General features: G+C 42.5%; 1 protein-coding gene across 5 annotated transcripts; it reads left to right on the top strand.

Annotated features, from left to right (window-relative positions):
- Positions 1 to 30,217: 30,217 nt before the first annotated feature.
- TPD52 (tumor protein D52) lies at positions 30,218 to 70,509 on the top strand. 5 transcript variants are annotated; one of them, XM_071421328.1, is made up of 9 exons: positions 30,231 to 30,373; positions 38,686 to 38,767; positions 58,221 to 58,336; positions 59,948 to 60,096; positions 60,992 to 61,093; positions 62,113 to 62,139; positions 66,437 to 66,478; positions 67,827 to 67,875; positions 69,042 to 70,509. In XM_071421328.1, the coding sequence occupies exons 2-9, from the start codon at positions 38,761 to 38,763 to the stop codon at positions 69,156 to 69,158; spliced, it is 609 nt and encodes a 202-aa protein (XP_071277429.1). In that variant the 5' UTR covers positions 30,231 to 30,373; positions 38,686 to 38,760; the 3' UTR covers positions 69,159 to 70,509. The 5 variants fall into 5 exon arrangements, with proteins under 5 accessions (XP_071277428.1, XP_071277429.1, XP_071277427.1 ...); XM_071421327.1 differs by lacking the exon at positions 38,686 to 38,767 and having other exon boundaries at positions 30,218 to 30,373; XM_071421324.1 differs by lacking the exons at positions 30,231 to 30,373; positions 38,686 to 38,767 and adding an exon at positions 53,644 to 54,009.
- Positions 70,510 to 71,597: the final 1,088 nt, after the last annotated feature.

Below are 71,597 nucleotides of genomic sequence, written 5' to 3'. Positions count from 1 at the left end.
TGGGCATGACTTTTAGTTTTCTTTAAAATATCTGGGGTTTTCCCAAGATAAGCATGGGAAACATAAGTAAAGGATAATTTTATATTTTCAAAACATATATATATATATATATATATATAAACATATATATATAAACACACATGTATAATATATATAAACACACACACATAGATATAAGGGTTGTCATATTCAACCCCTTATATATATGTTATATATTTATAAACATGTATGTAAACACATATATAATATATATAAACACAAGCATGGAACCCTTATCAGCATGGAAAACACAAGTAATGGATAACTTTATACTTTCAAAACATTCCAACAAATAAATGTCAGCTGCTCAATGAAAAGGCACAGTGCTGTGTATTTGTAGCTAGATTTGGGAGTGAAGTGAAATCTAATCATTGTTACTCCAAAAAGGGGAGTCTTATTGACATATTTTTTTTTTATTTACCACAAGAAATGAAAAATGGAAAGATTGGACTGCCCAGGACACCCTCCAAACACAGTACAAGCGGAATGTATTTGTTGGGCACAGCATTTCAAGTGTTTAAACTATTTTATTCTTGATTTGAACTGCCAGCAATGAAATGTGAGACTGGGCTCTGAGAAGCAAAGATCAGGAAAAACCTTGAACAGTAAAGTGATGATAAATGGAGTAGAAATGGATAATAAATCACAATGGATTAACAGCAAGAATAATGCATGAGACTATCAAATTATGTGAAGTCATTTGCTGTGGAGCAATTACCTCCCACAGCATTTCCGATCCCGCAGTGAGTGCCAGCTCTATTGATTCAAGGCACCTTTATAACGTCAGGAGCTAAAAAAAGTGTTTCCATGCCTTGGGAAGGTGATTTTTGTTAATGCATTACTAGCAGATACTGCCACAGAATATGGGACAAAGCAACAAGAACAATGATGAATGCCAGGGCCAGGTCTACTACAACTGTGTTACTTGTACAAAAATGCTGAAGAATATGCTGACCATGCTGATTAATTGATTTGCAGTTGTTACTTTAGTTTTAGTCTCAGACTTGCTATTGCCTTCTGCTGAATAATTTTAAATTGTTTTCTTTCAGGTAGAATTTTAGAAGGGAATCTCTGCACTTCTATACTTATAAAATGTTAACCTGTGCTAAAAAGATGAGTCGCTATAAAGCAACTGTTTGCCAAAAAAACCACTAAATAAATAACCAATAAATGAAAAACATGATTTACTATCACCTGAGAAAAATTTACCAAGTTATCTGCTTGTGTGAGAGTATCAGATAGCAGCTTAAAAAAAAATAAAATTTACTGGTACCCAGATTAAGCACAAAGAGATGAAATGTAATTTGCTCATCCAGTTTTTACAGCTCCTCCCTTCAGTACAATATCTTTGCAGGCTTCAGGATTTAGGCTGGGGAGTTTTATATCAATGATACTGCATGGGGTGTTGCTCTGCAAGCAAAGAGGCAGATTTCAAAGCTTGAGTGTTCACATCCTTTAGGAAGCAGGCACACTGGTGGGCCCTTAGTGTGCCCTTACACAGGAGCTACATTCCTAAAGGGACATTTTTGTGGTTGTATGTGGGCTCTCAAAGGCCATGGATGAGCACAAAATGAAAGTGTAGGATTTTTGGTTTTGCCCAAGAAAAAAAAATTAAAAGAAAATGCTTTGGACATACATTTCAGTCACTGGACCACAGACCAGCAGCTGGAAAAGTCTGAATTAAAACCCAGATTGGCAATGCCTTCTAATGAAAATGTTATTGTTCCCATCTGCTGTAGCACTCTAGATGCCTGAAAGTCACAAAGTCAAAGCCATTAAAATATTGCACAAACAAACAGAAGATGAAATTTACAGGGGCAAGTACATTGTGCAAAGCAAAAAGCCTCTGTAAACACAGAGTTCTGAGAGGATTTATCCAGCTTCAGAAAATTAGAAGTGGTGGGGAAGTCCTCATGGCATGTACAGCTCAGATTTAACTACATCTCTTGTTGCTTGGAAGTCCTGTGGCTGAGCAGGTGAACTTTTAAACTCCCTGCCACTTCAAAAACAGTCTTTCTGAAATATGAATACACTGTGGCTTAACAAGATATAGGGTGTAGATTACCTTTTCTCTAGCCTTTGCCTCTGATTTCTGCAGGGAACCTGCTGCTCTGGGTTCATCCTTTTCAAGGCTTCTCCGTCCACAAGCACCACTTTGAAAAGGAGCACAGTGCAATGGGAAGGGAAAAGCAGAATGAAACGTGCTTGAGAGCATGAAACTGGCAAATCTGCCTAAGACAGAGCATGGTGAAGCTTTAGCTGTGTTGAGACATCAGTGGGAAGCCACAGAGTACCAAGCTGCTGAGGGAGCTGGGCAGCAGGCAGTGATGGAGCCATGTCTCCACTACACCCTGCAGTTTGCTGTGGAGTTACTGGTGCTTTTTAGAGCTTGGGTACCAAAGGGAAATGGTTTAATGTCTATAGATACACAAAGGGAAAGCATTTAAGTCAGTCCTAAAGGTACAGCTGGAAGCCCCTCTGGCAGAATTGTGCACATTCCCTCCAGTTCTGGAAGTCATAAAAGATACCCCCCACCTTTCCATTGCTTGTTCATTCTTAACTGAGGCTCCTTTGTGCACAGGTGTGGTCTTCAGTGTTATCATCTTTGTGATTGTGCAGGATGTGATCTTCTTCAGGGGGTCACAGCTGGTGAGGAGGCTGCAGTCTGTTCCCTGAGACCTTCCCTTTAAATATTGCAAAAGTTTGCTTTTAGAGCACATGAACATGAGAGGGAAAGAACTTCACTTTACACTGCAGGGAAGGCAGAGAGTCAGTCTCTGCATCCTCCTGGGAAACAGGAAATTAAAAAAAATCATTAATGGGATGGAGAGCAAGGCCATGCTAAATGTGACATGGAATGAGCAGCAGCACTGTGCCAGCATAGCCATGGCTGAAGGTGTAAATCAAGAACTGACACAAATTTATTTACATACTTGCATCTGTGAAAATGATATTTATTTAAAGGGATAATGGAGATTATCTTGTAGTGTATTTGAATATGGAAACCAGTATGAGCTGTGCTAATGAAATAGCACTTTTGATAATTTAAACTGCATCTTTCCTAATTCTGCCTGGAGAAATTAAGGGCTCTTGCTGTCAAAGACAGAATACTGTGGTTTTGGGGTAAAAAAATGCCCATGGAAAGGGTGCTGTTAAGAAGAAAAATATTTGGAGTAGAGATACTGCTGATGAAAGAGGGGAACAATTCAAACAAGGAAGAAGAGATAGAACAGAGCAGCATTCTTCTTACATTCCTTTAGCAGCCTCTTCTTTGGTGCCCAGTCACTCGTTTGGGAAGGTGTTTGTGCTCTCTTGGATGTCCCTGCTCTTCCACCCTCTCTCAGACTGCAATATGGCATCTCCCAAATCTCTCAGCAGGATGCTCTGCTGGCTTAACTTTGATGGGATAAATGGCATACAGTGTCCAGAGTGGAAACATGATCCTGCTACAGCTGAATGTAGTTACAGAGAGCTGAGAATAAGGAGAGGAGAGCTCAGTTATTCCTAGGGTGACAACCATCATAATGTATCTTCAATTTGTTATTAAAAAGCCTGTAAACAGGCAGCTAGAATGGATCATCTGAAGTGCTTACTAGCACTTTTATTGGAACAATATCACATATCATTTCTTCCAAACTGCAAAAAATATTAAAACCTTCTTTGGCATGGCCTTCAGGACATTAATGATAAGAATGAACATGGCTTTAGGATACATAAGGAGGAAATGAGTAAAAAACCTCTTGGGCTCCATTGCTGTAGCTGAAGTGCAATTCTGTTTCCATGAAGAAAAAACAGACCCAGAAGGGGTCCTTTAGCTTTGTTTTCACCAGAGGACAGATGTGATCCAAGGGACAAGGGGTTCAGAGAGAAAGGAAAACACTGGGAACAACAGGAGGCAGAGGAAGAAGCAAGACAGGGGCTCAGCCCTTGAATTTCAGATTGTCCTGAGAGACTTGGCAAAGCCCCCCTTTGTCTGGGTCTCCTCAGTGTAGCTGGGATGGCAGATTTCCTCACATCCAGAGGAAAATGGTGGAAACAGTCACCCTCACTGGGTGACCTTATCATCCACCTCTCACTGGGCTGGATCCATCCCAGCAGCCCAGCCAGGAGCCACACATGGGGACACATCCCTGGGCATGGGGACAGGCTGGGACATGGACATGTCCTGGTGGGACCCAGGGACAAGGAGGGCAGGGCTGGGGGGCTGGAGGGGCAGCAGCTGACAGCCCCCTGGGGGCTGATGTGGGGTCCTGGCACCCAGCAGGCTGGGAAGGCCAGTGTGGCTGACAGGGTCAGGCAGGCTGAATGAATGCCCTCAGGGCTTTGATGGATTTTTTTTCCCCCTTCATCTTCTCTGGGATTTTAAAATTATTTTGCTGTTCCTCTTGAAATTTTTCACTTCTTTTTTCCAGTCCTGATAAGTACATGACAGATCAGCAGGTGGTTCCTCCCCATCTGACCTGGAGACAGTGGGTCCAGCTGGCATCCACCAGATCTTTCCTTTCCTTTCCTTGTTCCAGGAGCCTCCAGGGAGGTGCAGGGACAACAGACCTTTGGTCCAGGCACTGCTCATCAGCCTGAGGCAGAGGTGTGAGGGTTAGCAGGAACCTCAAAAGCAGGGTGTGGTATATCAGGGTTAGCAGGAATAAAGGGAGGATGAACCATGGAGGAGGTATTGACACATGGATTTCCTGCAGTAGAGGTGTCAGAGCTCTGTTATTGTGGAAACATAATAGGGACAATATCTGGGGGAGAGAAAGATTATTCTGAAGCACAAGGTTCCCTATTCTTCAATATTCAAGTTATCTCAAGTGCTGTAATAAAAGCAAATGCATATTGCCAGCCCAAGGTGATGGAAGTGTAAACAAGGAGCTGCAGCACCATCAGCTGCAGTGTGGTACCTGCATTACCCCCAGGTGAATACACCAACCCATGCCATTTATTTATGCATTTGGACTTGCTGAATTTCCTTCTCCTTCCTCCCTGCAGGACTTTCACTCCTCTTTCCTGCCATGTTGGCTCTGGCTGCCTGCCCCTGCCTGGCCTGGCAGGGCTGGCCAGGGCTCCCCAGCCCTGCTGCCACCACCCCAGCACCTTGGGAATGCTTCACAGGTGGCTGTGGAAATTTAACAGTGTGATGGTTTTCATGGGAAGGGTCAGTTAATTAAGTCATTAAATATTTCCTTATGTCTAGCAGGAAAAATTAGAGAATCACCCTTATTTGAAATATTTCAAAAAGAGCTTCTCTGCTGTTTCCTCCTTGTTTCTCTTTCACACAGACCCCAGCATTTTAAAGCACTGTTTCAAGCTTTAAACTAGCTTGTGTTATGTTTTGGTTCACCTTGTGGTTTGCTGTACCAATTCTGCTCCAGCATTTTGGAACATCCCAAAATAATTTCCTTTTTCTCTTCCTCTACTACTGCATCTGTTATCAGGAGTGCATCAGCATCTCTTTGGTTGCTTTCACCTCTTTTACAAAGCAAAAAGTCTTACCCATAAACATAAAGAATTTAATTTGAACAATTAACAAAAACCAACTTAACTGGAACCCACTGCCATAATTTTAACTTTTCCCCCAGTAAGTAGTCTGGGGAAACAGTGGCAGCTGAAGTCAGTGGTGATTTGGTTTATTTTTCCAAAAGGGGACTGAGCCTGGCTGAGTCAGTAGTGTCCAGGATTGAGCTTAAATGCTAAAAGGCTTTCCAAACAAGGTCTGATTTAAAAGCTGGGAATTTTGTTCTCTAAAGAAGGAAAATATAGTTCCCTATAATGGCAGAGCAACTCAGTTTCTATTACGTTTGAAAATAATTCAGTGCTTAGGAATACATATTGGAGAGTTGTATCATAGGCTCTGCAACAAACATTTATATGGTAAGTTTTCCTTCATTATTTTGTGAAACATTCTTCTAATTTTTATTATCTTTATTAGATTCCTCTGTTGGAAAAGTGTAAAATAATTTTCAAATAGAATTTGCAAATAACTTAATTTTAAATTCAAATAAAATATGGTTAAAACCCCAAACTCATTGCTCTGAAAATCAGTGTATGCATTTTGAGGACTAGAATGAGAAGATAAATAATAAAGATACTGTGTCTTTATTCAAAATTTTTAACTCTAGTGGCAGAGGCTTCACATTTTCAGACTCTCTCAAATATGAAGGAGATTTCTATTCTTTAAAATATCATAAAGAAAAGTTTTAAATTCCTTACAACCAAATAGTTCCTGGAAGCTTTAGAGAAAACACTTGTCATGGGAACACTTTCTACAGAATTTCAAAAACACAAAGCAAGCTTCATTGACTTGTAAAAATTACTTAAGGAAAAAAGTATCTATACCTACATCTGGGATTTCTTGAAAAAACCCAACACCCCAACACCCCCCCTCCAAAACTAAAAATGAACAAAAAAAAACAAAAAAAGGAAACCAAACAAAGAGTCAACCTGGAAAAATCCCAGCATTTTCAAAAAACTCTGGTGTTCTTCTCATGCAGCTATTGATCTGGTGGTATTTCAAAGACTGGGGGCTTGTCAGGTCCTTTGAAGTTCCTCCTCTGCTGCATTGTAGTTATAAATTTCAATTTTCGAGTGTGGTACTGCTAACCTCAGAATATTCATTATTCTCTTCTCTGCTATTTTGGTACTTTATACATAAACTTAATTTCAAAATTAGGTGAAAAAGTAGTCATTTCTATAAAGATAGCCTTCTGAGGAGCTCTTTTATTTACTTGCTTGTTTGTTTGCTCAGGGGGCCATCTTTAGCTGGAGTTGCCAAGTCCTCTCCTCTCGTAATTAAAATGTATGTTTGGAAGAAAAGGAAAGTATGTAGTGGTTTGTTTATTCAGGAGAAAATGTTTGATTTAATTTAACAGATTATATTTTTGAAATGGAACAGGGACAAAAATAGATCCTGAGCCAAATTCAGCCTTGAGCTGCATCCTGCTTAAGCGCTGCCAGAGCAGGTCCCTGAGAAAGGGAGGTTGTGGTGGGGTTGTGTTCCATCTCTGCAGGAACATGAGGGGAGATAAAAATAGAGATAAAATAGAGATTAAAATGCTCCAATAGCTAGGAAAACTGCCCTTTGGTCTGCTTTTCTGCCAGCTTCAGCCCTTGCCAAGGGAATGAGCTGGGGAATGTTCTCTGCACATGTGGCACCCCCGTGGTGGGGTGGCTGTGGAGAACCTGCCATCCTTCCTGTCCTTCCTTCCCAACTCCTCATCTCCAGGGACACAGCAACAAGGGAGAGCTGGGGGCTGGGGAAGAATGCAGACAATTAGCATTGGTCTTTACTCTCTCTTCTAAAAAAGCCCAAACCACAATCAAAGGATTTAAATTATTGGGAGATGTATTTCTGCATATTTGTGGAAATTAGGATATTTTGGTCAATTAGAAAATAAAAAAGAGAAAGGAAATAAAAGATTTCCCAGTGTTTGTCATCTACTATGAATTGCCATGATTCAGCTTTTCCCTTTTTTGGGGAGGAATGAGATGAGAATGGGGCATTTAATGTTTTTAGGGCTGGACATCCTAGAAGGGGAAACTGATAGCAGTGGCCAGTGCAGGGGGGTGTTTCTCTGCTGCTCACTGAGAGAGAGCCACAGCTACTGTTGAGGATGCTTGTGTTCAAGCTCTGCAATTCTAACATTTCAAAGGTTTGATCTTTTGATCCTCATTTCAATCCCTTCTTTACATGAGGCAAAACACTGAACAACACCAGATGCAGAAGGTAGAATAAAAAGCCAGGGATAAAAATGAGATATTACATAAAGTATTTTTCTGGTCTACAGCCATTTGCAGCCTGGGACCACCCTAGATAGAGGGGGTGATTAATATTAAACAGTATTTGATGGCTTTTTCTTCCTTTTCTGTCCAATTGGTCTCTCAACTTATAACAGCTTTCCAGACTCCTGGTGTCCTGTGACAGGAGCTTTACAGCTCATTGGTGTAAGGTGTTAAGAAGTATTTTCCACTGCTTTAACTATTTTGTTTCATGCCTTGTGATTTTTTGTGTTCTAAGAGAAAGTTATTATTTGCTTTTATTTTCTGCATCAACGATGATTTTATCAGTCTCTGCCATTAAATCCCCTGCCCCTTTAATTTCTTTTCCCTGAGGGACAAATGACCTGGAAAATGGAGGGGTATGAAATCCTCCCAGGTACATTTAGCAGAACACACAGTCACAAACTGTCTCCCTGTAAAAGCAAAAGCAACAGCCTTAGTCTGCACCACAGAGTCTTTCTTGAAGGAAGAACATCTTTGTGCAGGGTAACACTCAAATTTGAGTTCTAAAAGCAGGACCTTGACCTTCTGCCAGTCTAGTTGAACCAGCTTTACAAGTATTATAAATCCTGGGCTGGTTCAAAGCTTTTCAACAACTACACTTTGTTTTGAATCACATGCAGCAACAGAACTTTCTCACAGCATTCCCAGGACTACTTTAGGGACAAATTTAAACTTTGGGGAAATAAAATGTTACTTTTAAGTTTTTTAGATAAAATGTCTATATCAGGAAAGTATTTTTAATATTAGCAGCTAGTGTTTCTCCTCTGGCTCTTCTTTCTTTAGTATTAGCTGACCATATTTCTCATCAAATTGCAGCTGCTCTCCAGTATGGGTGGGGGGCTCTGTTTTCCAGCTCTATTTAGGATATGCAGGAATTTGAAGGCATTAGGAAGGTCTGATGCTATTATGCAATGGTTCTACTGCCCCACCTGCAGGCCTTGGGGCTTGCCTTTAAACCTGCTTTGTTTGAACCAAAGAATTCTGCATTTCAGGGGCAGAGGTGTGTTCAAACTATGTCCTGGCATAACCGGAATTGAAGACCTGCCAAGAGATTTTATTTTTCTTCGGTTTGGGAATAATTTTACATTGGAAAAAGTCAAAACACTTGCATTACACCTGTAAACTGCAATATTTGGTTCAACTACAGGAGGTGTTTTCCTGCATCACTTTGCAGTCCTGGGTTACTCTGGTTACATCTGCAGGTGCCTAAGAGGAGTCTGGAGAAAGGGCTTGCAGGGATTGCGAGATAAAACCAGTCCTTGCTTCCCTGCAGCAGGACTCCTGCATGAGACCCCAGAGTGAAACCACACTTTATCTCAGGCATAGCTGAGAAGAAGCTCAAGGACAGAAAGGAGGAGGGGCCAGCTGGGAAGCACTAAACAAATCAGCCTGCGTGCCCACACCTCATTCTAGTCAAATGGCCTTGGAATGTGTTTGCAGACAAAAGAGCTGTGGATTGTGCTGTTTGGCTGTGCTGGGAATTACTGCAGGAAATCGGTGTAGAAAGCCAGGGTTAGTTTATTAGCTTCACAAATCTTAGCAAGTTATTTTGCTTTTTAAGAAAATGTTGTTGTGCTAAGAGACTTTTGATAGTGGGGCCTTTCTATGTAACATTACATTTACTGCTGGTCTTATTCTGGTAACAAGCAAAGTACAGGGAACCAGCACATTGCAAAGCAAAGCCACAAACCCCTCTGACTCTGCAACTGCTTGCAAAACAGGACTGGCAGCTGGATGAGGAATCTGATCATGCCCACAAGGGAGAGAAATGTATTTCTGACTCGGAGAGGGCTGTAGCAAGGTGCTCTCATTGCTGCCAGTCAGGTCTGGTAGAGATGCCCGTGCTGCCCTTGGCTGAGCCCGCTGGCAGGAGGTGCAGGGTGAGGAGCACTGGCCCTGCCTGCCAGGCTCTGATGGTGTTCACAGGTGCATTTCCTGGGCTGGCTCAGAGTGTGGTGTCTAACAGGCAGGAGGGCTTGCAGAGCACAAGCACCCAGCACCCCATTGCCTATCTTTGCAAGCAGCTCTCACCCAGATGATCCCTGAGACCTGCCTTGCTTATGCTGCTAATCAGACTTCTAGTCCTCTAGCCAAGAACCAGCACAGCCTCTGCCAAGAATCAATAAAATGCAAAGCAGCCTGCAGCCAATATGCAGCCCATTAGATACCAGATCCTCATGCCAGGCTGCTTTCCTGTATCAGCATACTATGAAACCTGAGAGGAATATCTGAAAATGAATCACTGCCTCTAGGTTCTTACATCTATGTGCAGTGTCCTTGGGACATGGCTTTCCAGAATGGGATGTGATCAGACTTTTAGCACTGTTACCACAGAAACTGAGGAGCCTGGAATGAGCTGACTCTTGCTGCTATCCCTCAGAGCCATGCTGCTCCTGGCACAAGAGACCTCTGGGCAGCCTCAAAGACAAAATGTGCCCACTGTGACTGTGAGCCCTCTCCCAAATTTACATGGTCTCAGTGTAAATCCCTTTTATCCAGTAATTTAAACATCTCCGCAGTGTGCATGTTATCATATTTACTGCTGTTTGCTTTCTTGTATTTTACATGTACTTTAGGGATACTCTAATTGCATTCTGTTTGTGTGTAGGAGTATTTCTATGAACAATTTGTGTTTCTCATGGAGAATTCACAAAGCATTTTCAGGACAGCCTTTGTATAGATTATGAACCTACCTTGGCCTTGTACCCCAGCACATAATACTAATATTAATATTAATATTCACACAGGCTGCACTGATAATTCCTAACACAATCAAATGTGTGCAGCAATGAGGTGTATGCACCTCATATAATGTGTCCCACATGGTCAGGTTTTCAGAAGGGACACCAAAACCTCTGGAAATTAATTGAGTCTTCATGTGCTAGCCAAGGCACTGTTCTCTCTTTTGCTCTCCTACGTGCTGTGCAGGATGCAGTGCAAATTATGACCTGAAACAGATACTGGTCTGTTTTCTTAATATTCTGGTTAACCCATGCTGTGTACAGCTCATCTTCCCAGGCACTCTCAATCTTGTCTTCAGGGAGAAGAGTTAAATAAGTTTTGCTCTGTGAGGCAGTAGAAGGCTTCATTGCTTTCTGCAGGAAAGGATGGTGTACTCTTGTCTCAGGATAAGTGCAGGAAGGCTGGTTTGGTTACCATGCATCAGACAGAAGAGGCTATGGTACTTTGGGCTCCCACAGTGTGAGGACAAGCCCACATGTGGGAGGCTCACATGACCCTGCACTCAACATCTACCTGCTCTATGACATTCACTCTCCCTTGGAGAAAATACCTGAGAGATCTTGAGGCACAGGCAGTGGCATTTGGTGCCCTAACACCATCACAGCATGTAGAGCTGTGCCATGCCCACAGCCATGTCAGGTAGCATGAAACTGTCACAGCCTACCTGAGCAGTCAGGTGGGGTGGGGGAGGAGAGCCCTTCAATTTGTCCCATAAAATCATGTGAAGTTGCCTCTGCCATGTATTCCAACATGACTTGCTGAGCAATCCTTCAGGATGCAGAACTCAGCATAACACAGAGACATCACTGCAGCAAGCACATACATGATGGAAAATCCTCAATGCATTCCTAGGAAAGCAGTGAGAAGCTCTTCTGTAAAAGGTTTTTCTAATGGGGTGCTCTATTTCTCGTCAGATAGTGTGAACTTAAGGAAATAATTTTGAAAATACGCCCACTCAGGCACGCAAGGCAGCCTGGAATTAGGTAACATTCCTGCCCTTGGGGTGAACTCTCCCTGTGTATGCCTCAGTATCTGACCTTTTCACAGTATTTTTGGGGGGAGACACACACAGCAGGAAAGACAGTGAAGGAGAATTCCTTTCTCCAGCACTTTGTCAAGTGTGGTTCTGCATTAGAGCTGCGACATTTCTGCTGTTAGTAAAGGAGGAAGGAGAAGAAAGTGAGGCAGCCCCTGCAGCTGGTTCTTCTCTACCTTGGCTAATGTTTGCCTGGGAGCAGGGAGAATCATTAACTGCCCCAGACAAGTTTTACTGCCTCAAGGTCACAGAGTAATGGTGCACTGAAAGGCCACAGAAATGCAGCAAAACAAGTCCCTTAGTGCTGGGGAGACCAGAGCACTTTGTCGAGGAAAGGCAGAGCTCTGTGCACACCTATAAAGCTGCAGCCAGGTTTGCTCCTGGGATCCTTCATCTGTGGTGCTGACATGGCACAAGGACATGAATGGTGGATATTCTAAAACCAGCTTCTTATTTATTTGTTATTTATTAATTTATTTCAATTTTTATCATTTTTTGCAGTTCCAGGGGAAAAATTAGCCCTAGATGTCTAATCTAAGTTATTACTTGCTAAATTTCTGACATCCTGGTCCAGTAGTCTCCAACAGCCTTGTTTTCCTTTCAGATAGCATGCTCCCTGTTCTCAGGCTGGTACCTGCAGGAGGACTAAACCCAGGGCTCCCCCGTGAACACCTGGCAGCTCCCTCACTTGCAGTGTGATTAATGAAACCTCTCCTCCTGACTGACAACAAGAAACTTGCCTACTTTCTCCATGCCCTTGAGCAGCCTTTATCTGAGGTCACTTTTTTCTTGTAGCCCACAAAGCACAAGCAAGGCTCATCCTCTCAGTGTGTGACTCACCTTTTGGCCCTATTTCTCACTCCCCAGGCCAGATGAAGATAAAGAGAGTTTGTGGAGGAGGAAGGCAGATTCCACCTCCACAGCTCCAACCATGTGCCCTCACCAACAAACAGGTAGGTGCTGCCCTCCCCTGAGGACATCCCCTCTCTTATCTCCCTCGGTTATCAGTCAAACTCCACCTATTCCCCCTGGCAGCGCTGGCATCCTATTTCCAGAGGGCTGCTGCTTTCAGCTGTGCATGGTGCCTGAGGTCCTTGAGCCAAGGACAGTCACAGCACTGCAAGCACAGCTGCTCTGCAGTGTCCTGGGCTCTGGGCTTCATTCTGCAGACACCAGACCAAGGTCACAGTCCCTTCCTCCCCACTCACCTTCCTCCTCCTTTCCTTAGAACATGACCTGGTGCATGGTATCCTGTTGTAAATGTAGGCCCACTGACGTGGGGAGAGAATGATGCATCTGACTCCATGTTCTCAGAAAGCTAATTTATTACTTTATTATACTATACTATATTAAAGAATACTATACTATACTGAAGAATACAGAAAAGATACTAACTGAATGCTAAAAAGATAATCATGAAAACTCATGACTCTTTCCAGAGTCCGGACACAGCTTGGCCCCAAGTGGCCAAAGAGTCAAAACAACTCACACCAGAATCCAATCAGGCCATCACCTGTGGGTAAACAATCTCCAAACACATTCCACATGAGCAAAACACAGGAGAAACAAATGAGATAAGAATTTTTTCCTTTTCTCTGAGGCCTCTCAGCTTCCCAGGAGAAAAATCCTGGGTGAAGGAATTTTTTCAGAGAATGTGAATGCCACAGTATCCATGTGCAGCAACATCCATCCATCCATCCATCCATCCATCCATCCATCCATCCATCCATCCATCCATCCCTCAGTCTAAAATACCAATTTACAAACTTAAAGGTCAGCAGATTTCATTTAGCATGAGCAGGAAAAACACAGACCAACCTTGCAGAGAGACAGATGTGTTACCATGCATAGGTTTCTTTTCTGCAATGTAAGCACAACCCTGAGTTTTCCAGGCTTCTGCTCACCTGCTTTTTTGCTGCAAGAAAGCTGGAGCTGTTAAAATGCTTCCAGCATGCAATGCCATCAATATAATGTAATTAACATTTTGACCACTGGATGCTACTCTTGCTCCAAACATCTGCACAAGGGACTGCAGGGTGAAGACTTACTGGCAGTGCAATCTTGTAATTTTTTAACCTAGAATCTAGTTAAATCAGTCAGCGACCTGTGAAGAGGTGTTTATTGCCTGCCCATCAACTGAAGATGAATAATTAGGAAGTCGTTATGGGGATATAAAGGAATGTCTGCATCAGCTACACACAAGCAGATGATTAAATTAGTGGTAATGGACTGAGATTTTAGTGGTGAAGAAGTGATTTTTCAAACCCTGGGATTTCTAGCACATTGACCGAGACAAAGAAACGGGTTTGTATGCATTATACCAGTGGTGCCCAAAGCCCAGAAATAAACCACATTTAGATACATTTGTTTTAGATACAAATGTTTTAGATACATTTGACAATTTATGCTGCTCTCTACTCACTATCACACCTGCCCTAGAACAGTTAGTAAGCTTTATGTGTAAGCAGGTTCTTTTACCTTTACTGTTATTAGTTATTATTATTATCATCATCATCATCGTCATCATCATCAGCAAACATTCTTGAACATTTCCCATTCTCCACTTGTTTTGCTCTCTCCTACGTGCCTCTCCCCAGCCTTTCTGCATGGCTCCCATGCACTTTGTCCCTGCTGCTTTCACTGATGTGAAGCAAAGCCTTCCCGTCAGTTGCTATGGTTGAGATATGCCCAGAGCAATTCATCATTTATTGACTGGTACCTCTGTGAAATAGTTCCTTTGTGCACACTGTGTTGCTCCTGTGTTCACCTTCCCCAGAGGAGGAGGAAAGCCTTGTAAAGATGCATGGTAGTTTGTCCAGCCTGGGCACCGTGTGGGAAGCTGATCTGTCCTCCTCCAGGTGGGCACAGCCTACACCCTACACAAACTGAAATAAATTCTCTACGTTTATCTTGTACTTGCACAAAGATGATTGCTGCTCTCAGTGTTTTCTTCTGATTCCTCACACAGTGCAGGAAACATCCAGGAACAGTTCCCAGAGCATGGCAGTGTTTTCTGACAGTATAATTCTGTCTGAAGACCCAGTAACTTACTTACATGGTGCCTTGTCATAGCACAGTTCCAGTATCTGAGCAGGCATCTAGAAGAACAGGTTTTGCACACTTTTCTGAGATCCTCACGTGATCTCTGGGCCAGTTTGCTGTGTCTGTAGATACACCTTGCTTGAAATCAGAGGGAAAACAAACTCCTGTTCAAGACATGAAAAGTATGAATCCTCACAGAAAGTACCTAACCTAAATAGGGAACAACTCAAGGATAATTCACATTGCCTAAATGTAAATGTTTAATGCTCCTAGAGGGGTGAGCCAACTGATACATGGCAGAAAACTAATCCAGGAAGAAACAAAACTCCTGATAAAAATGCTGGTTTCTGGTCATTTGTGTGTTGAATGGCAAAGGGAAGGCTTAATCACTCTGCATACCAATGCAGCATAGATTTATTCAAACCAAAAGCAATCAAACAAAATATGCTTTCTCTTTTTGACTCAGTGTTATCACTTACAAAGGGGCTGGCCGAAGATTCTGAACCACTTCCTTTATCTCATCCTGATAAATTCTTAGAGAATAGATACTTAAAATAGTTTATTTACCAAACTTCCTCTCTCTCAATTTTGTTCCTACCTTTTCTCTGAAAGACTGCTAGTGGGCTGACATGATATTTTAACATAGAAAATGTGGGAGCTTTTTAAAACAGCATGTAAAAGTTCTTTCATATTTGAACCTCCTGATCTAACTCTGCTTGCTTGCTAGGACAGAGCAATCTACAGCTGTTGCTACACACTTGCCTTTGTCATGATTTATACACCAGATTAAGGTGAGGGATAATAAATTAACAAAGTGTAGCTCCATAGTGCATGATCCTTGGTGCTTTAAATTAGAACTGTCTCTGGTGGGCACAAGAATGATCAGAGCAGAATTTTGCCCTACAGGCATATTTTTCACCACCTCATCTGTTGCCCCAGATACTAGGGATAGAAATGCCCATTTTGTTAATTTTTCTTATCTTTTCTTTCTTGAGACTGCTCCAAATGACACAGGAAAACAACATTTAAACCAGGACACAGTAGTGGAATGCATGCTACAAGCCAGAACAGCTATAAAATATTCAGAGAAGGAATACAAGTGTATTCAGGTCAAGTAAAGAGAGGGATTCCTGCATCAGGAATCCTTGCAGTGGCTTGAACAAATTGTTACTCCTTAGTAATCATTTGCCAAGGATGCCCCCTTCTTTTAGCTCTCTTCAACTGAAGAGCTGGTGGCCTGACATTTGGTCCCTGGAACTTTCCATGAGATTTGCCTTCATCCCATGTCAATCCTCTTTTCAAGAGCTTGAAGAAGCAACTTTATCTTCCTGTAACCCAGAGTAAGGAATGCAGGACACCCAGAATAGAAGAGGTCAAGTTCAAAGCATGAGATTATCCCCCTGAATTTAATCAAGAGCTGGTTTCTTTGGGATTCCTCATGAGTTAGTCAAAGTGAACTCTTAGTCAGATTAGCTCTGAGAGTTTTGGAGAGAAGTATCCACCTGCAAGCCAGAGCAGCATCTACATCAGCTTTGCTTTTCTCTTTACCTTTTTTCTCACTTCAGGACCTTTATTTCCTGCTATGAGCTAGAAAAACATCTGTTCTGAGTGAAGATGAAAACATGAGACACTATTATTGTGAATTATTTGCCTTTTACTGAATCCATTTGGTTCTCCATTCTGGCAAATTCAGGGCCAATAGTCTATTTCAAGTTTTCCTAATTGTGAAAAATTCCCTCCACACATTCTTTTGCCTTTTTTTTCTTCACATATTCTGTATGTGATATTGCAGCAGTGACAAGCTTCTTTGCCATACTTGGATCTTGCTTAGAGCAACCAATATGTGGGAGTTCAGAAAAGTTCAAGCTGCTCATTTCCCACAGCAATTTACCAATTAATGGGATGAAAATTGCTAGATCAATAAATAAACATAGTCAGATTTTTAGGCTTTGCACATAGAAATACAGGCCTAACTCTGTAAGTGTTCAAAGCTGCATGATTGGACACTCTTGCATTCATAATTTCACATAACTTTCCAAATATTTATTCCTGAAATACTCCTGAGCTGTATTACTTTACAGCTAAAACTTTGTAGTTCCCTCCTGCACCATGGAAAAAGCCAGCATGTTCCAAATACTCATCTTGACTGACAGAGATCAGTCAAGGATCCCTGGAGGTGCTGAACACTGACCAGCAGCCTCCAGGCTTCAGGTTGTACCAGCTGCTGCTGAGAAAGAGCTTCTTTGGGGGTCTGTTGTTAGATCTTTGCAATTTGTTGAATGAAGATGGGGAAAAATATCCCTGGTTTTTGTGATCTCCCATTCCATCACAAACAATATCTTCACTGCTGTCTCTAGAAAAGAAGAGCCCTGGACATTCAGTCATTTCTAGTCCAAATTATCTGACAGTGGTTGCTTCAACACTGCTGCTTTCTGGTGGGATCTGGTCCCTGTAAATGTCTCTTTCCATCCTCAGAAGCAGATAAGTGATAGCATATTCCTGTGGTCCAGCAGGGAATTGCTGGCTGCCACAAGCAGCTCCCTCTTCCCAAGGCAGACACTGGGGAGTTACTCCACCAGGGAGGAGTCCTATGAAACATCAGAATTGACCTCTGGGTCAGGATTTCCCTGTCTGATTCTGCACACTCTCTAATTTTCCCTTTCTTTAAACCTAACATATGCCCCACCTCCAACATGTGACTGCTCACCTCCAAATATTTAAGCAATATGACAAGCACTGAAAAGTTTGTATATATAATACTGTAATTGGTCCACATGTCCCCTCTCTGGCTCTCCATGTGCTTGTTGCCTTCTCCATTGCTGCTTCTTATCACCACACATATCTGTGCCTGTACATTGCATGCAATTAATAAAATGAAAGCAACCACATTGATCAGACTTTTTCTCTTTCAGAGGCATCAGCATTTGTATAGAAGAATGAGGAAAGAGAGCTTGCTCCATGTGCACTTTTGTCTGCTGTTGCTGGGTCCAGACCCAGAACTGCTGTGCAGAGCTGTTCCTGGCAAGGGAAGCTGCCAGGCTGCCCATCTACTTCAAGCCTAATAGACATTAATAGACATTTAATAGACATGAAAGCCACATTTACAGCATGATCCCCCCCAAGTGGTAGATGTGCTTAGTAGTGGGAGCATGAGTAGCAATAACATGTATTTAGTGTGGCTTTTCACCAGGGATGGACCAGTTCCTGTAAATGGATTATTTTATTTACAGGGATAACTTCCCCTAATTTTCATACTCCCTGCAAAGAGCAAGCAGTATGTTAAGAAGCTCTTCCTCTATATAAACCTGTCTTCTAATCCCCCAGATGTATTCTTAAAATTAAAATACACTTGCTTTCTTCTTTTATTGTGAAGTCACTCAACAATTAGCCTGCTGAAGATTTTTTGATTTTGTGAAATTTTTAATTTATACTAATGAGATGCAGTTTTGACTGACATCTGTCAAAGAGAGTAGGAGAAGGTGGAGAAAATTATATTTCTAAACAGGGATGGAAAAATGGAACCTCCTTGCCAAGACCCTGGGCAAATCCCTTCTGGAGCATAGCTGGCTATATCCAAGGCCAGCCAAGCTCCACTGATTAGGGCTGTTGTGAAGACACACAGAAGCACAGGCCTGCCCTGCTGGGAGCTGTTTTTAGCTGAGGTTTTTACCCCTGGCCCCACCTGTGCTGCTGAGCTGCAGTGGTGCCTGTGCCCTGGATGGTGCTGCAGTGATTGTGACCCTGGCCCAGCTCCTCCAGATCAGCTTCCTGACCTGCCCTGGTTGTTAAAGACTTGCTTGGTGAGCACCCATCTGTGTCTGATGCCTGTTGCTGCCCTGGAGCTGATCCTGTCCTGGCTTCTCAGCACCCCAGCTCCTCGTTGGGGAGGGCTGTGCTGCCAGGGAGCAGCACTGTGCTCCTCACAGCACCCTGGCTCGTTTTTGGGCTTTCCAGAGAACAATTTCACCACATTCTCTAAAATTGCCTTCAATGAAAAATCCAAGTGAAACTGAATTGCCTTGTGCTGCCACATGCTGAAGCTGTTTCTGCCCAGCTCATTATTTCCAATGAATAATAGCAGATTTGTCAATATTTATATTGTATCCTCAGTAGAAGTCAGCTTGTCTAAGCTGAAGTCAATATCAACTATGCTGATTCATGCTGGTTGAAAAATCTGTTCACATTTTCTAAACACTTCAGTTGAGTTAAAACCCTTGCACCTTTAGAACAAGAAATATCTTGTGTTAATATCTCCATGTTAATATTTTCCCATTATGTAGATCACAGGCTTGAGGAATGACATTAGCACTTTCCTTCAGCACATTTATAGCTTTTGACAGCTTCCTGACATTGATAAAGAGTGTTATGAAAAGCAGAGTCAGCAGGCTGAAGACACTGACTGGGTTATGTTTTTATTAAAAGCATTATTCAGCTGTCACATAATGTCACATGTAAATTTCCTCATGACATTCTAGCAAAGCAATGCCATAATAGCAAAAGGTCTCTGTTTCCCCTGTGCCTCTGCTGGAAGAATATCACACCAGCTGTAAGAGAAGGGAATGGGGGCCATGAAGCTCAAATCCACCCCTCCTGGTTTGTGGGCATCCTGAGTGCCTGGGCACAGGACACATGAATTCTCAAGCTATATGAGAGAGGTGTTACCTTCCAGATAGATACCTCACAATCTAAAGAAATATTTACAACCACCATTTTAACTCCATTTTTCATGTGAACAAGTGCTGTCAGATTGATCTGCATTATAAACTCAGCTCTGAACTCAATTGTGATATACTCTGTGGAGATTATCACCTCTGAACTCAGCTGTAATATACCCTGTGGAGATTATTTGGACTACTCCCACTGTAGTGTGTACCCTAGGACAAACAAAGACCCCTCTTTGCATACTGGACTCACCACTAAAGCCATGTCTTGTGGAGTACACCCTGACTAGTTCAGGACCTGATTATGTGTAGCTGGGTAAACCCAGGGCTCACCTGCAGTCCATATTTCTGCTGCCCCAGAATGGAATGCAGCTAGATTACAACCTGCAATTCAATTTCTTGCTCTAGAGCTGCATTCCTGAAAATCCCAGAGTTGGGTACTGCAGAGCTGGCCTGGCGTGGCTGCAGTGGTTGGCACAGCAGGTCCTTCTGCCTGCCTTGACACAACAAGAGAGTTCCACAGAGCCATGGAACAGGATCACAGAATCATTTAGATTGGAAAAGACCCTTAAGATCATCACCCCAATAATTAACCTAACATCACCAAGCTCACCACTAAATCCTGTCCTCAAGTGCTACATCTATGCACCTTTTAAATACCTCCAGGGATAATGAATCAGTCACTTTCCTGGGCAGCCTGCTCCAATGCTTTATTACCCTTTCAGTGAAGAAATTTTTCCTAACAACTAATCCAAACCTCTCCAGGTGCATCTTGAGGCCACTTCCTGCTCTCCTGTCACTTGTTACTTGGGAGAAGACACTCACTACCACCTCCTTTCTAGCAGTGAGAGTAGAGAGTGATAAGATCCTTTCTGAGCCTCCTTTTCTCCAGGCTAAACAATCTCAGTTTCCTCAGCTGCTCCTCATAAGAGCTTTGTGTAAGAATATATACATATACTAATAAAAAATAACAATAAACAAATACGCCTCTGTTTATTGCAGCCTCACAACTAAAGATGCAATGCAATTGACTGGGCCCACAAAATGCATTTCTGTTTGAATTTGGCATTGTTTTGCAAGTAATAAGCTTGTAGGAGTGATATAAAAATAGTAACTAATGGGTTTGGAAAATGACTTCTGAGCACAAGACACCAGATTTGTGGTGAGCAAGTCTTGCAGCTTGATGTAAACATAATATTTGGGGTTTTTTGCCCAAGTTTCATTGTCTCCCAGTGCTTGATTATGTATGGCATTCACCTCCATTTTTCTTCTTTTCTTTATGGAGTAGCATTAATTGAGCTGTTTTGACCCAAATTTGCACATGACCTAGATGAAGGTGTGCACTGTGTTAGAACTGCCCAGAAGGCAGAAAGATGAGTCTGAGGGCATGAAGATCCCTCAAGGCTCTTGATGGGAGAAGAAAGTTAAAATAACCAGAATTATATCAAATGCCATTTTAAAACCATTTTCATGATTTTGAAGACTTTATCTTGTCTTCAGCAGTGGCAATAAGGAGGCTGGAGTCTGGCCACTTACCACTGCTCACATGTCCAGCACACATACCTCATTAAGGCTGTAAAAGGGTACATTCCCACCCAATCCTTTTAGTATTTCTATTTCTGTTGACTATAAATAAGAAAGGACAAGGTAAATAAGGACAAGCAATGTAAGAAGTTTCATGAGAAAGGAGGGCTATTGGAGCTTTGTCTTTTTTTTGTCTCTGGCAATGCCTCCTAGGAATGTCTTCCTCCAGCTGCTGTCTTAAGGGCTGTTTTTGCTCTTTGGCCTGCTGGTCTCTCCTTTCCTCCTGTTTTGATGGGGGTGGGGAATCCATGGGGCTTACAGGCTGGGAAGCTGCAAGCAATGCATGGAGAAGCAAGGAGGGAATTCACTGTCAGCAGACCAGACTGCTGAACTGCAGCCCCTGTAAAAATGCATCGCACAGAGCCTGGAGGTGCTCTGGGGGAAGCTCATAAACATCACATGGGGGGTGCTGGCATTTTCCCTGGCCTGATAAATAATTACAGGCACCTTCCAAATGTTGTCTGAGGACAGTGAGACAGTGCAGTGGCAGTGAGGTGGCAGCTGCCACAGAAATGGGTCGCTGGAAGAGTCATGCAGCTAAGGCAAGTAAAAGCCAAGAAATCATCCATGTGAAAATGATTTAAACATCCCCACCTTCTCTTATTGTGTGCATGTTTGTGCAGAGAGATGGAGCATGTGAATAGGTGGAGTACTTATCATCAGCCAGTTTAGGAGGATTGTTGCTTTGGTTTTATTTGGAGGGGGGGTGGTGGGCAGGCCTGAGTGGAAGTAGTGTACATCTTCTTTAAATATGAAAGAAATGACCACTTAGAGCTTTTCTAAAAGCTCTGTCTTCCCCTGCCCTTATTTATTATTTAGTTCTTCAGCTAACATATTTAGTACTGCAAGGCACTTGGAGACTCTAGGTTGACAGAAATACTCCACACAAAATCAAGCTTCCTCACAGGAGCAGGGTACATCCTCAAATGTTAATTACGTTTTCACCATTAGTCAAACCTCTTTTTTACTGCTTTACTCAATAAGGAAAAAGAATGTGCAGCATGTTTTTAATTTCTTCAGGGTGCATGCTAAACTCCCCTTTCATTTTCTGTTTTGATAACAGTGAAAACTGCACACCAGTGAGTTGACTCTGACTGTGTCTTGGTACACAGAAGAGAATTAGCTGTATTATCTGTGATATTTCCTCTTAATGCTGAAACTGGCTGGAGACACAGAGCCACATAGTGATTTACTTTATTAACCCTAAGGATAAACCATATAATAGCTGCAAAAGAAACTATGGGCCTTGTCATAGGCTGCTTTATGTTGACAGCAGTAGATAAAACATTAAGTCAAATGCACACTGAAGATACCATCATGTACCATTTTCACAAGAGAAATAAAAATAGAGAGCTCAGTGTTCTGAGACAACAGCCACAAATATTAGTTTTTCACACAGAAAAGCAGGGTCTGGCTCCAGGCTGAGCAACAAAACCCTTCACATGCTTGTTTCCTTCAGCAAACCAACATATTGTTCATAAAACTTCTCTGAATACCTCGATTAAATGATTAATTATCATGAACCTGTGAATTGCAGGACATGCTGCCTTACAGCATTTGAACTTACACACTCTTTTTGCCTTTGAACTACAGCACCTAGAGATGTCTGTGGGTGTAGGGGGGCTGTCATGCATTGATTTCTGGTTTTGAGTGAAAGGGAATACATTCAAGTACTTTCAGCATAAGAAGAAAGAACAGGCAATCAGCTGTTTCCTCAGACCCCCTCTTGTGTTTTGCATTTTCCCAGGGCTTTACAGAATAGGTTAGGAGTTTACCCTTGTAGCACCCCTTACTGCAGTGCAAAGTGAGTGTCATTATTTGTAGCATGTCCCTACTTGGAGGCAGGAGCTCAATGGACCCACCTGTAGGAGATTTAAAAGCACAAGGCTGTGACCAAAACTCTGGGTTGCTTTGTGGGGTCCTGCCCTGCAGTGGGGTAGGTACATCCACGTGCTTGGAATGACTTTCCCCCAAAGTAACAAAGGAAAGCTGCCTTGCCAAGTGCACAGTCAACAGCCTCTGCTGCCATGAAGGAAACAGAATCTGTACTGACACCAAGTCTAGCTGTTAGTCAAATTCATATGAGAAACTCAGACTATTTATCTAGTGAAGTAATGGGAATAAAGAATGTGAAATGAAAAAATACAGTTTTGGGAGCGTAGGGGGAATTTCTCCGACACAGGAGCTTCACAGTCATTCACCCAGTTCACGTCTATATATTGATCTGGAGAGCTGCTGCTGCTGCAGTGAGGGCTGAGACTGAAAGTCTCAAAGCATGAACTGAGGACAACCTGAGGCCAAGAAGGAGCTGAGAGATACAAATTCAGAATGAAGGCAAAAACACCCATATGTGGCCCAGCTAGTGCTGTAGGAGGGCAGGGTACTGCTTTAAGAGACATAAATTCTCCTTTGGCTTAGTGGGCAGGTGACTGCATGTGCACTGCTTGCCATTAGCCTGCAGTGTGGCTTTGTCACTGCTTACAAGCACAAACCTCAGTGAATGCACAGACAAACAAGAATGCCTTCCTGCTTGCATTTAGCACATGCAGCAATGTATAATTCAGACACAAAACCTACAGGCCATTGCAAATTAAATGAGTATTGTCATTTTCTCTTTGAAGGGTAAAAACTAAAACCGGAACCTGCTTGGGCTGGGGCTGACTGGTGTCTCACTTCACAGAACCACCTCTGTGCCTCCTTGCTGCTGATGGGCAGGGAAGTGGCTGCCCCATTTTTGAAAAGTTCTGGTGGTGGTTTAGGCTCTCTGGGAAACTGGATAAACTCTGTGCTTCTTTTAAACAAAGAGATATGGTGTGGGAAAAGAAGGGAGGTGACTTACTTTATCTGTTTTGTTGTGACTGAAATTGGAAGTATGATCTGTCTTTGGGGAAATTTCAAGACATGATTCTTGCAAGGAGTTTCAAAGAGAGCTTTGTAAGATCAGGTAGTAACTATGTTAAGACATGTAGCATAGTTGGCTTCACAACAGTCTGGATGAAAGACTGACTTATATGAGTTATATCTGATTTGTGCATCTCTTACTGGAAGCATTTCTAAGTGAGACTGTGATGGAGCTGCCTACTCACTATAATAATGGCAGCAGGGAGTAGACAGTATTACTAGTAAAATATTAATGAGATGAATGAAAGTTTAATCTCAGTGTTTATAGTCTAATTTGTTGCTCTTACTTTCACTTTACATTATCTAGCTTAATGGTATGCCTGTCAATGAAAACAGCTATGTACTTAGAAGCCTGAAACACAGATTTTGTCTCTTCAACAGGCTAGATGTTACATTATCGAGGAGCTATGAGCCTTGACTTCTTGTTTGTAAAATGGATAAGGAAAAAATGTCTGAAGGAATTCAAAATGCTGGAGTCCTAGAGCTTCTGTTATGTAAGCAAGCAGGCTTTCCCGTTAGTCTTCTTCTGCCTGTAAAATACATAAACAATTTTCAGCAATTTTAGTTAATTGGATCATTGCTTTTTTTCTCCCTTGTAACCTTGTAATTACACTCCTACATATTTCTTCTGGCCCCAGTTCTGCTTTTCTTTTTTTGTCTGCTTCTAAAAAATATTAAATAATACTTGTGTTTTGGCTTGCCAGTAGTAAAGTGGCCCTGGCAGTACATAGTTATCTCACAAGAGCATACTGAAAGTTAACTACAATTTAAACCTAGATCCTCTGGTTCTTAATTATCATGTTGTAACTGTACAACACTGCAACCTTAAAAATAATTAGTAATGAGTTACTGAAGACATGACCTCATTTTATTCCCAGTATCAATTTTAGAATGATAAAATGTTCCATTTCATCTATTTTCTGAAATAGAATAATTGTGACTAACTAATTAGCAGCAGTTGACATGGATTTAGTTTAGCTAAGGCTTTATCTACAGTATATTTACTACAGCAATAAAGCTTGCTGAGATGATGACACATGGTGAAAAGACAAGACTGTGCTCTCCAATCAATATATTTATGTCATAACTGGAAACAGCTAGAAGGCTTGAGAACAGTTTATCACATCGTTCCTGGAGCTATAATTGAGCAAATGCTATCAAAGACAGTTGTGGTACAAGATAAATAGGTAATGAGAAGTTAGAAACATTTCTTCTGCTCACAAGAGAAAGTAGCAGGGGTGGGGAGAGGGAGGAAAGAGAAATATGAGGTATTCCTAGATATACATTTACAGCATTCATGCATCTGTGTGCACATCTATGCTCAATTTCTTGTATGTATCTCATGGAAAATAAGATCTGTGTGGAGATTTGGGCACTTAATTAAAATAGACATATAGGTACTCCTCCTTTGTTGGGAAATAATGAAATAACCAAGAGACACGCAAATTCCAAACTCATGCGGTGCTCTAGCCCTCCCTCTAGTGCCCCTGTAGAAGATTTAACACAGGATTAGAATTGTTTACTTATTTATTTATTTAAAATGTTTACTTCCCACCCCAAGCCCTTTTACCCCACATCTGCTAGCAGCTGTACACAGAGGGTGCCAAAAGCAGCTATAGGCAGGGGGTGCAAACTCCCAGTTAACAGCCTTTTGCATGCACCCAGTCAGATTAGTTCCAGGAAACAAGCTCATGTAGGCACTTGAAGCTTGGTCCTTTGATGGAAGGCATAGTTCCTGTAAGGATTTTGGGATTTGGCCCAGGACAATAACAGTCTCACAGCCAGCTGACCACTGTGCAGTGCTCGTGGAGGCTTCTCTATGGTGGTCTACTCAGCTGAAGACCTTTAAGATCTTTTGGAGGCATCTCCAACAGCCCTGGCCTCAATGTGTTCTCACTCAAATGCTAAGAACTGCAGGGTGTTCAGCATTTAACCAGTTCAGGACTGGTTTCAAAAGAGCCTTGGACTTGGAGACACTTGGCCATTCAAAGAGGTGGAAAGGCACCCACAGATATTTTCAGCAACATGAAGCACTTTGCTTGTGGTGAGGTGGGAGCCTATGGGATTTTAGAATCCTACCAGGCATCTGCTTATCTATCCCAGTGGGTACCATGGTATGATCTTGACCTGTAGTCACTAAGAGGTATGAAGAATTTATTTTCCACAAAAGAGTTTTAGCAAGACAAACATAATTAAAAACTATAAACTCTGACTTGTGAGTCAGATGATACCAGCCTAAAAAGGCTCTTACACATTCAATATTTTTTTTTTTTTGATTGAAGAGTTGGTTTGGCATAGGCAGATCTGATTTTAGAGACTTTAAATGCTTCCTCAGGAGGGACATATTGCATAGCATTTCTGATCCAATGTATGCCCCTCTTTGGCTGCCAGGACCTTGATCCAGTTAAGTGCTTTCAGGGTTCTGCTTGGTGCATCAGGCAGTAATGTAGAGGGAGGGAGTGTGCTTGCTTGTCTGTTTTCCTTCCACTAATATCCCAGTGATATTCACCTGGCATATGGTAAATACAGGATCCTTACAGTTTTTATTTACCTGTTATACTGGTGGTTCAGAATGTACATGTGTCCTCTGCTAAAGGGGTTTTGAATTTTTATTTTGCAAGAGAGTGCCCAAGCCAGAGGTTATGAGGAAGGGGCTACAAGGTGAGCCAGAAATTGTTGTGCTTAGCTACATCACAATGAATATTTATAAATGTCCTTAGCAGAACACAGCTGAGCAACAAGGTTCTTCTCTCACTAAAATTGAATGTCACACTCTTTTGGTGCTGTGAACTTTTTTTATATGTACTGGAACCATTTCCATTGGAGGTTCTGAACATGACCCTAAACATGAGCCCTGGATGTTCTGCCACATGATCCTGAGGCAGAGTACTTCCTCCTGAGCCTGGGACAGGTTTATGGGAGCTAAGGGTGTCATTCTCTACCTAGAAGAGGTAGTTGAACAGAGGTTTAGCTTAATAAAATCATTCCAGGCTTTGAAAGAAGCTAAGCCAATGGTGCCCTTTTGCTGCATTTTGAAACAAAATGTAAGTAAGTTGTCGCTGTCGAGGCAGTCACGAGACAAAGCAGAGACCACAAGCAGTCTCAGTTTGCAACACTTTGTTATTGAACATGGCTGACTTTTATACACTTTCCAATTGTTTATGCTTCTTCTATCTTTACTATTGGCCACAATAAGTCAACATAATACTATTGGTGAGAAGTTACAGTGACTTCAACTAACTTTCTAAAAATGCTTCGTCCAGCTGCAAGGTTCTCTTATCTTTCTTCTCTTGGTCTCCTTGGCTACAGTCTTGGAGAGAGCTCCTTATCAGCTTCTTCTTACTTCTCAGCTTCTTCTCGCTCCTGTAGCTAAGAGGCCTGCTGTTAGCCTCTTCCACAGTAAGTTACTCTTAAATGTATATTCTTCAATATACATTCACTTTAGCAGTGTTAATTCTTTGACACCTTGGTCTTTATTCACTTCTGACTGCCTTGCCAGTTATTTTCAATAAACAGCTGATCTAGGGGGAATGTATTTTAAAACTGGGCTCTGACGCCACAGTGGGAGACCAAGCCTATCAGTAGGGCAGAATGCTGGGAAGGCTCCAGGGTCGTGAGTGGGAAATGAAATGTGACATGCAGCCATAATGTCAGGTGTTTCTGTGTTTGCTGCTCTACTCATATTCCCTGGCAATAAACATTCCTTGCACAGGACAGGCCCAACACCACTCAGGACTAAGTATTTTTAAGTCCTGTATTTAGGTGATTCAAAGTTCTAATAGGCTTGCCTTCTATAGAATCCTAAAACGGCTTGGCATGGAAGGGACCTTAAAGATCATCTAGTTCCAACCCCACTAAAGCAGACAAGGACACCTTCCACTAGACCAGGCTGCTATACATGCATGTGTTTGTTTTTATTTGTTATAAGTGATTGGAGAAAACAAGAAACCGAGCTCAGTACACCCCCAGTCCCATTGTCCTACACCTCTGTCCTTTTTCATAGACACAACAGAACCTTCAGGACAGATGCAGTCTTTTCTTCTAAGTTCATGGGTCTATGTCCTGTGCTCATAATTGGAGCCTGTAGGCAACATTCATACACCTTTTAACAGGCTTCAGTTTGAGTAATAGGTGCTTGTTAAAATTCCATCTCCTTGCTACTCAGGACAATGAGTAAAAAGGCAATACATCATTGTATTTGCAGATGGTGGGTTTGACTGTGTCTCTTGTAGCTAAAATTTTTCTGGGCAGGACAGCTGGGGACCTACTTAGGATCTGGTATCACATGTAGTCCCATTGCTACTGTGAGAGGGCCACAGCTGCTGGGGAAATTGAGCAGCACAGTATCCAGCAGGACTGGGAGAGAATATTTCTAAGCTTAGACACTGAGTTCAGCCAACTGGGAGCAAAACCATGCATTCATGCTGCACTTGCATTGAACAGGGTGTTCTTCAGCTGGGTGGGTGGTGAGTGACTCAGCAGTGCTCTGCTCTACCCAGACTGAGGTGGGATGGTGGGAGTGCCACTACCAGAGGGTACTGAATCAGCTCTCCAGGTAGCAATCCTTTCCTGATGGCTAGCTCTTCCTTTTATGGACATGCTAATGAAATGTCCCTTCCCCTACAAGAGGCAGTGAGATGCTGACAGCTTCACTGCTCTGCAAGTTGGTTCTTCATAGGCATTTCAGAGCTGCCAAGCCTGCTGATAGTGAAAGTCCCTGCAAAGGAGGGCAAATTTTATTTGTACTGATATTCTTCCATTGTGATTACAGATAATGTATCACATATCAGCTGGTCAGTGGGAAAGCTTAGGACTTCAAGTGGAGTACTGTAGGGGAAAAACATCTGGGGTTTTTTGTTTTGTTTTGTTTTGTTTTGTTTTTAATAGAAGCAGATGTAGTCTCTCAAATATCTATTTGAATTTATTTTTTGAAACTGCCATAAAACATATCTGAGATATGTGGGATGAATTTGTGTTGAGTCATATATCTGGGAAAAAATATAAACATGCAGGGTACATTCTGAATGACTCCCTATTTTCACAGCATCACTCTAACAACCTCCTGCTGCAACTATGCATATCCTAGAATATAAACATGCTTTCCTTTTCCCTAGGAAAAGCTCACATTCCTCAGCTGCCTTGTGGATCGAAAACTACCTGGATTTGCTGCTGCTGTTTGTTATCCAAGCAAGGACATTCTGAGTTGGCACCTCATGACTCTCTATTGTGCTCTGCTTTAGCATGTGACTGTGCATGCTGAACGCTGGGGACAATTTGGCTATTCACACAGCCCTGCCATGGAGGCCTTGCTGCTCATTCTGCACAAACATTGATCTTTTAAAACAATCAAATCCATAGATGTCAAGGCCAGGGATTTGAAAAGGGTGAAGCAAAGATCTATTTGGTAGCTTAATATTCTCAGTAAGGCAGCCTGCTGGTCAAAATGCATAATGAAAACTCTGCACTTAATGATATTTTAATAGAAAGAGCTGTGATTGCAGTAGAAAAAGCTAGGATTGCAGCTGGAGCAGTTGTTGGTTTTCTCTTCAGCTGCTGAAGTCTCTTTAAGGCAGCCACAGCTATTAGCTTGCCTAGTGTAAATGCTAGTGAGTCTTGCAGGGCAATCTCTAAAGTGAGAATAAAATCACAGTTTAACTTCTGTAATGCAACAATTTGTGTGGGTGGGCATATTTTGATATACAACCAGGAGGAAGATTCCACAGCCACACAAAGGTGCTGGGGCATGTCCAGGGAAGGACAAAAGCTGGAGAAGGGTCTGGAGCACAAGTCTTGTGAGGAATGGCTGAGGAAGCTGGGGTTGTTTAGCCTGGAGAAAGGGAGGCTCAGGGGTGATTTGATCACTCTCTATGACCACCTGAAAGTAGTTTGTGGCCAGGTGGAAATCTGCCTCTTGTGCCAGGCAATCAGCAGCAGGACAAGATGAGACAGTCTTAAGCTCAGGGTGGTTTAGGTTGGACATTAGGAAGAACTCTCTCACTGAAAGGGGGATTACACATGGGAATGGGCTGCTCAGGGAGGTGATGGAGTCACCGTCCCTGGAGGTGTTTAAGCAAAGACTGGATTTGGCACTTGGTGTATGGTCTGGTTGACAAGCTGGTGTTTGGTCATAGATTGGACTCGGTGGCCTCACAGATCTTATCTAACCTAACTAATTCTGTGAACTGGGTCTCTTCGGTGGCAGCTTCCTCCTGCCCGTCTCACCAGCTGCGGGCAGCAGGTTGGTTGTGTCTCTCCGCACCGAGCCGGTGCCACGCGGTGTCAGCCCGCACAAGCCGAGGTGCAGCAGCACTGCAGAGCCAGGCGCTGCCCTGGAGCCAGGGTACAGCCGGTGAGGGTCTGACCAGGGGCAGGCTCGGGGCGGCTCACCTGTGCCGGGCGGGGCGGCTCTCGCTCACCTGGGCGGGCCGCGCCGCTGAGTGACGGGCGGGCCCCGCCCCGCGGGCACGGGCGGTGCCTCCGCTGCCACCCAGGCGGGGGCGGGCGTCGAGCCGAGCCGAGCCGGGCTGGGGCAGCCGCGACGGGCACCGGGACGGGCGCGGGGCCGCCATGGAGCCCCCGAGGGACCAAGGTAGGGCGGGGGTGGGGCGCTGCCGGCGCGGCGGGTCCGTGGTGGCTCTCGCAGCCCTCGCTGCTCGGCCCGGACCTGCCCTGCTCAGCCGAGCCCAGGCGGGCCGGGCAGCGCTGCGGCCGGGGCGGTGCGGAGGGCGCTGCCCGCGGCCTGGGCAAGGCTGTGCCGGCCGTCGGCTCGGGAAATGCGGAACCGGGGCCGGGCGGCGGAGCGCGGGGCGGCTGCCGGCCGCCCCCAGCCGCGGATGCACGGGCAGCGCATCCCGGCCTTCCCGCGGCGCTTCGCGAGCACAATAAACTTTCTGCTTTCACCCTGCAGTAAAAGTAAAGCTCTTCCATTATACGAGTGTGCAACTTTCGATTGACCAGCGCTGTGCGCAGGGTTTGTTCCCTTTTAATTCTCTCCAGCCGGGGTTGCTCCACAGCTGGCAGCTGTTTGGGCAGCTGTCCCTCGGCCGCTGAGCGGCAGCAGGGCCGGCGCCTCTGTGGTGCTTCACTGGTGTGCATTTTGCCCGGGAAGACTGGTGTCCTGCCTGCCTTCCTAAAACTTCATGGTTTATTGGAACCCAAAAACCTTGGGACTGCTTGCCCAAGACAATAGTTGGTGCCCTGATGGAAACTGACATGAATGCAAGCAAAGCACGTTCTCTTGATAGGCTTATCCCACAGAGGTGTGTTACATTTATGAATGTAATACCATTCGTGAATCATTTGGAGCCTTTTATATGGTGTGGTACTGAACGGCAGGCCAGCTGCTCTCCTCTAGACGAGGTAGGGCAGGCTGGGGTCACTAAGTTACCCGCGGTAAGCTGGCAGGGCTGCTTGGCCCAGCTCGGTGTCTGTGCCCTTGGGCTGATTTCATTCAGGGTTTTCCTGCTTGGCATGCTGGGGATAGCAGGAAGCCTGCACTTGTGGCAGCTGGGATGTTGGAAGTGCAGGAGCTGCTGGGAATGTACCCCATACTCTGCCATGGTCAAGCTCTGTGCTCTGCCAGCTGAGCAGGTGCCAGCCTTGATTTGCTCCCAGTTAAGTGTTTCGGGGATTGTGTAGTACATTTGTACAATTAACAATGCCTTCTGAGTTTCTCTGTATTTACAGAAAAGGTCAGGCTATCTCTGCCTGAGCAGAAGGTTATCTGGTGAGGGGCTGAATCACCTCAGACAGGTTCCTTCAACCATTTTGAAGTGATGTGTCTGTCTTCAATATAAGTATAAATTAAAAACAAAACAAACAAAAACCCACCAAACTTCCCCAAAAAAGGAAAGAAAACAGCCCCCAAACCCTATTCTTGGGCACCAACTAACAGAATTGTGCCAGAAAATAGCACAACTGTCAGTTGCTTCAGAATTTTAATTCCAGCTGCAGGAGCATTAAAACTGATTTCAGTAGTTATCTCAAAGCTCTTGAGGGTCTCCTATAAAAAAGGCAGAGGTCTTTATTGCAACTGCATGGTTTTAAACAACTAATGGTGGGAAAGAAGGGTAAATTAATATGATCTTCTGAAAAACTTTGGTGACAGTCCTGACACTTACTAGAGGCTTGTTTTGCTGTTGTACTCATTTCTGTTATAAATTGCTTTGTACAAAGAGGGTATTACACCTCAGGATGTTTGTCAGAATAGTGTACCTAGTGTGATGTAAGGGACTGTTACAGAGCAAACATGGTGCAATGCCTTCTTCCTCTGCCTTCTTTTTGGAGTGGTTATGCTGTTTTCTCTTCATGGAGATCTGCAGGTATGGTGGGAAAATCTAGAATAGTCAACACACTTGTGCCAGTTAATTAAAGGCTTCTAATACACTGCCAATTAGACGTCAAAGACCACCTTTCTTGGCAAACTGGAGTGCTTACATTGGAAACTGCTTGATGATACAATATTATTACTCACTAAAGCCAACATATATGGTTAAAGTCCAGGCCATCAGGTCCTGTCTCTGGTGCCTGCATAAACATTCTGGATTACCACTCCCAAACAGAAATGATTTGTTTAAAATTGCGAGCCAGAGGTTGCACTCTGTTGTTATGGTGACAGCTTTCTCAGATAGTGCTAATTAGGAGGTAGGAAGAAAATCTAGGTTATGGTCAAGACTGCAGCCAAATTAGACAAGGCTAATGCTCCAGCTGAACCTTGCTTAAGTCTCTCTCTTGAGCAGTCATGTTTGGTAGCAGTACTTGAAATGTTGTTCCTAGCCTAGTATCAGATTCAATGAGCAACTTTTCACTTGAAGTCTTTGTTTTCAGTGAAAGGATATTTGGACTGGCTGGATGGCTCCATGTGATTCTCAGTGCACTCCAACAGCTCTGGAAGTGGGTCTCCAAGCACTCAGAGTCTCTTGCTCTGTGATTACAGGCACCAAAGCAGTAGTGTCAGCTCAAGCCAAATGGATATAGTATTATCCTGAGATGAGGAGTCCCTTGTTCTGTTGCTTTGCTTTAACTTGTCATGAACAAAAATCTGATTCACTGTATGGACTTAGTTGCTGAATAGATTAATAACTGCAGTTGTGCTTTCATAAAGATGCTGTTGTCCCCTCTTCCTCCCTACTCTCCCCCACCAAAAGAAAGCAAAACAACCAAACCACAACCACACCTGATTTTCCTTGCAAAATGAGTCTCTCTCTGACTTGCCACTGTTACTGTTGGTGCTGGTACAGTTTACCAGTGGAAAAATAAGGATGAAGCTGCCCCTGCAGTGGCAGCAGTGTTCTGAATGAGGAGACTGTGCCACTGAGCAGTCTCACAAACACATGCACCACAGCACAGTTATCTGGTAACTGATGATCCATCTCCAGTCTTGTGTTCAGGGGTTCCTCTTATGCTTCAGCAACACTTCACTTATGTAATCTGGTGTCTTTCAAAATCTTCAGGCTTTTGTGGTACTTAAAAGGAGTCCCAAAACACTACATGTGATTTCTTGAGAGACTATGTAAGCCTTTCTTTTCCTGTAGCCTTGACTTGCACTTTTGGGGCTGACAAAATGGACTTTAATATTCTTTTTTGTGCAGAAAGAACTTGTTGCTGGCAGTAGGACAAGGTTTCCCCCATTGTCCTATTGGACAAAGCTGCACCTTTTCCTACTGCTTTATTTGTTTTCTTATCACTAGGTACTTGCAGTACTGTAGGTAGGATTTTTTTTTTTTTTACTTAATGTGCAATTGTGAAATCAAACACTTGTAAGTAAATACAAGTGGACAGCTGTTGTGGGAACTGCAAAGAAAGAATGATTTCACTGAGCTGAGTGTCTGTAACAGTGACTTGAAGATAGTAGAAATATCAGAAGAGTTACATGAGTAGGTCCCTTGAACAGCAGCAGGCTTTCATTTCTTTTGCAAGAAAAACTGTATTGGTGGGGAAAACCTGTTCTGACTCAGGCTGAGGATCCTGATGCAGTGAGGTGGCATTACATAGTTATTTGATGGCATTGCTGTCCTCCTCTCTCAGCCAGTGCATGAATGAGGTACAGAAATGTGGGGGATCAGTGTGCTGTGTTGGAGGGACGCTGCAGCAGCTGATGCACAGCTGTTGGGTGGGCAGCTGGAGGCTGGAGCAGTGTCAGCTGTTCCTGCCCTCTGCAGTGCTGTAGCATTGCAGGGTAACTTGAGCTCTTCATTCATACTCACACCCACTTCAGTAGGTTATGGAGAAGGGGCCAGCCCAGTGCTCCAACTGTGGAAAGAGTCTGTTGCTTGTGGTATACATGGATCTTTTTCCCTATTCCCTACAATGACTGCTATCCCAAGCAGTCAATACAGTCCTTCACTCAGGCAGAATAAGATCTGCTCTCACCCTTTTGGTGCAGGGAAAGCTTAGCAAAGGATCCTTTGATCCTCCAATGAGGCCAAGCTGTAACTGCTTGGGGCTTTTAAAATCCAACATGAAACTGATGCAATTCCTTTTTATTCCAGTTTCCCACACTTTGAAGCAGCCCACGAGTTCCCCCTTTCTCCCGCTGCGAATGCCCACCAAAGCAATGGGAGGCCTTGGAGGCTCAGGCTGACATTTCTGGCCTAAAATAAAGCACTGCAACTTGGCTTTGGTTTAAGAATGTGCTGGTGGAGGCTGAACAAGTGCCTTGCTCTGCTTGATCTGGATGTTTTGTGGGTGAAGTGGGAACAGCTGGTTTTCATGGCTGAAAGTTGACTGCCATATGTTAGCACCTCTCCTGGCCTGGGCATGAGTGCTGTTGAGCTGCTATGAACTGTGCTTGGAGGCTGCAGAGCACAGCCCCTTCCATCTGCAGGGGCTGTCAGTAACCACATACTCCACTACTCAGCCTTGGGAATGTTATCTCTATTCATTTTTAAGTCATTCATATCTCTATTCATGCTTCTGTCTATCTTGTATGTACATTTTTTCCCCGTGTCTTCTACAGCTGCTGGATACAGCAGCCTTTGACTAACAACTTCTGCTTTGTGAGCCAGATGTCAGTATAGTGCCAGGAGGAGCTGGGTGATAAAGGAAGTGGGTCTTGGGGCTTCTGATGCTTTCTGCCATGCACTGACCCTACTGGGTAAGGACATCCATAAAAACTGCTTTGGCTTCCTGAGTATTGTAAAGGCTTTGTCCTGTTTCTTCACAACTGTTTGCTCCTTTAACAGGAAGATGTTCTGCCAGTTTTTATTGGCAGGAAGTCCCTCAGCCAGTACAGAGAAGTCTTGTAGGAAAACAAGGGCCTAGATTTGCCAGGTAAAATCAGTGAGCTGTTTGTGGATTGCTGATTCCTGAGGGTGCTGGACATTGCTGCAGGTAAGAGAGGATATGTGCTATATCTCTTCAAAAAGTGATGTTTCCATGGCAGCAGATACAGTGCAGGGAGTGTTTTTGAAAGTCAATGTTTCTTGACCAATTTTCAAAAGAAAATAATCCTCCTTCTTAATTTAATAGGAGAGAGCAACAGTTTTGTTTGCTGAGCCCTGTGCAGCAGACACCTGATAGGTGTGGGGTTTTTGTGCTTTTTAAAGATGCTCCAGGTAGGAGAATGATGGCCCCACTGTTGCCTTCACTGGAGTCTTTGTAATATGGGCACTTCTAATTTGAGATTTCCTATATGGAGGAAGGGAGGTGTTTAGCCTTGTTCTTTTAATATCCTGCAGTGAGTGAGCAGAAAAATGTCAAACAAAGGGTGACTGAAAGGGAAAGCAAGCATTAAGTGAGATTAAGCACTAAATTGAAATGCTCTTGTTCAGCCAACACAGTCACTCTGTATCAGCTTCAATTTAAGTCTCCAGAGGGACAGCTTTCTCTCCTGTAAAGGTGGAGAGTGTCTTCAGAATTGCTCATATTTGGGTGTGTTAGCCAGAGTGACTGGGAACCTTCACTCAAAAACCTTGTATTGGAGGACAGGCTTTCTACTGCAAGCCTTCTCTTTGGGCTTGCAGTAACAGTTCAGCTACGCAGAACTTCCTAATCTGGATCTCTCCTGAAGGTTCAGTGTCACTCCTGCCTTTTCTTCTTACTTGTCTTCCTCCTTTTCCTCTGCCTCCAGTTAAGAAGTGAAAGAATATATAGCTGTGGCTTTGGCTGTTTGGCAGGATGATACCATGAGTAGGCTAACTGGTCTGGGGTATCCTTGCTGTGCTGTGAAAACACTTCTTTCTGGCAGAGGTGTAGATGGCTGTATGGATTTTCTGCTAGTGCAAGTTCAAGTACAGCTGCAGGAGTCTGCAGCCACTTGTCCCTGGGTGGGGTAGGGGAAGCAGCAAGCACTGGCTGCTAGCAAATGCTTGTGTGTGGAAAAATGCTCACTGTGCTGTTGGTTGCTCCTGAGCAGAAAGGGGTGGATTGATGCTATCTGGAGAGAAGCCAGCACTACTGCTGTGGTGTGAATGCTGTCACTGAAAGAGGCAGCTTTCCTGTTTCGCAAGCTGACTTCTCTGTTCCAGAGTGTGAGAGCAGAGCAGTAAGTGTCCTTGGATGCTGACTGACAGTGGAGTGGCCCAGCAAATGCTGCCTTGGCCAAGCCTGGAATGCTCCCTTTTCTGCAGAACTGAGGTCTAAAGACATGCTTTGACACATGTGGTTTGGAGTGACAGGCTTCTAAACTGCCCTTCTCCTGCTTGTAGCCTCCCAGAAGAACAACAAATGTGTACTGTGCTTAAAAACTTCATAGGTAAAGAGTAAGCACACTTTTTGTGTGTGTACATGGAAAGAAAGCCTGTTTATTGTTAGTGTGATTGAAATTTTAGCAGCCTAATTCAATAATTAGTTTAGAAAAAGACTATTATGCAGATGAAGTCTTAGTAATAATAAAGCTAACGTACTAACTTAGTTTCTGCACCTTTTTCTTGGTGGTTTACTCATCCTTCCCCTGGCTTCTGAGACTGTTAGTATCATTTTGGTTGTGGCAGGGGTATTAGAGCAAGTTGTCATATTGTGACTCCTTTTCTGGGAGGAATAGGATGGTGGTGGTTTCTTCCTCACTGTAGGATCCACTAGAATCCTTCTGTTATGTTTGCTTTTTACATATCTGCTGTTTCTTTCATGGCTTTGCAAGCTCTGTGTTTCATCCAAAGCTATTACAGAAAGTGCCTTTTATATATACTAGATATCATTCCTTTGTTCTCTGTTATCTCTAAAATAGTTTTGTCCAACTGCACATTTCCACCGGTGACTGATGACTTTCTTACAGCCATGGGATTTCCACTGTCAACTCTGTGCTCCCTTACTTGTTCCATGCCTGTATTCTCGCATTCTGTGTCTGTACTCTGAGACACACCAAGAAAAACAAACCCACAGGCAAATTAAGAAGGGTAGAAACAGAGCAAGCCTGACAAGTCTCTAGTCCTGGGGCCTTGCAAGCTTGGCTCAAAGCTGATGTCCTGTCACTAGCAATGCCTGTGTTGTACTGTGGAGTAACAAAGAGGCTGGGGAGCACCTGCAGCTTGCTGGGGGTGGTGTGTTAGGCAAGCAGAGGCAGAAGAACAGGTATTTTTCCTGTTTAGCTTTCCCTTGTCTAGCAGCTAGAGGGAAGTGCAGACAGAGATGAAAAGATGTGCCAGGGGAGGCAACTTGGGCTGGAGTTGGTGTTTTCAGACAGGTGCTCCTTCTGTGCTTCGCTAGGATTGGACTCCATGTATGGCAGTGATGTTGGTTCATGAGAAAAAACTCAAAAAGATTGAAAACAAAGCTTTGTAAGTAATGTTTTTTAACTGTTCCTTAGCCTGGCAAAGCTGTGTGTTTCAGTTCTGAGCATTGGGGATGTTGCTTGTGTCTCTTTTGCATTGTTTACTTTTTGCCTAAAATATTTTAATTAAACTACTAGCAGGGATTCCAAGATGAGCAATAAGTGATCTTACTCATGTCTCTTTGTCTGTTCTCTCCTAAATATTTATCATATCATGACATTAGAAACTCTTGATTAATTTGATCAGGATAGCAGAATTTGAAAGAAACTCCCCTTATGCTTCTACTCGAGTCATCTCTGTCTGATGTTGATTGCTGTTCTACAGCAATCCAGTCCCTGGGAATAACACAGTGGTGGACATTTGCAGCTGCTGCCAGGACAGGCTGCCTTTGAAGAAGACCATTTCATTGAACTTGCACCTACTGATACCCTGTAGTCTCTGCAGGAGTACATCAGAGTTTTGATGTCCCTTGCTTTTCCTCACACAGGTTCCCAGGAATGGGGCTGTACAAGGACTTGCCTATAAGCATCTTTAAAGAAGCTGTCCTTTAAGTAGGAACCAGCACTTCCTACTCAAAAGAAGGGTCTGGGTTATGAAATGAGCACAGCTCCCACTGGCTGGAGTGCACCTTTCTCTCTAGTGTCTGTACTGTTACACAGAAGAGAAATCCCTTCAGCACATCTCAAAAGTGTTTTGCCTACATCTCTACGTCTGTGGAGGCTTGAAAAGCAGGAGAAGGCAGAGCAGAAAGCCCCCAGATCAGTCCCTGATTTTACCCTGCTGACTGCTGAGAGCTGCTTTGATTACTGCTGCAGAGGTTAGCTCTGTGCCTGCACACACACAGGCTTGGTGTGTGTGAGCAGATCACACACTGCTGTGCAGGCTGTTTCCATAGCACCAAAAATCTGCACCAGGCAGTCCCTCAAGAGGCTTTGCTGAGCAGCTGACGTGCATTCAGCATCAGAAGTAGTACCAGCCTAGGCATGGGGTGGGAATGGAGCCTGATTTAAATATTGACTTTCCTCTTGCCAGATGTCACTGTCTTGGCAGCAGGAAAACAGGCTGTTTTACTGCAATGTGCTTTGCTTTGAGCTATGAGCTCATAAAAGCACCATTCATGCTCTGTTTCGTCTCCTCAGCAAGCTACTTGCAAGTGTTGTGTTCCAAAACTGTTTGTTTTTTTTTTTAACAGGGAGTTTGTTCTTGAGTAAAAGGAAAGACCTGAAATGACTTCTTGTCTTTCTCTTAAGACTGCTCTGGTGCCTGCATGGCAGGTATGTTTTACCTTCTTCTGCCCTGAATTGTGAGAAGCCTTTTTGTCTGTTGCCTGGGCAGACTGTCTAGGTGCTGTGCAGCTCTGGTATCCCAAGTATGCCATGTAGGGGCCCCTGTGCAGCTCTGGCATCCCAAGTATGTCATGGGCCCTCAAGAAAGGGATGGGTCCACCTGCTGTGTTCAGAGCATTGCGGTGTGGTGTGTCACCACCTCTGGAGACGCTTGAAGGAACAGGGAACAGAAGTTCCCACAGAGGACCCCAAGGAGAACTCTCTGGACATCTGAAGAAGGTCACAACCTCAGCTTCCTGTTGTCTGAAATGGCAAACTGGTGCTGTACTGCTGTTGGCCAAGCAGGTGTTCATCCCTGATGTTCTTGTTGAACAAGAACTGAGCACATTGTGGGTCTGGCTCTCTACTTCTTCCAGGGCTCAGGCATGGTTGGATCCCTGCACAGTACCTTTTTCCACCACGTCCTGGTTCAGGGTGTGTGAGGACTTCAGCCCCAAGCTTGTTGGGGGGATCCTGTCAATCATGGAAATTGTTGTTTATGTAGTTTAACTGCCAAAAATCTACTGCACTTCTAGCTGGCTGCTACTGTCATATGATTTAAGTGCAATAATTTGGAAGGAGGGGAAGAAAATAACATTGCTGTTATTTTCTCCAATAAAGCAGTCCTTAACTGCAGTAAAGGTGTGTTTTAGATACCCACTCTAAACTTCCTTGCCTGAAAACTCTGATGAAGGAATAAACAGTTGCTGCTACCATTTAAATAACTGTTTAGAGCAATCAATCTTAAATACTAGCCTTCCTAAAACACATTTGAATTTCTTAGTGCACTTCTAGTAAATGATGAGGTACAACAGAGACACCTGTCTGTACTTTATGAACTGCTACTTGAGCTTTGTATATTGAACTTGTTAAAACTTGATATAGCAGAACTAGTGTAGACACTAAGCAGGTAGTAGTATCCTTCTTGGGAAAAGTGAAATGCAGTGACTGAATTTGAATATAGTGCAGTGCTCTTTTTTGAATATAGTCTTGATTTTTAAATGCAAACAAATTTTGCTTTCCTGCCCTTCAGGTTAATCTCAGTCAACTTAGTTGCTTTTGTTTTTCTGGAGGAATCTCTGATTAGTGTAGGGAGAAGAATTTTGTTTTGGACTGTGGTGTCTCCAACAGTTGACTTTTTCTGCAGAAATTGGTCTACTGCAAATACAGTCTTGATTATTCATTTCCAGCAGTGCTGACATTCAATATAAACTTGTTTAATATCAAAGGAGGAAAAAGCCAGCTGCTCACCAGGCACATAACAAGGCCCAGAGAGTTGCTGCATGTATTGCAGGACGTGGCCTCTGTGTGCTGGGCTGCACTAACTGCCCACTGATTGGGTTGGTTGGACAATACAGAGTAGGCGCTTCTGTAAAGAAGCAGGAGTTTCATGGTTTTGCTGGTGTATGTATGGGGATCCTTCAGGTTCAAATATGGTTTTGAGGACTTGTTTTTAACAGTCCATCAATGCTGCAGGGAAGGTGGTTGGTGCTCTCAGAGCCCAGCTGCAATGGTAGGTGAGCCTTCTGCTTAATGCTCCCCTCTGGGTGCATTGCTTAAAACACCAACTTCTGAGCTGCAAGTTGTTCTCACTCTTAGGTGTGTAATTTGTTCCTGTAAATTATTCTGGGTTATGGCAACCTGTGGTATCAGTGCAGGCAGGGGAATGAAGGGATTGAGAGCACCTGCAGAGAGAGCTGGTGCTGGTGTGTGAAAAGCTGGACATGAGTCAACAGTGTGTACTTGCAGCCCAGAAAGCCATAACACATCCTGGGCCTTATCAAAAGCAGCAGTGGCCAGCTGGTCAAGGGAGGGGATTCTGTTCCTCTTCTTGGATCTCATGGGATCCCACCTGGAGTGTTGTGTCCAGTTCTGTGCTCCCTAGAACAGGAAAAACTTGGACCTGTTGAAGCAAGTTCAAAGGAGGGCCATAAAAATCATTGGAGGGGTGGAACACCTATTATATGAGGAAAGGCTGAGAGAGATGAGCTTGTTCAGCCTGGAGAAAAGAAGGCTCCAGGGAAATCTTACTGCAGCCTTTCAGTAGTTGAAGGAGGTTTATAAGAAAGATGGCAACAGACTTTTTAGCAGCACCTGTTGTGATAGGACAAGGGGTAGTTGTTTTAAGCTGAAGGGGAGGGTAGCTTCAGACTAGATATAGAGAAATTTTTTATGATGAGGGTGGTGAAACACTGGAACAGATTGTCCAGAGAGGTGGTGGATGCTTGATTCCTCAAAACATTGGAAGTTTTTGGTGGTCCACTGGATGTTTGAAAGGTCCAATGGAAACACTGTACGGGGCTCTGAGCAACCTGATCTAGTTTAAGATGTCCCTAGCAGGGGAACTGGAGTTGCCTTCCAACCCAAACCATTCTATGGTAAAACACAGATACTGACCAAATCTTTAACTGGGAAATTTACACCACCCTTAAAGGATATTTGGCGCATCTTGCTTTGCTGCCTTTGTGTGTGAATTGCAGATGAACATGAGTAGTATGGTTCATGAGCAGTGGTGAGCAGGGAGAATTAGTTTCTGCACCTTTCTGAACAGTAGCAAGTGAAACCTGTTGGAGTTCCTGCTTTGAAGCTGAGTGGTTTCGATTGGCTTCTGTGCCTGTCACTGTGCAGGTTTTTTGGCATGACAGATTTCTGGAGATTGTGTAAGAAGGAAAACAACTTGTGTCAACGGAATTAGCAGAGTGACGTGCTGAGTACTTTCTCTGTGGTGAGGAAGTGTTTTTGGGATAAATGGCAAAAGGGAGAGCTTTACTGGAATGAATGTACAGACTTTCATTCTGTGTTAGCACACTGATACATGAAGTCTTTAGTATGCTTCTGTTTCTTATTTACAATTCAAGACCAAGCTTCACCTTGGTGAATCCCAAAAACATACTTCCCTCCCATCCCCAATGAAGAGTGTTTTCCTATTCAAAAGTAACTTCTGAGAAAGTGAAAATACGAGAAGAGGGATACAAAAGTCAAAGCAAGACCTCTGTGTTTTGTCAAGAGGAGCTGAGAAAACTTTTTAATATTTTTAGAAGGGAAAACTGATGAATTAAGGATAGAGCAAGTGCAAAGTAAAATAACTTCTCTAGTCTTCCTGTTCCAAGGTGATATTACTGGAGAGGCCTTCGTTGCCCTTCATGCAAGGTGGTCCCAACAGCATTTCTGAGGGATGTGATGGCTTCTTAGTAATAATGCTGTATCACAGCTCCCTGCTGCAGGGCACACTTGTGGATTGACAACTGAGGACTAGCAGTATATATTCATAGCTGTTTAAGCTCTGAGTTATTTTGAGTGGTTTTTTTGCTGATGGCCGAGCTGTGATGTGCCAAATCTGATGTAACAATAACCTGGGTACCAGCTAGAGCAGTCCTTAGCCATAAAGCTTGAAAAGTTTACCAGAGTAATCTTTTAAACACAGTGGATCCATTAAACTAGGGTATGACCAGTACTCAAATGGCTATGAATATATGTATTTTTTTTGCTTGACATTTACAGTTGTGAAATGAGCTGTGTCGTGAATTAGCTTGTGCAATAGGGAGTGATGCTAAACTTAGATTTCACATAACAGTGTAAAGCTTTGTTCTTGGAGTTTGCACTGATGTTCTGTTTCAGGCCAAATACCAGGAGGAGGCAACTTGTGGAAGAGTGCAGTTCTGGAGCAGCTGGTTACTAAAATCAGTGGATGTGTTCTTTCTTTACCAAAAAAAAATACCCAACCACAAATCCCAACATAAAAAACCCACAAACAACCAAACCCACATAAAACTAAAAATAACCCCAGTCACCTCCTCCCCTTCCTTTCTTTCATTTCCTGTCTACTTTTGGTGACGAAGCTCAATATCTTTCAAACTTTTCTCCTTTAAACTTGCACTTCTTTCCTCCCCCTGTAGTTTTCATCACATCAACTGCACTGGAATCAGGAAAACTGCCTGCCTGACTTTCTGTGCATTAGATAGGTCTTTCCAGTTTTGTCCACTATCATATATTTCAGTAAAATGAATGGTTAAACTCATTCTACTTACTTTGCTGTGAAATATAAATGAGGAGGCTGGACACTTATCTAAGCACGCTGATATTTAGGAAAACTTCCCTTTGTATGGAATAGGCTGGAACACAACTGGATGGTGCATAAATATATTAATATTGCTTGGAAATCTTGAGAGATTAGTACTTTCATTATCTGGACCTGTGCAGGTTGTTAAAAAGGAAATACAGGTTGCCTGGTAATGTCACCCAGCAGCAAAAAGTAGCATTTCATGTCCAAAGTCTGATCTGATGGAGGCAGGTATGCTCAAGTCTTCTAGGACCTGGGAGTCCTTTAAAGCTTTATGTCTTTTTGTGGAATCATCACTGGACAAACTTGCTTGACCCTTAGCTTTGCCACCTTCAGCTTTTGGAGTGATTAGTGTTTTATGACTGCCTGTTGATTTATGTGACAGCAGTATCTCTCTAGGCTAACAGTTTCATTTAATTTACTGTCCTAGTGTGACTTGAAGTAGGGGCAAATGTCTCTTAACAGGATTTACTCAGCTCAAGCAGCATTAAAAGTCAGTCAAGGACATATCAATTGGATAAAATCTCAGAGTACTTATTAATATAATGGCAACTTCAGTGGTCATAATAATCTAAAGGTTGATGCATTATCTGCATTATATTAGAAAGAAAAGCTGGTCAGTGCAGTTGGTTTGTTAGTGAATTGCTGCTGGTTGCTGCATGCACAGCTGAAGGATTCTCTCTCTTATCTGTTAAATGAGATTAAGAGCAGTGCAGAAGTATTCAAGCCCACATCCTGAGTTTGTCCAATTTGCAAGCCTGGCAGGATGTGTCCAAGATCCTTTAAGTAGTGATAGCTATTGCTCCAAATCCGTTTGGAAGCACTGTAGGAATTGGTGCCTCCCAGCTGGATGTGGAATTTAGCAGTAGGGGCAAGCAGCAGGCACACTCCCTCTGGAACAGGACACTTCAAGCACTGCACAGTTGAATGGGTGACTGGTAAAGTGCTGGACTATAAAGGAGTAGGTAATGTGTCTTGTTTGATGCTGCACGGAAAACAACACAGCTTATTCTGGGTTTTCAAGTGAGAGATTCCCAGTAATAGTGATCTGCTGCACAAGTACTCTATATCAGCAGTCTGGTGGTGTGCCATTAGCACTGCTTTGTTAGGTTGTACTTCCTTAAGTTTAGGAGGGTGCACTGAAACTCTGCAGTGTGAGAAATGTAGATGAATAATAAGGGCTTGTCTTCATTATGGGCTTATCTGCTTGGATAAGCTGTAACTGACTCAGTGTCCATTGTCAGCTTTTAGGTACCTCGTGAACAGGCTGATTCTCTGAAGGGCTTGTAGCAAAGCCCATTACTGGTCTAAAGGTGTGAATTGACTGGTTGAAGAAGGGGGATCAGGAGCAGGTTCTTATGAGCTGAAACATTTCTGGGGCTAAATGTCTGTGAATTTATCATACTAGTGCACTTTGCTGCTGACTAGGCAGAGTTTTACAGTTTCACAGATATTTCATGCTATGCTCTCAGATAAGCCAAGAGCAGAAATGTTAATAGGATTTCTATACAGCTTGCTACTTGCAGTTGCTTGCCTTTGAGAAATTGTACTTTAAGTTTTATGTAATTACACTTGTTTGACAGTACAAGTCAAAATCGTAAACTTACTTAGTCAAGTCCTGAGAAGGGAAAAAATCTGGTGGTTTGCCATTATTGCTAAGCAAAAAGCTGATCTTTATTATGGATAGCAGAATAAGATGCCAGGCTACAGCAGGAGTGCACCTTAACCATGCAACCAGTAACTAGTGTGTGGTAAAATTAGCAGTACTTCTAGAAAATGTCACTCCTTTTGGTGTTATGTGTGCATCCTTTGTGGAAGCTCACGTGAGGATTAGTGTGCTCTGACTATTTTGGGGAGATTTGTGTGCTTGTGCTAAAAATTACTGTGTCCTAAGCGCAGAAGTGACTCTCCCAGTGCTTCTGAAGGGCAAGCTGACATCTCTAGGTGAACTGACATGTGTTTGGAAGCTTTTGTATCAGCTTTTTTCTGGGCTGAGGAGCTTTGCTTGGGGAACCTGAGAGCATGCAGTAGAGAGAGTTACTGGAGGAGTAAAGGAAACTGCACTGGAATGGATGAAAAATAAATTGAGGAGTCTGAGAAGGGAATTCAAAGGCTTGAGCCTAGTTTCCTTGATCTCTGTACAATTGATAAAGGGTAAAAGGAGGAGAGGCTCCTGCTGAAAGGCAGCTTTAGCTCAGTGACATGGGTAGTTTATTTGTCTATTGCAACTTTTTCTTTCTGTACAAAAGTGAACTCTTCCTGCTGCAGAAGCATACATTCACTTCCCTCCTGGAGAAGGGGTGTCAGGGGGAAGTAGATGGCTTTTGTACTTGCCAAGAGCTGCTTCTGTGTCTGGAGTCACATGTCAGGCCCAAAAAGTTGCTTGCTCATTCATTTAGTGAGTGAAGTGTAAGCCTGTCCCTTTTTTGAAAATACAGGAGACTTTTTTCCCCTCCCAGAATCTTTCAGCTTTTTCCTGCAGCCTCATAAGAGAAACCAGTAGTCTCTACTGCTGCAAATGCTTTTGCTTTGCTTGTCAGCTGTCATAATACTCCTGTGCACTGGGTAGAAGTAAAGAAGTGAAAAGTCTCCCATGAAGTCTGTCTATATCTCAGTTTAGAAAGTGTGGGAGAAAATGGAACTTTATTCTGTCAGCAGGTAGGTATTTGTAAATCTACTTCACAGGATGAAGGGTAGGCCACAGACCTGCCCTAAGGCAGGGTGCCAGGACCCCTTGTGTTCCTGGAGAAGGGAGGTCCCTGGAGGATCCTTGGAGAATCTGGAGGAGCAGCCTGTGACTTGTTACAGCCATTGTGTTAAACATAGGATTGTTAAAGTGGGAAGGACCTCTAGAGGTTCAACCCCTCTGTTAGGGCAGAGCCACCTGGAGCTGGTTGCCCACCAGAACCATATCACAGAATGGTTTGAGTTGGAAGGGACCTTAGTGCTCATCAGTTCAACCCCCAGGCATGGGCAGGGTGGGGCAGCCACCCACTAACTAGATCAGGTTGCTCAGGGCTCATCTAACCTGGCCTCAAACACTTTCAGGGATGGGGCATCTACCACTTCTGAGCAACCTGTTCCAGTGTATGACCACCCTCTGAGAAAATAATTTCTTACTGATGTCTAATGTAAACTTCTCCTCTTTTAGTTTGACACTGTTCTCCCTTGTCCTGTCACTATCTACCTACAAAGTAAGAAGTTGTTCTTCCTCTTTTACAAGTCCCTTTTAGGTGCTGGAAGGCCACAATGAGGCCTCCCTGGAGTCCTCTTCAGGCTGAACAACCCCAACTTCCTCAGCCTGTCCTTGTAGGATCTTTTGTAGAGAGATCGTATTTGTGACCTTTCTCTGGATCAGCTTTAGCAGGTCAATGCCCTTCTTTGCTGAGAACTTCAGAGCTGGGTTGCTGTGCTCTAGGTGGTGTCTCACTAGGGCAGTGTAGAGGTGAAGAATCACCTCCTTTGACCTGCTGGTCACTCTGCTTTCAATGCAGCCCAGGATGTGTTTGGCTCTCTGGGCTGTAAGCACACACTGGTGGCTCATGTCCAGCTTTTTATCCACCCAAATCCTTCTCTGCAGGGCTGCTCTCAAGGACTTCTCCCAGCCTGTACTTATATCTGGCATTGCCCTGACTCAGGTGCAGCACCTTGCACTTGCAGCTGTTGAACTTGATGAGGTTCTCATGGGCACACTTCTTGAGTTTCTCCACGTCCTTCTGGATGGTGCCTTGTCCTTCTGTTCTGTCACCTGCACAGTGCAGCTTTGGATCATCTACAAACTTGCTGAATGTGCAGTTGATGCCATTATCTGTGTCATCAGTAAAGATATTAAAGACTACTGGTCTTTAATATATCTATGTCCACCTTGATGATCATGTCCAGATGGCTTTTGAATATCTTCAAAAATGGATTTTGTGAAGTACTTACCCTAAACTCTTGTTGCTTGCATCAAATTGTGTGCTGCTTGGTTGCTTCTGTACTTCTGCCCTTGATAGTAAATGATGGAATTTCTGTGCTACATCAAATTCAGGCATCAACTTGGGAATTATATGGTGGGAGCTACTGAGTCCCACAAGCAATGAAGATTTTGTTGGTATTATTAAGGTACTGCTAAGACTACAGAGGGTGCTTTTTTGGTGGTTTTAATTTTAGATATATAATATGTAATTCAGCCTAATGTGTAATTGAATTTGCTTTGTTCTTAGAACCTCAGTGTCAATTTCATGGTGGGACCTGGTAACATAGATTGGGGATGGTGGACTTTTCTGGAGCTGCTTTTCAGAAATGGAGGCTTTGGGATGCTGTGTTAAAAGAGGGAGGTTTGCTTTAAGAGTGCAGAAAAGTAGTCTTGTCGTCTGAGGGAGGCTGGAATTTACTCCAGAGTCACTCAAGTAAAACATTTAATTAGATTGCAAGGTTACATACTGAAACTTTGCTTGAGACAATCCCATTTCTGCACTGCAGTGTTCCTAATCTTTTCCAGCTATCATCTAGCTGCAGCTCAGCACTGTTTCTTTACATTTTTGACAGGGTCAGTCTCTTGCCTGAGGGATCAGAGTCTATGGAGAATGGCAGCATGACTGGGATAAGTGGCTGAAGTGAAATAACTAAACACATTCCTCTAAAATCTACTTGACAGTGTTTTGACTCTCTTAATCTCACTTGGAAATGTTCTTCTGTGTTTGCAGGTTTTGATCTGACTTCTCCAAAGTCAGTGCAAACTCTGATCACTGGTTCTGGGGTGGTACTCTGTCCTTTGGCCTGGTCCTTTTCCGTAGATCGGAAAGCTTTTCACCTGTTACTGTTGGAGCTGACAAACATGAGCTTTGAGCACTGTTTGAGACACACAACTTTGTCATAAATCTGGGATTTCTGCCTAATCTTCTAAATGCTGAAACCCTTGCAAGGCAGTAGAGAATATGTGCAAATATAGAGAATTTTGTCTGACATGAATGGGTTAAGTATTTTACTGTAGTATCAGCTTGTCTAGTTGTAGGATATGCTGGAGCGTGGATGTACTCCCTCACAAGAGCTCAGGAAATGAGTCTGAGTTTATAATTGGATTGAGAGGAGAGACAAGAACTGCTGCCTTCACCAAGACGTGCGTCAGCTGTCTGAAATACCGTGGGCTGAGACTCTGGTTTAAGAGAAGAGCAGCACTGGCAACCCCTAATCCCTACCTGTAACATTTGCAAGTGTTTGTGTTGCAGGGAGATACATCTTCAAAGAGGTGGTGGTTGTTGGTGGGGGCTTTTTCTTTGGGTTTTTTGTTTGTTTTAATAACAGTGACTGAAGGCAGCACTTAGGCTAAAGAAGGTGCTGGAGAAGATATTTCTGTACAAAGAACTGTACTGAATGATGTAGTTGTATCAGGCAGAGCTTGTCCAGAGAAAGCATGTGGGGGAGGCTGAAGTACTGAGATTAATATCATGGTGTTGTGTTGATCTGCTAGAAGACAGCAGACACTTAACCCCTTCAGCCACATTCTGCTGACCATAACTAACAGGGTTGCAGAAGCCTGTGCTTGTACTGTTCAGGAATTGCTGTAGCTGTGCAGCTCCATTCATGTCATGCACAAATCTCAGGGGACTGAAAGAAGTGTCTGCTGTTAAAGGAAGGGGAGAGAGCGCAATGTGAAAATAGGAGCACTAATGTACAAATTTCAGGCTTGTTTAGTCTTTGGGCTTCTGTCCTCTTGCTTCACAGCATCTTTTTCTCTTAATACAGTTTTAAGGCCTCAGATCGGGTGCTGAAAGGCTTTACTTGTCTGTAAACTGGTAAGACTTTTAAGATCAAATTGATGCTACAGAATCTAGATTGGCTTAAGATGCTTAAGTAGATTTATGGCTCTTAAAATGGCTTATGCCATATAAAACTCTGTCGGAGTGGGGAGAGGAGCTTGACTGTTGCTGCCTGATTGGGATCTACCGAGGAAAGATGGGGGTGGTGGAAGACCACCTGTCTGGGAAGTCTTTGCCCCAGACAGACTTACTGGAAGGCCTCTTATCAATCTTGCCTCTTAGCAGACAGAAGTTGAAATTCAAACCAAGTATAGGCTGAGAAGGCAATTGAATCTTCACAGGCAACCTTGAAATAAGAGACTGAATCTTTTTGCTATGCCCCCACAGAGCAAATGCTTCTTGCACCTCTTCCCCCTCTTTATCAACAAAGTCTTCTTATCATTTTCCCCCATTTTCTTTTGCTTGCTTGATTAAGTGCTGGAGTCATGATAGCCTGGCCAAAAGTATGAGCTGTGGTGCACAAGTTTGGCAGCTCCAGGTATAATCAGAACACAAACACAGGATGTTCAATGTGGTGAAGGTGCCTGTGTAACAGCAGAACTCAGAGCAGATCTTGTGGATTGGTTACTTGGATAGCTTTGTCCAAAATATTGTTTAGATCATGTCCTAGGGTAGCTTCTGCATTCCTCCAATCCTGAGGCATGAGTGGTAGCCTTTCCTGAGTTTAACTGTTTGTATTAAACACTACTGAATACAGTAGTGTTTAGTACAAATTGAATACATAGCTCAGTTTCTTCAAAGCCCAGATGTGGTACTCATTCATACTTACTCAGGAAACTTCATCCTTTTTCTGTAGGGAAAGAGAGATGTAAGGTTTCCATGTATAAACAAACTATTTTTCTGCTAGACCTATATGTGGGAAAAGCAGCTTCTCCACAAGGCTACCATAGCATCCTATCCTTGCTCAGCTGCCATCAAGGTAGAAGTGCTTCAATACTATATTGCATTGCTTAAATTGTTGCTAGAGCCTTAGGTTAAGGTGGAAGCTGCAGACCTGGGTAGCAGGTGCTAGCTGAAGAAAGAACCACGCCTGAGACTAAGCAGGCAAATATCTGGTGAACGGTGTTGGCTCAAACTTAACAGCTTTTCTAGCTGTGGAGGGAGTTCCCTTCCTTATGATTCATGAGGTGCACAATCTGTACTGACTGTTAATGCTAAATAGTTACATGGGAAAGCTTTAAGTACACTCTGTAACCTTAGCAGGAGATTACACCTCTGTAACCTTAAGAGGAGATTACAGCATGGTTAATGGTAGGAATTGTGATAGTAATGCTTTGCTGAGGCTTGCCAAGCCTTCCTCAGACACTTTGTGACATTCAGTTGAACTTGTCAGTGATTGGCTCAAGCATCCTTGACAGAAGGTATCTACCTTTGTGCCATCTCTCAGACAGCTTCTGAATGCCATAGATGACTTAAGTACTAACCTCTAAGTTATCCTGAGGTGTTAAGGGCAAATGAATGCTTGTTCTGGAACGGCAAAATCTTGGGTTTTAATCTCTTGCATAGTAAGTAAAAAACCACTGCTACTTGGCTCTGGAACAGTTCCTTCCTTAGGCTCCAAGATCATTGCAGGTACTGCCTTGCAGCTGGTATCTGCAGTAACAACCAAGGTACACAGTAAAACTGAATTTGCAATGCAGGGCAAAGGACAGAGATACTTGAGGATTCATGGTTAATTACTCTAAGCCATGTAACAGAAGCCTAAACTTAAACTTCAGCACTGAAATGTGTGTGATTTGCCCTGGGAAGGCAGCATCCATCTATTAGGGTATGGCTCTACAGCCTCAGTTCCACCTCCAGCCAGCTGCAAGTGCTCTGAATTATTGTGAAGGAGAGGAAGCCCATCCAGCAGGATATTTTGGTCATGGGAGGGCCCTTTAGAAGGGCCTCATAATGTGCCTATTTTCATAGTGTACAGAAATCTTGATTGCTGTGACTGTCAAGAGCTGCTAAAGTGGTCAGAAAACTTCAAACTGCAGAGAAAGACGTTGCTTTTTGGTTCTGTGCAACTGCTGTTTGTCATCCCCATCCTGCTTTGTTTCCTTAGGCCATCACTTGAATTTAGAAAATCCCTTGGAGAGGGATTCATTCACCCTCTAAATGCACCACAGGGAGCAGAACCTATCTTCTTTAGACTGGCTCTGGGCAGTATGCGGGAGTCCTGCCTTGCTCTGCCCTGAATCCCTGGATGTGCTAAGAAACTTCTGGGGAAGAAGCAGATAAAATGATTGTTATGGCTGGCAGGGGATCTCTTAAAACTAGAGATTGTCTTCTCTGAAGTGGATGAGTTTGGAATGACAGCCTAGAAGTTGTCCTACAGTAGATTTGGAAGGGTGGACTGCAGTCCTTTCTTTCTACAGAGAGATTGACTTATACTTCAGTTTGAAGACCATCAGATTTCCCTAAGTGATGAGGAAGGAGCTTGTTCAGCAAAACAGCTCCCTTCATCACCAGGTAGGATTTGTACCTGAGAAAAGTGAGGAGCAACACTCCTGTAAACTCCAGCAGGTAAGAGAGCAGGAGGCTGATGTGTTTAGGTGATGTGTTTGGTAGGTGCTGTAGCAACCCATCTGTATGGCCACTATAATTGAGCATCTGTATGGCCACTAACTCCAGCAGGTAAGAGAGCAGGAGGCTGATGTGTTTAGGTGATGTGTTTGGTAGGTGCTGTAGCAACCCATCTGTATGGCCACTATAATTGAGCAAAGAGAGGAACTTGAAGTAAGGACCGCTTGCATGGTGTCCCTCTCTTGGCAATGACCTTAGAACAGTAATATTTGTGTAATATTTCTAAAAACTAGAGATTGTCTTGGGTGACTTGGGCTTGTGCTCAGGCTATGCATAAGGACGAACAAAAGCAGAATTCATCCTCTCAGGTGGAGGCTCAGATTTGTAATTCAGCAAATCTTCCCTGAAAGCCAAATGTATGTTCCAGCAGTGGGCCACATCCTGTATGTGTCTGTGACTACACTGAAGAGGTGTTGAAGAGTTTGGCCCATACAGATTTCTGTCAGTAGGGGTGGCAGGCCAGGTCAGTGGTTGAGACTGGCAACCCAGATGTATCTAGGGACATGAAACCAACTTGTGCACTACAAAGATATAGGAGGAGTACCAGATTTTTTTGAATGGTGGGTAAATCTGAATATAGGGAATTTTTGTAATGCTTGCTTCAGGAAATGCCTAGGAAACTGTATTCTTGATTGTTAGCAGGGATCAACAGATTTTCATAAGGGGTTCTTTTTCCTAGAATAGCTACTTGTAGTTGTAGCCAGCTAGCACTGACCAGTGTTAAAGTGAATGATTATCTAGGGTTAGGAAAAAGTCCTAGGGTGTAGCCTCCCCTTCTCTCTCTCTCTATCTCTGTTTTGGGAGAGTGATGGTAGAAAACACCCAGCTCTTTGTGTGCCACATCTGATAACTTGTCATTTTGCCTAACCCAGTTAGCACAACTGCTGCCTGAACCTTTTGCATAGAAGGCAGCCCCTGACTGCTGAGTTATACAAGGGAAAGCTGCAAAGTACAATTTGTAGCTGTTCATATTAACAAACTTCATTAATTGAGTATCTTATTACTGTAGCTGTGTTACAGTTCTCTGCTGCCTCTGGATGCTTTAACTACAATCTGTGGCCAAATCTTTGACCTTTGCCAGGTGAACTTTGCAGTATTTCTGGCAGATGTCACAGCCACGTGTCAGAAATGCAGGAGGGCATTCTATTTTCTTCTTTTCAGTGGGTTTAGAAAATAGCAGAGACCTGTGTTTCAGGCTCCAGCACTCTCATTGTTATGAGCCTGCAGGTACTCTGCACCTGCAGAAGTGAATGTAGGTCTTTAGCCTAAAGGATCTGCTTTTTAATTAGCTGGAAGGTCTGTTCCTGTGGCAACTGACTGACTGCAGTGGAAATAGGAAGTTAAAATTCCAGAAGGGATGTGCTTTCTTCTCATATGCCCAGGGATTACTTTGCTTGGACTTGATTTCGGAATGCTGCAAGGCTCCTTCACTTCTTTGGAATAATGCCTGATTGGCTCTGTCCTTACTGTGCAGGAAAATATTAACTCCTATTTGATTATGCTCCTCTGCGTGCAGGCTGCAGTGAGGATCCCAGGTGAAGGTGTGGGGTTTGGGAGGAAATTGTTGCTCAGCTCTAAAGGTGATCCACATTGCTAATAGCCTTGTGTTTTTTCAATGAAGGAAGCTGACCTTGAAATAAAAATAAAACAATGTGGTGAAGTGCTGCAAAACTGTGCTGAGTGCCTCTTTTAGGTAAGAAGCATTTCTGCTTCCCAGAGTTGAATCTTAAAGGCCTGGCATGAAGTCAGATGGCTTATGTAAGTTGATCTTTCTTTATGGGGTGTGTGTCAAAACATAAATACATTTCAGACAATGCATTACTGCTGTTACTGGCTGCTCTAAACAATGCTGGTTGAAGCACCAAGGACATAGGACAGTGTACTTCGTAAATATTTAACAACGCCCTCCCCCAAACAAAACCCCCTCAGACCCAGATATGTTTAGCCTCATGAGCGAAAGTCATAATGCACATTAGAAGGTTCATCAATAAGCCTAGGTGGTGTTTATAGGCCAGCCTTCAGAGAGGAGTGCTGCTCTCTCCTATTCTCAACTTGCACTGTGGTGTGATACCTGGGCAGCAGAGACCGAGTTCTCACTAGTGGTTATTACACTGATGGAAGCAGCTGGAGAAATAGCTATGTGCACAGAATTTTCCATTAATCAGAGGAAAAAGTCCAACACAGATGGTATATAGGATAGATTACGGCTGGTAATCCTTTTGTGTCCTAGAAGATTAAGGATATCCTGGTGTAGCTGCAGTCAGCTGACCTTTTTCTATTTAAACGATTGAACACAGTTGATGCAGTTCTGCAGAGGACCAAGGCTCTTCCAGAAGCCATGAGTGGTGCACTGTGAATGTTTGTTAAAGGAACGGTCTGTTTAAGTCCAGTCTCAGTTACAAATTTACAGGAGCTTAACTTTGTGCCATGTAAACAGCAGCAGCTCCAGGATGGCTAAGAAGTCCCTTGCTAGGCAGCTCTATCATATGTAGCAGAGCTGAATTCTCCAAGGAGGCACAGGGAGTGTCATGTGGAGGAATGGAGGGTTTCTGAATGCTGCTGTCTGGGTCGCCCCAGAGAGCGAAGATGAATGCTTCAGTGGAAGAGGAGGATGGCTGCACGCACTGAACTGTCTGGCATGGATCTCTATGAGGATTACAAATCACCCTTCGATTTCAATGCTGGAGTGAACAGAAATTATCTTTACTTGTCGCCTGGCATAAACCTTTCTCCACCTGGATCACCTACACTGGCAAAGTCTGGTAACTGCCTTCTCTTCTTTCCTTAAAATCTCTTCATGAAATGCTTAGCAGTTAATACCTGTAAAACTTCTCTAATTAAAAATCTATAAAAGTTGGCCACATGTTAATTCTGGTAGTGTGTTAGCTTCAGTGTGTCATGTAGATAATGTCTTATGTGTTATACATTTACCAGCTTTACATTATTTGTTATTTATTCAGCAGAAATGCAGTTTGAGGAAAAATAAAATGGCAAGAACAATTAGGAACAAAACTTCTACAAGATTGGAATAATTTGCCTAGTTTGACTATTAGATTTTTTTTGGGGGGGGGAAGAGGTAGAAATTGCATTTTTAGTAGGACTTCAGAGCTCTGGATAGTCTAAAATCTGCTTTTGCCTTAATACTGAAAATCTCACTGATTAACAAAAATGCCCTCTAAAACCTTTACTCCATTCCACCTAGCATTTAAAATGCTGCAAACCTTCCCCCTGCAGATAGGAACTGCACTGGGATTGCCCTGTGCTGTGCTGCAGTGGCATCCATTTAATGCTTAACCCTAGGAGTTTCTTGCTGGTAGCCTGTTGTACAGAACACCTATAGTTCTGCCTCCCAATACATCCTAGTCTGGTTTTACTGTCGTCATTCCTTTCCATTTCTTGCTGCCAGATGTAATCTTCCAAAGTAATTTTAAATATAGAAAGCTTAGACCTACTTCAGGTGTAGCAAAGCAGAGTTACACAGGTGTTAACTTTTTTTAAATGGGCTTGTTACTTAAAATTTTAAAGAAACATGCATCCCTTGGGGAACCTCTGTGTGAACTATAACAACCCTCTCTGTGAAGTTGATGAGCCAGGAGCTATTGGGAAACAATGGTCAGCATTCACTTCTGCAATTACTGCTTCTCCCAGCTCTTCTAAAGGAGAGGGGAAGCAGCTCTCAGTGTCAGGTGATGATGCATCACCATTACCACTGCCTTTTCTGGGCTTTATTTTCTTTTTCATTTGCTTTGAATGAATGTCTAATCAGCATTTGAGAGAAGCCCAAGAATTTTCTCCCCAGGTTGAAGAAGTATGTCTCACTTTGGCTTCTTCACTGAGATAAATGGGAAGCACTTAAATCTGATCTTTCTTATGTACTGCAGAGTAAATATGCTCTGTAGTACTGTATGTTACTCAAATGTTAGAGTGGTCTTATAACAATTTTGCAACAGCTTGCTCTCCTGAACTCTAACAAACACCTTTTTTCTTTAGCTTTGCCAACTGTGTAGTGATAACCACAATGCTCATTCTGAGTGTCACATGCAGAACATGTCAGTGTAAAAAAAAGCTTTGTGGAGGTTAACCCACCCCCACCCTGAGCCTGCTTATCCAAAACGAAAAGTACTTCTTAAAACTGCTCCTGTTTGTTGCTGATCTCTGAATTCAGGCTGGGGAGGTAGGGATTTCTGGTCAAAATGGAGCATGAACTTGGATTGAAACTGGCCAAAGCAAACCACAAATCAGAAAAACTTGAGTGTTAATTGAATTACTCTAATGCTTTGCCTACCCTGGCAGAATAATAGGAACCTAAATGCCATTTCCCTGAATGTGATCCATGGAGTCCTAATCAACTGACTTGCTCATGTCTTTATTTGGTTCATTTAAGTAGCTCTAATAAAGTGCTGGGAAAATGTGTTAATCTTGGAAATACAGACCTAAAACCTAACCTTAAAGCTAGGTATGTTTTCTCAATACTGTCTAAGTCTTTATGATTTTTTCCTCCCAAACAGATTTTTTATTCTGTTTGAGAGACATGAAATGTTCAGTTAAACTTGGTTATAACAGAGTACCAAATGACTGAATTTTAAGTTCTTCACAATCCAATGATGCGAGAGAACTAACATAACGAAGGGTAATAAGTTGAAAGCTGTAGTAATAATTTTACATAGCAATATAAAATAATAATAGCAACAGTTCTGTTGGCAAAAAAAGACCACAAGTGAGAAATGCTCTCTTAGTAGTAGTTTGAGCCAAAGCTTTCCATCTGTTGGCTGATTGCTGATTTCCTGGTTTCTTGCCCCATAGAGAGATCTAAGGTGGGCTGTGCATTTTTCCTGATGAAGTTTTTTCAAAGCCAGGCTCTTACTGGCTGTCAGCCCTAGTTTATGGGATGCATTTGGATTGTAGGCACACCATTGTGGAGGTCTGTGGGTTGTTAGCTGTGTAGAAAACTGCTCCTTGGCCAGATGGCTCAGCATAGCCTAGCCCATAGTATGGATGATCCCTGTGTCCTGCAGGTATTGAACTGGAGAATGGGAACAAAGGGAACAGAGGGGTGACAGGAGAGAGAGCGGAGGTGCCAGAGTGAAGATTGATGGGAAGATGTCAGTATGCTTCATGTGAAGCTCAAAAAAGTAAAAAATGGGAGGGGCTCTGCAGGCAACAAGAGGAAGGCATGGTCACTTGTGCAGGGTGAGGTATAGAGGACTCTGAATAGCAGTGATTTCCTGTTTCCCTAACAACTCAGGGAATGTGAAGGGGAGGAGAGATCATTCCCTTGCTTCTTAGCATTGTGCCTTAAATTCTATTTGGTAGGCAAGAAGCAAAACAGTCTTAAAAATGAGTTTTTCAAAGAGAAGCTACATTCCCCAAATGGAAGCTGTTGCTGCAGGAGACAATCTGGCATGTTTTCTTACTGGTTGATTCACTTGATCTATTTTTGGTGATTTAATCCAGATGACTCCTCATAATCAGATTGAACAGACTTTCAGCTGGTTGTGCTAATGCTCTTGGAGTCAGGGTGGTTTTGGTACTTGCAAACTTTCTGAAATGGTTTTGTAATGGCAAGCAGGTGGTCCCGGAAGGGCTGCAGGTGAGAGCAAGGAGAGGAGTCACAGTAGAACACACTGAGGGGGTGTAGGGTGTGGAGGAGAAATGCAATTCAAAAGTTTTCCTTCAGGGTAGGTTTATGTAATTAATAGGTTAAATAGCAATTTAACAAAAAGGTGTGGCATTCTTAACTGTTAAGGAAATATGTTGATGCATAAAACAAAAATTATCTGACTGTGAGACATAGTCCTTTGTTTTAGGTGCCATAGTGCTGTGCTTTGGTTTGGGCGTTAGACTTTGAAGTTCTCACTGCCCTAGATTTTTGACACAAAATAGTGTATTGGGAAACCCACAGGGCCTACATGTTTGTGTAGAAAACACATGTAAATCTCTGGGAAAACGTGGCACAGATCTCAAGAATAAATGCAGAATTAGGTTTAATTTTCTTCCTGTAGGTTTCCTTCTCAGTGTACTTGGTAGTAACAGCATTCACAAAAAGTCCTGTCCATGTAGCAGTGTGCTTCTAGAGGACAAGGGTTTTGGACACAGATACAGACAGACAACATACCATTTTGGAAAGAATTTGTGGAATTGAGTTTTACCTGAGTTCAGTAATTTGATTCAAGAACAAGGTTTCTTCTTTGTTTGGCTTGACAGCTGCTAGGACCGTGTTCCACAGAATGTGCACAGCTACTTAGTGACTCGCAGAATCTTTTTTTTCCCCTGATTTTTCAGTTGATTGTGATGTAGTTGTTTGATATGAAACCTCACAGCAAAATCATAGTGGTGATTAATGAGTTTTTGATTCCCAGAGGATAGTATAGAGTGCCATCAGAAGCTGCTGAAATGAGAATGGAATTTCATTGGCTGGATGGTTAATTTCTATAGTGATTAATAGGAAATGTTGCTTAATGCCTCTTCATCTTAGATCAATGATACGTTTATGTGCATACACACACACATATATGTGTGTATGTATATACACACACACACACATATTTGTACACATACACACACTCTTCCTCGCTCTTTATTAACAGACAATCCTGATCTCTTTCCTCTTGTATTTTAAGATTTTTATTTGGCTTTTTTTTTTTTTTTTATCTGTAAGGCTGTTTTATGTCTTGAATAAAGAATTACTCCTGGGAATCCACAAGCGTTCTGGCATGCAGTCTCCCTGCAAACTGGTCTCTCTGCAATTAGAACAGAATTCCTTGATTTTGGCAAACTTTATGTTTAAGTGTCAGCTTGATAGAATGAAATATAAAATGCCTTTGGTTTCCTTCCTGTAGTTGGAGAGCATGACTTTGGTGTCCTCTCATCAGTTTTTTTTGTGCACTGGGACAAAAGAGCTGTGTGCTAATGTTAGCTGCTGTTTGGCAGTCTTGTGGTAATCTCACTTTTAATGCTTTTTATTAATCTGAAGGGCTGCTGAGGAGTGACTCTATACCTGAGGTTGGAGAGGATGCTGCTGCTACAGTCAGTATGGCAGAAACACTCACAGAAGAAGAACGGGATGAGCTAAGAAAAGAGCTTGCCAAGGTAATTCTTTTGCAAATAGCTCTTAAACTTATTTTGATAATGAAAATCTGGAATAATGTTATCTTTAAACATACAGTTAATGCTTTGCATAGTTATTCTGTGAGCGTCTAAAGCTGGCACTCCTGTGCATTGCACAGATAGGAAGGAAGGGGTGTCAAGGAGAAAAGAACAGCCAGTTCTAGTGGTGGGGAGTTAAGCTGGAAGTGCTGAATACACAGATTTTAAACTAAGATACATAAATACCTAACTCTTTTTTTTTTTTTTTTTTCCTCGAGTTAGAAGGGGGTAAATCAGCAAAAAGAACATGCTTGGAAGCCAAAACCCAAGTATTGTCTGAACTGGTATGGAGTAGCTAAAGCTGTTTCCTTCATGAAGAATGCTTTGTAGTAGTATCTGTGTAGGCACTGTATTGCTAATGTCTAACCATGTTACTGTTCTTGTTCATAACAGAATATTTTTAAGAGTGAGAAAAAGTAGCATTCTTTGAAGAGCAGACAGGCAAATATTCAAGCCTGATACATGCCAAAGTCAAGCTTTATTAAGCAGTCAGTCTTTTTTCTTTAGTAGCTCTATGGGACTTTAGGACCCTTATGAAAGACACTAGCTTAGGTCTAAGGTTAGCAAACAAATGTTAGTTTTAAATTAAGCATATTTAATACATTCTTGTATTTGGCAGTCCTGAGTATCATTTCATGCCAAAGATAGTGAGCGTGGGCTGGTCCTGCTAGGATATGTCATGCTGGGCTTCAGACAGATATCCAAAACAGAGGTGCATTGAAGATACTGTAAGGAGCTGTACTCCTGTAAGGAGCTTAAATGAGTGGGCAGCCTGCTGCTCTAAACTGGGGTGATCTTGTCTGGATGAGGAAGTAGGATGGGAGGGATGCCCTTGCCTTTATATGTATGGCCTTAATGCCTTTGTCACTTCTATAAAGCTCACAGAATGGCACTGTAGAACTGTGCTGGCATCTCTGGTCATGTTTCCAGGAGAGGCTTAAGTGACCATCTGAGTAAAGAAGGAAGTACACCAACAATATAGTTTTCTAGTTACAGAGCAGGTGCTGTGTGTTGTGTGTCTGGGTTTTGACTGCTCAGTCTGCCACCATTTCCACACCTGCTCTGGGGAAGAGGTGGCTGATCCAGCCTACAGGTGCTGGCTTAAGCCATGAAAGGACCTTTCTGTTGAAGCAAGGAGACAAAATTTGTGTATGACAGACATGCTCTGAGCTTCCTGTTACTGGTCACACATTGGTATATCTTCTGATGTGGAAGCAGAATACAGGGTTGGCAGTTGTCCCAGGTTTGACTAATCTTCAACCTTTACATATCATAGGTACTAATTTCTAGCTATGCAGTCTTTTAGTTACCAACTTCCTTGTACATATTCAGTAACAGAGCTAGCTACAGGAACATTACTTTCTCACTAGCTCTTATAGTATCTGTTGGATTTCCCTTTTAGTATTTAGGAATGACTGTGAGGCAATGTTAAAAACCTCTTTTAGCCCTCCCATTACTGATGTCTGGTGGATGCTTTAAAGAAATACATAGTTAAATGGTTGGGTATATTCCTTGTTAACTGTTAACCACTTGTTAACAACTCTTGTGCCACAGGTGGAAGAGGAAATCCAGACGCTCTCACAAGTGCTAGCTGCCAAAGAGAAGCATCTAGCAGAAATCAAGAGAAAGCTGGGAATTAACTCACTACAGGAACTAAAGCAGAACATTACCAAAAGCTGGCAAGATGTTACATCAACCACAGCGTATGTACCAGCTCATGATGATTGTTTAGACTGCTGAAGTGAAATCTGTTTAGATCTTGTGTCATGTCTAAACACTCTGTTCTTGTGAAATAAGTATATATAAGACAAAGTTAAGTTGTATTAATACTTCTCTGGGTAACATAGACTTTTTAAAAAGAAGAACCCTGCAAGCCATATCTCATGCAAAAGAAGAATGATTGATCAAAATATGGGCTATTCTAACACACTTTTTTGTGTCTGATACATCTGAGATACCAAGGTGTCCTAAGTCCAACAGAATACCCTTCTTTTCCACACTGAAAAATTGTTGCAAACTGAGCCCATGCAGGAAGAGTGTGAAGTCACAGTTACTGTTCTTTCCAAACACAATTGTTAGCTTAAGGTCTAGAGCAAGCTGCCTTCTGCAGTTAATAACCACAGAATGTCACAAGATGTACATCAAACTTTTTATGGTGAATTTTATTGACAGAACTGTGCAGTGCAAGAATTTAGATGCTTGGCACAAAAAAATAGACCTTTTTCAGTGTGTGTGTGCATAATTTTATTTATTTGTGGTTTGTTTTCTTTCGTATTTTTTGAGGTTTTTTTTTCCTTGATTGGGGTGTTTGATGTGTGAGTTTATTTTGTATTTTAATAAATCCTACAAAAGCAGATAGCATCTGTTCTAGGGGTGGGGTAGTAGGTGCATGTCGGTGAACTGCGTCTGGTCAGAGCTGGCAGAGATGCTGTAGCCAGAAGGGACTGCAGAGGCTCAAAATAATGTCTTAAGCAGGTTTTCCATATGACTCCAAAGCTGAAGTGTACCTCTGCATTTAATACAAATAGACACACCCTAAAAGTTTCCTTATTGTGTTCATTAAAAAAATCTAAAACTTAAATGTTTTTTTGAACACAGATACAAGAGAACATCAGAAACCCTGTCTCAGGCTGGTCAGAAGGCTTCTGCTGCTTTTTCTTCTGTTGGTTCAGTCATAACCAAGAAATTTGAAGATGTCAGGTAGGTTTATTTACCTTTTCCCAAGTAACTGCATTTTTTATTTACGCGGTTGATTACTGCAGTAAATTTATGCTGTTAACGTACCTAGTGCTTCTAAAAGCTAATCTATCCAGAGCCTTCAGCAACTGTTTTAGGGGAGGTAAGAGACTTGCTGCAGAATCTGCTTGTATGTCCTCACTGGTGCTGAGGAGTTCTGTGATGTGTGTTTTATGTAGGCAAGAGAAGCAATGTGTGCTGCCACCTCCACTGCTGCTCTTACTTTCCTGGTGTGATTGCAGGCGGCACTGTCTGCCTGCCTCTGTGGGGTACACATAGCACTGTCATTTCTGCTCTCTTTCTCAGCTTGTGGAATATTACATTTAAACAACTAATATCTTTCACTGTGTTTTGTTGTTTTTCTCTTTTTTGTTGTTGTTGTTGGTTTTTGTTTGGGTTTTTGTTTGTTTTTGTTTTGTGTGTCGATTCCTTCCAAGTCTGTTTTATTTCTGTCTAAGCTGTTCTGCCTCATAGAAGTGGCTTGATTTTATTACATTTTTAAGAGACTATTGGCACTTTTTAATTCTTAAATATTGTTGGCATGCAACATATTTTGACTTTGTGCCAAATGACACAGCCCTTCATACACATTAGGTAAGTCTGCCAAGTCATTTTTGGAACTATTTTGAGCTGCTTGCAAAAATCCTGCTGGATGCAATACAATCAGATGCTTGGCTGACAATTCCTTGATTATGTAATTCTTAGTATGGAACCTATACAATTACTCATCTCCACAGGTAATTTGTTATTGTTAAACTTATTTTTCAGTTATTGGGCAAATAAAAATTCACACATTCTCACAGAGTATTGCTGCTTTGGCAGCAGTGTAATAAAATCAGCCATTTTAAAGTGCTGCCATTAACTTCTTGCTTTTTGAAGTCTAGTGAGAAAATGCTTTGAGTACAACTACACAGTTACAGATTTTTCTTCAGATTTATCAGAAGTTCATTTCTCTCTTTAATGCTTACTCTGGCATTGTGCAGACTACAGGCATTTTCACATTCCTTTAGGTAAGGTGGGCACAAGAATTGCTTCTCAAACTAAGCATGTAGTCAGACTGTCTCCATTACAGTTTTTCATTTAAGTTTTCTCTGTAAAAGGTAATTTCTTCTTTTCTTCAGTGTTAGTAAGGGTAAAACTGAAGCCCTTTTAATGTCAGGGAAGATGTTTCTTCATGTTCACCTGGTAACTATCTCAAAACACGAAATCTTGAGTATACATAATAATTAATAAGTCTCTCTTCCTTGTTAGAAGTAAACCCTCTAAAATGATGCTGCAAGGTTTTTTATCAGGAGACAGAATATGGTGTTGAGGTCAATGGCATGCAGGATTCCTCCTTCTTTGTCTGTACAGTGTTTGTGCTGTGGCAGAACAGAGATTTCCCCCTTTTTGTGTCTATTACAATGGCTGTTTAGCATTGTGAATCTAACTAAATTACTAGAGTCTAAATGTAAAATAGTTTATACATTCTTTGTTCATAGGTTGTCCAGTGAAACAATCCTTGAGTTGATTACTTTAGCAATGCCAGTATCTTAGTTACTTCATCTACATTACCTTTGATCTAAGCAAATACTCCGTGTTTTCAGCAGTTAAAATTCCTGTGTAACAACTTCTGTCCATTGCCTCTCAGCCCATCTATCTGAGCCTGACTTAATCTTATCTGTACTCCCCCAGTAAGGAGCTAAAGACAGCAGTAGGTTCTCTATAAAGATGTTGGCATTTGGCTCCTGGAGTACTAACTGGGAGCTGTTGTCCCAGGGGAGGAGATGTTGTTCCAGGGGAGGAGATGAGCAGAGGCACAGGATGCTCTGAGAACTCAGACTCTAAAGTGAGCTCAGTTTGATCAGGTATAATAATAGCAGCCAGTCTCAAATATGTCCTGTTCAGCAATCAGTGAGACGGGCAACCTGGAAGACTCTGCTCTGTTCCCTCTGGATGCAGAGCTCAGCTGCTCACTTAACAGGAGTCACTTTTCTACCTTAAGGCTGTGGTGTTCCCCAATTAGCACTGGAGTATTTCACTGGACAAGGACAAGCACAGATATAGAGCTGTCTTCTACTTCAGGAATACCTTAGGAGTGTCTTAATTATTCCAGTTAGTGGCTCTGTTAGTGTTGAGTACTCTATTAGAAACTGGGCCACTGGGAGAGAATGTTAACAGTATCAGAGTAGTCTGCTCTGTTGGTGTGCTTCTCAGGGAGAATCATGATGATGGAAATGCAAGGTATTGTTATAAATTCAGGGGCAGCTGTGTTTAGAAAACAAAAGAAAAGTGTGAAGAATTACTGCTGTTAAAGATCTTAGTTGCACTTGAAACAAAATAGTAATGTTTTTCATGAGAACCAAATTCATCTGAATTCAGGTCTGAGGGTTATATAACTACTCAAGGGCAAGTCTGAGCTTCAGAAAGGTTTAGATGCTTAAATTCTTTCCTGGAAGTGAGAGTTGATGGGCCTGATACTTGAACTTGTACTGAGTATGCAGGTTCATTTTTGTTCTTAAACTCTTGCATTGGCTTCATTGTGGCTCACTTTCCCTTCTATTGTTTTGGTTGAGGGACTTCTCAGCTGTAGTGGTGTGATTTCTTCCCTGTTGGACTATATTATGGACATATGCCATGCAGCAAACATCACACACAGATCTTTATTTGGGCACTGCAAAGTGATGTAATAGGGAATTGCAAAAGGGAATGAGGCAGCTGCTGGAGCTGTGATTTTGGAAACAACTGAAATGGAGAGGAAGAGAGGACTGGTAGTGCAATGCCAGTGCATTTTTTGCTTCCTTTTTGTATTTGTTTTCTCTGCCCTTTGTTATGATGAAAATGAACTCTGTTCCATCTTAGGTTTTTCTTAATACCTTTATTCTCTTTATAAGAATTTGTTGAAGTTTTGATAAGCTAACCTTCCTTCTGTAGGCAACAACAGTATTCTGTGCAAAGTAGTAGTACCAAGATGTAGCTTTTGAGCAGTCATGACTTTGCACTTGGCCCTTCTTGCACTGCATCCCTATAATGGAGCAAAGTCCATCTTTGCCTTGCTCTGAGATTACAGAATAACTTTCTTCGCTTGCTTTAGAAGTCTGACCTCTGATCATGGATTCCTAAATACCATAACATATCAGCTGGAAATTTAACTACAAAGTAACTAGCTACTGTGTATGTTGAGCTGTATTTTCTAGGCTGGGACTCTGGCATACCTCCTTGTGCCTTTTCAAAATGTGAGGCAATGGAGTAGCTTTAAAAAAATTTTTGTGTAGAGGATAAGAAAGCTTTAATACAATACAAAATGCATGGAAGACCGGAGAGCAGCTTACTGTGCCTTTTTATTTATTGTCTTTTTTAAGCTAGGGGTTTGCTTTTGAGCATTGCAAAGAGGGCTTGTCTTTCAAACTGCCCAAGTTGATGGCCTAGTTGAGTGAATGTTTTAGTGTGGCATTCTGTGCTTTGGGAAAGAAATACAAGTTCTTTTCATAAAGCTGTTCAAGGCTTAATTGTGCCTCTTGCATTACCTGAAGAATAGGTGGTTTATGTTAAAAAAATCAACTGCATTTATCTAATTCAGTACTCCTGCAAACCAGATCATTGTATGATAAAACTATGTAATATCTTATGGTGGTTTTTTGCAAACTGGATACTGAGGGTATACAGAAGTGTATTGTTCAGCAGCAAGTAAATTCTTCATGAATACATGAATAGTTCTTGTATTAAATGATGTCTGAGATGAAACGAAACTTTTTCAGACGCCCGTTAAAACATCTGCAATACACTATAGGTTGTTGTTTTTCAGTGTAAGCAGTTCTACAGTTTGTAAATATATGTATTTAATCCTCTTTAGCCTTAAACTTCTTGCAGGGAGAAACTTGCAGCAGGAGGGGAATTGGCTGAACATTGACTGAAACCAGTTAGTGTCAGTGTAGTTCTGTAATAAAACCTGCCATGTAGCAAGCCCAGAACTTGTAGTAATCCACATCACAGTGAAGGATATATATTACAGTCCAGAAGACAGTCAGCTTGTCTGTGATCTGGAAAAGCCTGTGGAAGCCAGGCCATCCATAAGAATGAAACACAGGAGAAATGGGCTTGGGTAAATAGATGAAATATAGCTGTGCATTACTGAAGTGTCAGGAAAGCATCTGGCCTCGTGTATCTGATTCCCAGTACACTGTAACTACAAATCAAACCATAGTTGTACATCTGCCTTAAGGGATCCCAACCTTTTTTCTATCATGGTATTTTACTAATGAGCCCTCATAAAGGATCTCCTAAAACTTTTTCTGCAATAAACATAGAACTTTTTTTCTTCTGTGCATGTATCTTCCATTGAGTGTGCTGAGATGCTAATTGTAAGTTTGGAGGTACATTTTATGAGAGTTGTTTCCCTTCCCTCCTCTCCTTCCCTAACAACTGCCTGGAAAGTATTCTCTTGAAAGGCATCATAAAGCCCAGACAAATTTTGACATTCCATATGTAGTTATGAAAACCTGAGATCATCACTTGTTCTAAGATCATCACTAATTCTAAGTTACTGTTGTGGTATTTGGTAAGAATTATTTAACATATAAGGCTTGTTTGTATCTGCAGTAAACAGGGATTTCTTGTATGGAACTAAATTAGGTGTGTGGTAGTGGTGTTGAAGCTGTGCAGGAGCTCCTTCATCTATATCCAATTACCTTCTAGGAGTAGATGTGTTTTCTTGCTAGACAAACAGTAACTTTATAGCAACACTGGCAGGTTATAGAAATCCTCCATGAATTTCAGAACACAGGACTTTATCCTGCTCCCAGCATAAATCCAACCTTGAATACTGACTGATGTGACTGCTTTTGTTGATTGATGAGTAGATAATTTGTATTGATGAGCGTAAAAAACTTTACTGAATGTAAATGGAAGCCTTCTGGATGTAGAGATAATTTTTTCAGTTGGAAGATTAGCTGATTTAGAAGACTCTCAAGTGTTTGCTACTTGCTATTGCCAAAACTGTAAATGCAGCATGACTCCTGTTGCTTGAGAAACTTAAGGAGCAGACAGACTGTTGCAGCTAAGCAGAACAAGTACTAACAAGCATGGCACTTGAATCTTTCTAAAAGAGAAAAAGGTTGCTGCAGCTTTTGCTCTGATGTACTTGTGTGTGTGTGTGTGCATGGCTAAGCAATTTAAGAAAGCAAACCCAAGCAGTTACTAAGACTGTGTAAGACTGTTTGGCTGTTTACCAAAGATAGTTTACAGAAGTCAGCTCTCTAAGCCAATTTCTTCTCAATGTAATCCTTAAACTAATTTTTTGCTTTCTTTTCTCTTAATGCTGGCATGTAGTATACGCTCCATACAACATTCAATTAGTATGCCTATTATGAGGTAATGTATGCATAATCCAGCTCTTTGGTTTATTTATTTTCACATGTGGAATCAAGTCAAATTGAACTTAAATCAACTAACGTAGTTTTATAAAAAAGCAAAAAACCCACCCAGCTTTGTAATGGAGTTCCTGTACTAACATATAGGATAAAATTTGTTTTATTTCTGGTTAATGGAGGTGATTATCAAACATCTGGAAAGTGACATTTCCCTACTGTTTGGAAAACTATAACAGCTTTTCCCTGTCTGTTAAAGTGTAATGTTACTAAGTGATTCCAAATTTTAATGCAGTAGCTTGGCATATATTTTTGAAAATGAAAGTGAGTAAAAAAAACCCTGTGGTTTCACAAGAAGTCTCTTGGTGATCTGGGGTGCTTGCCTTTTCTCTCCACTTGCCTGGCACCGTGTCCCTCTGAGAGTCTGGGTTGGCACGTGTCACTGTGTGCTCTCCCAAGGGAAAAGTGTGCAGCTAAGTGTGGCTGACCCACACAAATGCCAAGCAAAGCAAGAAGGGAAGCTGTAGGCTTCTTTTGAAAAACACCCTTGTCTGCAATATTTATATAATACATTTTTGAGTAATCCTTAGTCCTGGTCCAATGAAGGCAAGCATTTTCCATCCTACATAAAGGCAGAAAAAGTGTTGCACAGATTTGCACATAGCAGTGACAGCTACTTGGAGCATTAAGCCACTTTTCTGACCCTAATGAATTATACACCAGCCTTCAGCACTGGAAGTCCCAAGCTGTCCTGCTTTTTGTAAGCATAACTTACTATTTGTAATTACAGCTGCCTTTGGCACTTAAAGGCAAGGGAGAGTCTCACTTAAATGTAACATGTTAGCAGAAAATGCCACTGTGAACCATGTTTTATTTATTGAACATGTAGCAAAGTAAACTGAATTGGTTTTCCTGTAAAAAGTAAAAAAACTGATGAGCTCTCTTCAGCAATAATATATTAGGCTAGCCAGAAGTGATGACTAAGATTTTCTGAACAAATGCTTTAAGCCAGAAACATGTTTGAAAAGACTGGGAATAATATAAGCTAAACCTAAAATACTTGCTAGTTCTCCCTTCCATGTTGATAGGAAGGATCCTGTTGTGGACCTGGCAATGTTTTGTTGCCAAGTTGAAAGTGAGCCTGCAATTCGAGTATGGTTGAATTTTAGTTTTGTAGTACTTGGGAGGATCAAGATGTAAACTATTTTTAGGCTATCTTTAAAACAGAGAAAGAGCCCCAAACAAATCTCTTGTTACTGTTGGGTAAAAGGAACTGTCTGCTTGGTTTGTGATGTTTATAGGTTAACTAGATGTGGTTTTAATCCTGTGGATCCTTTTTTTTATTTTTGTAGAAATTCTCCTACTTTCAAATCCTTTGAGGAGAAAGTTGAAAACTTCAAGGTGAGAATTTCTAAAACACATTATTGATTGTGCAGCTGTGGATGTGGAGAAAAGACTCAAGTCCTTTTGGGCAGCCTAATTTTTAGTTACTGGTAAACTGTTGAAGAGGTGCTTGGATGAACATCTTTTTAAGTCCTGTGGAAACAGTTTCTCTGCCTAATGATTTGCAAATAAAGTAATGGGCTGCCTGCACCTCATACAGGAGCATGCCTTTAGAAGAACTAACAGCCAGCTAACCTGCACAAACAGCTAATATTAGGTATGCAAAATAATATTAGGTATGCAAAATAATTAATACCTACTGCTAGGTATCCAGAATTGTCTAGGCTTTTATTTCATGGCTTTCTAAGGACTAGTATCCTACACAGGAGAATACCTTGGGATACATCTCTCATTTCTGGCATAAAAGATAAAAGGCCTTTGCACCTTAATTTTAACTTCACTCCTGAAAGCCTCAAGTGTCAGAAACAATCATTAATAACTTCTCCAGGTAAAAACTGGTAACATTAATAATTTCTCCAAGTAAAAACAAAAATAACTAATCTGTGTAATCAGAACCAGATTTGACTTCTCCTGGGCACACTGGGCTGAATGAGAAGCATGCAAGTGATAGCAAGGGGAATTGGGCCTTCTTTTCTTGCAACTAATTGACCTTAACACCCCTGCAGTGCCACAGAGCGTATGGGCGGAGGGAAGTCAAAAGGTAAACATGTTACATGGAGAAAGTATCATAGTTGCTCTGCTCCTCTGAAGATCTCAGGACTTGCTCTTAAGACTCAAAACTGTCCAAAGTTCTTTCTTGAGAAATAAAGTAGCGAGTTTTAACTCTGAATCTCTTAAAGACTCCTTGATTTGAAAGGCTTCATACCTTTATCCACTTGAAACTGCGGTTGTATCAACCTTTGGACTCTGGAATCAGCCCTGGAATAAGGGCTGCTTCGTGTATCTCAAAGTCAAAGGGAGATTACTGTGTTAATCTGCTGGTGAGTGTTTCCTGCCAGATATGTACAGATTTGTTTCAAGAATATTGTGGAGGTCTCCTCAACCTGGAAAAGCTGCTTTGTTGAAGAGAATTATTAAACCAGACATACTGGTTTTGTACAGTTAAGCATGTTTGGCATGCCAACTAACTACTGTGCTTTGTTGGGGCTCTCTCTGTGTTCTAGTCTAAAGTTGGAGGAAGCAAACCTGCTGGAGGAGACTTTGGAGAAGTTCTCAACTCTGCTGCCAATGCCAGTGCCACAGAAACTATTGCAGAACAGACAGAGGAAGAGACCCACTGAGATTTCTGCTTCTGTCCTGCTATCCACTGCCAGATGCTGCAAGGAAAACCAAGCACACTTGTAACATTCTCCGCGCTCTTTCCACCAGATGTGCTTTTATTTAGCACGTAGTTATTTTACCCGATTAACTGATACCAAGCTTGTTTGTGGGTTCAAAATATTTTTGAAACTAAAATACATTGTTTGGGATTTTGTGTGGGAAGGGGAATTTCTATGCCTTTCAAGCATTTAAAGGACTTACCTGTAATTTGAAGACAACCTTGAAAATATAGCAATGAAAAAAACCTCTTTTGAGAAGTTAATTATATTGTACAGATACTGTGGATACATATTTTCTTTTCAATCTGTAATTACTGCTCAACTTAATCCTTATGAATCAACTGCTGCTGCCAAACTGAAGCTTGTTACTTCGCTCCCTTGTGATTGTTTCAGTTGAGTGTTGCCTGCAAGAGACACTGGACAGGAGGCTGGACAAGGAGGAAGGATCCCTCCCAGCTAAAGAAAGGACTTCAGTTTCAGCAGGCTTTACACAACTTATAGCAGGATCACACATGAGTAGGAATGTACTGTCTTTTGAGCGTGTTCCTCATCCAGCAGGTGTGGATAGGTGATAGAACATGTAAAACTTACCCATCTGTCTGTGCACTGTCCACCTCAGAAACTTCTGACCAACGCAGATGGAAGCAGGATGCCTCATAGTGCTGGTTTGGTTCAGTCACCACAGCATTTTCAGTCTTGTTTCTTGTACAGGATATCACTGTGGTAAGATAACACTCTTCTGAACGTTGGACCAGTCACAAATAGATTCACAAATAGATTCACACGCGGTGGTGTCATATTCACACTAACAAAGCATGGACTAGAAGAATAAGCTTGACCCCAGAAGTGGTTCTTTTGTAGTCATCAAGAGAATTGCTCCTGTAGCCTAATGTTGTTTCTCTTGTAGGCTGAGCCCTGAAAACATCTGCTACGCCATCTTACTCTTTTTAAATGTATTTAAGCCAACTACCCTGTTGCCAGCCCCAGAAGTCTCTTTAGAGAGGTGCACAGTGTCACTGCTCAGCGTAGCTCTCCTAAAAGATGTGTCCTCCTACATCTTGTTTTGTCTGCTGTACTCCTCAAATTTCTTGTGTTTTATGTGTTTCTGCCACATGGTTAGAACATTTTATCACCCTGCTTAGAACTGGAAACAAGTTTTGCTACATTTGTGTGAAATCCATGAAACTTCAACTGCCACAGGTGTCTGGAGGAAAAAAAGTTGGCTCCTGACAACCTTGCTAGCATGTCAGATGTAGAATGTGTGCTTAATTACAATGTGAGAAGCTTAATAAAAGTGTATGTGAGGAATGTATTGTCCTGTGAACATGGAGGATAATGTAAATAAGTAAGGAGATTTCATTTCTACTTGAAGCAGTCCTTTAAGTTTGGTTCAGAGCAATGCTGGTACATATTACTGTACTGCTGGGACTCTGCATGGCTGAGCTTGGCATTTCTAGAGAACACTGAGCCTAGGTTGCCTTCTAGTGGCTTACATAAAATTACAAATCACAGCATTGTTAGGGTTGTAAGGGACCTCTGGAGTTCATCTAGCCCAAACTCCCTGTCTCTGAGGCAGGCTCACCTCTGGAGCAGGTTGTACAGGACTGTGCCCAGGTGGGTTTGGAATGTCTCCAGAGAGTGAGAATCCAGGACCTTCTGCAGCAGCCTGTTCCAGTGCTCTGCCACTATATAAAATTTAACTGCCCTGGTTACGGTGTGAAATTCAGAAAACAGGTTGACATGTTCCCTCAGCCTCTGACAGCTCCAACTTAACAAAGGAACAGAGAACTGAATGGTTAGAGAGAAAGGAGCTCTTCCTTTTTTGGGTCAATACCATGTAGGGCAGGTTCTTCTGGAACATGATTGTTATTGGATGGGTCTTTTATTTATTTATCTAACTGACAAAGAGAAAGGTCATCTAGTCCAGAGTGGAGCTTTCTGTTTGCTGAAGGAAGGAAAGCTTTTTTTTTTTTTTTTTTTTAAGGCCACACTCCAGGAGCTTTTGCTGCATCTTCCTCTGCCCACAGCTTCCTTTCCTCATGTGCAGCTGGCTTTGGGGCTGCTGTGAGCACTGAAGCTTTGCTTTCAGGGCTGGTGTAGTAATCACAGAATCAGTTAGGCTGGAAAATACCTCTGAGAGCAGGGAGTCCAGCCTACGAGCAAACAGCGCCTTCAGCCAGACCATGGCACTAAGTGGGGCTCCAGAGGGGACGGCACAAAGTTGTGCCCGACAATGTTCAGGCTGGGTATTACAAGAAGGTTTTTCCCGCAGAGGGTGTTTGGGCACTGGAACAGGCTCCACAGGGAAGTGGTCTCTTCACCAAGCTTGACAGAATTCAGGAACTGTTTGGACAATGATCTCAGGCCCATGGTGTGACTCTTGGGGTGTCCTGTGCAGGA

This window comes from Agelaius tricolor, unplaced genomic scaffold, assembly GCF_023055355.1.
Source record: "Agelaius tricolor isolate 1412-34295 unplaced genomic scaffold, bAgeTri1.0.p SCAF_2, whole genome shotgun sequence".
Classification (NCBI taxonomy): Eukaryota; Metazoa; Chordata; class Aves; order Passeriformes; family Icteridae; genus Agelaius; species Agelaius tricolor.
The sequence above is the reverse complement of the archived record's forward strand: the minus strand, read 5'-3'. Positions and strand labels throughout refer to the sequence as shown.

Bases quoted from the DNA above. Each gene is read 5' to 3' on its own strand.
- TPD52 (XM_071421324.1), top strand. From the start codon at position 53,838: ATGCTTCAGTGGAAGAGGAGGATGGCTGCACGCACTGAACTGTCTGGC. The intron at 54,010-58,220 runs GTAACTGCCTTC...ATTAATCTGAAG, and splicing joins ACCTACACTGGCAAAGTCTG to GGCTGCTGAGGAGTGACTCT. The intron at 62,140-66,436 runs GTAAGGTGGGCA...GCTGGCATGTAG, and splicing joins GCATTTTCACATTCCTTTAG to TATACGCTCCATACAACATT.